We start from the raw sequence: 72,089 nt of genomic DNA, 5'->3' as shown, positions 1-72,089 counted from the left end.
GTTTGAATTAGGAGGTGCAGACGTTGTGTTGGGATTACTGGTTGAGTAGTTTAAGGATGTGAGTGCCAATTGGAAGAGACTAAATGGAATTTCACTGGGAAGGCAAGAGGGTAAAACTGAGAGGGGATACCTTTACTGGTAAAGACTGAGGTCTCACTGAAAACCATGGTCAAGTCGTGCATGCTAGGAACTGGCTACGTAGTGGGTTTGGAGCAACTGGCTTAAAGAAGAGCCAATGAGGAGGAAACTGACCCTAGAATATTAGAGGTGTAGATTTACCCCCATCTGTTTGACCAGCACCTAAATTACCACCCCATAGGACCCATTGACCATGCCATAGAACTCAACCAGGTTCCAAACCACCCAATATCCGACCTTACAAATACCCGTTCTTCTTAGAGAATGAAATCAAGAAGTTGGTTGGAGAATGTTGACTGCCGGGATTACAGCTAGTGTTAGCCCACACCAGCTCTATCCTATTGTCAAAAAAGAAGGATGGGAGTTAGTGATTTTGGTGTAGATTACTGGGCATTAAACGACATTACAATACCGATAATCCCAATACTGACCATAAAGAATTACTTGAAAATTGGTGGGGGCAATGGTTTTCACAAAACTAGATCTAAAGTCAGGATACCATCAATTAGGGTGCGAGAGGTTGATGTTCCCAGACAGCCTTTCGCACACATGAAGGGCATTACGAGTTCTTGTGATGGCTTTCGGACTCACTAAGCGCCTTCAACATTTCAGCCTTATGAACTCAATATTTAGACCTGTCCTCCGTAAATTCATCCTGGTCTTCTTTGATGACATCCTGTGTATAGCCCCTGCATCTCCACACACATCAGCATTTACAACTAACCTTTCAGTTTTGCAGAACCGAGCTGGTTGTTAACAAAAAATGTTCGTTTGGCCAATCTAAGCTGGATATTGGGTCACCTGGTTTCAAAAAGGGAGTAGAGGCAGATCCGAAAAAGATTGAGCCATGGTGTCTTGGCCGCGACCTGCAAATGTGAAGGATTGAGAGGTTTTCTTGGGTGACATGTATTACGGGATTCGTTAAAACGGTATGGTTCAATCGCACAGCCCTTACTCAGCTACTGAAAAAAGATTCCTTCACTTGGATGATTCGGCACAATCAACTTTTGATAGGTTCAAGGAAGCCATGACTATGTCCGGTTTTAGCAGTTCCAGTACACTCCCCTTTGAAATTCAGATAGAAGCATCGGAAGAGGTCCGTGGCGTTTGGTGCAGCAGGCTCGACCTATAGCTTTCTTAGCAAGGCATTCTCCCCTACATCCAAGCTAAAATCGGTTTATGCGATTGAAGATGGCCATCGTCTTTGCGGTAAGAAGTGGAGTCATATTGCTTGGCAGAAAATTCATAATCAAGACTGATCAGCGCAGCCTCCAGTTTTTAACGGACCAAGATCAAAAAACCCCAGAGTAACACAAATGGATTTCCAAGCTGATGGGTTTTACCTTTGAAATTCAGTACTATCCAGAGGCTTCCAACCAAGTGGCAGACACTCTTTCAAGAAGAGAAACGGGACTGAATTGGCACACCTTTAGCTTTATTCAGTACAGTTTTCTGAGTATGAGGACATGGCTTCGAAGGCACAACAGATCTGAAATCAGGGAAATCATTCAGGACCTTCTCCTTGATTCTTCTAGTCGACCCAACCCCACCTCCGCAGGGGTTGCCTTTCTATAAGGACAGGCGGTTATTCCAAAAGGTCCAGATTTGTCTCACATATTGGCCGAATTCCATCGGAGTCCTAGGGAGGCCACTCGGGTTTTTCCCAGAACATACAGAAGTCCTCTTCAGTTTTATGGGAGGGTATTCGGGGAGATATACAACGCTACATTAAGGCTTGCACTAACCTGTCAACTTAAAAACAATCGTCGTTAAAACCAGACGACTCCTCCAACCCCTTCCCATTCCAGATCAAGTTTTTGAGGATCTCTCTATGGACTTTATCGGGGGGCTACCATGTTCGAAGGGAGTGATACCATCTTTGTAGTTGTTGACCACCTGACCAAGTACAACCATTTTTTAGTCTCGGTCATCCCTACAATGCAAAGGATGTGGCTGCCATATTTTTAAGGAAGTGGTCAGGCTCCACAGTTTCCCTATTCCATTGTTTTTACAGAGAACAAACTTTTTATGAGTCATTTGGCAAGAGTCGTTCAAGGCTGCCGACACTGTTCTGAAATTTAGTTCGGCTACCATCACAGACAGATGGGCAAACGGAGGTGGTAATAGGTGTCTCAAGTGTATCTCTGCTGTTTCTGCAGTACTCAGCCACGACAGTGGCCTATTGGCTTACTTGGGCATAATACTGGTACAACAAACCTATCACCGCTCCATCCGAATGACTCCATCTAGGACGAGCCCTTTAAAATTCACAAACTGCCCTTCTGCCATAGAAGATGTCAATGTCCAAATGACTGAGAGGAATGCCCATGTTAAAGGAGCTTAAAGACAACTTAGTTGTGGCTCAAGCTCGCATTGAAACACAATGTTGACCTTCATCGGCGAGATGAGTGCTTCCAGCCTGGTAACTCAGTTTTCCTGAAGCTACAGCCCTACAGGTTGAATCACTTACCCGGAAATGAATGAAAAGCTCAATCCCCGTTTCTATGGTCCTACACTGTTGGAACGCACTAGACCCGTGGCTTATAAATGGATCTGCCTCCCACAGCCCTATATCATGTCTTATATTTCTCAGCTAAGAGGAGCTTACCAATCGATGGCCATCCAACCCCTACCGGAATCACTCTCTGAAGACAGGATTACTGGTCCAGCCAGACGCTTTTCTCTCTGTGCGACTCTATTGATCGGTCTAAGGAGGTTATCAAAAGGCAACATTTACCTGATTTGAAGCCACCTGGGAACCATATGAAGTGATTAAAATGCAGTTTCCTCAGTTCACCTTGAGGACAAGGTGATCTTCAAGGGGGGTATGATTAAACCGACAGTGCATAAAGTTTACACCCTTAAGGGGCGTTATAGACATTAGGAAGGTGTTAAGGGAGTAGGGTCCACAAAGCAAGGTGTCATGGGTAGGAGTTCTGTTTTGAGAAGAATTTGGTGAGTAGGGTAATTGTGGAAAGGGGATTAGTATTAATCAGGGAGAGTCGTAGCAGCAGGATCTCTTATTTGTTGATAAAACAGTGGAGGTTTCCTGCTCCTCGAAACGCCAGGTTTATGGTTACAGTCCAGTTCATTCCATTTATATCTGTTCCATTCATATATCTTATTAATACAAATAGTGCTGAGATGCATATTCTGTTTTTTGCGTTATTTGGTTGGGAGTTGACTGTGTGTTGGTTACTTGCGTGAGAATTATTGCTTGTTGGTTGTGGATGAGTTTGTCTACAGGTGATCATATCAGTCACCATTGATGGTGCTGCCCAACACCTGCAGGAGAAATAGTTAGTTGGCTGTGCAAAATGAATTTGAAATAAACTAAAATGCTGAAGCTTAAGAAAACGATACATGATAGAAAGAAATGAAATTACATAAACCAGAATATAAGATTGAAAAGAAAGCAATGAAAAATCACTTCATTTTCACTAATCTCAGTCTGAAGAGATAAGAGACGTTTCTAAGATATCAGAAAAACTGTGAACACAGTTTTCAAGTTGCAGTGTAACTTCATTTTCATCTAAAGAGAATTGTGAAGTTCTCTATAGATAATTTCTTTCATGTAATCTACTGTATACTGGTGAGCGTGGAAATGAAGCTTTGTATAATTCTTACCTGTAAATATCTCAGTACCCAACATCAGAATCGATACAGCAAAAGAGTGTAATAGGTAATTTCACTTGTAGACTCAACATACAAATCTATTCCAACCACAGCACCCAACCATTCCCATAATCTCCTTTAGTCGAAACCACAACTACAACACACAAACTCTGGGCAATTACATTACCATGAGCATACATTTACATTGCATTGATTCATTATCCGAAAACAATTTTTAAAAAATAAATACAATCTAAATTGAGTGTTTATCAATGTCTTATGAACAACAAATTTATATAATACCTGAAAATTGTTCGTTTTCAAAACTATGGGAAACTAGAATAAGGACTTTGTTTTTTTTTTTCAACCAAATGTGTTATCTGAAAACTGTTTATCTCTAGTCTCGCAAAACAGAAAAAATTAACCCAAATTTAAATAAAAAGCCCTAAATTCTGCCCACTTCCCAACAATAATAGTAGTCTTTATGCAACCAATAAATAATAACTAGGTGGTAGCTGTGTACGAATATGTTTAGATGGATAAAGAATCCCATTCAAATAAGGATTGGGTTTAACACTAGAAGATGTTATCTCCTATTATAGCTCATAAAAGTAGGAATGAAAGAAATTGGTATCACTTACAGTTTGTGACGCTAGACCTAGCGCAAGTTCTCGTGGTAGACCTGCGCACTACCATCAGCTAGAGCTTCAATGCCAAGAATATATGCTGGCCGTGCCACTGAAAATTTATAATAAAAAAATGTTGATTAAAACAACTAGACAACTCTACTTGTCCAGAAAAGATGCATTAATAGAAAAATTAGTAGGACTTATTTGCCCATGGACCAGGAACCTCAGTATGGAAAATATGAAACTAGTCCTCGTGGGCAATTATATATGAGAGAATATTAAGATACTGAGATTATAAAATGGGAGACCATATACCAAACCAGCGATTCCATCAAACATTTCTATCAGCCTGCCATACCTGTGCCGACTGATCCAAACAGTTTAGAAATTAGCTCCCCATCCTTTCTGTTGCAGCTCCTTCCAAGCTCATAACTATTAGAATAAAGGAGATTAGTTACCTTTACATTATGCAATATGCAAATTTGAAGTGGAAAAAACATACTAAAACATGAACAAGATGAACTCATAAATAAATGTAATTTGTCAAAGAATGAAGGTCTTGGCAGTAATTAACGTGCCAACACATATCTCGTAATTTATTGTCAGACAAAACAAATACAATCTATTTTTGCAATGTGTAATTAGTTAATTAGTTCTTATATATCAGATCAAATATTTTATCAAATTCTACAGCAGCTCATGAGAAAATTTTTAATAAAGGAAATTCCCCTTTATGCTATTTGTTTTATTACAAATTGTGAACATTATAATAAAATGCATTGTAATTCAGTAATTTTTTCATTTTATATGATAAAATTATATGGATAGCAGTCCAGGATTTCTATTGCTGAGATAATAGGGCAAAAAACAGTTAAATGTCAAGGCAGAGGGGAAAACACAACCTGTTGCTGCTTCACCAATGGCTGAAGTGGTGTTGGGCATCACCCTAATAAACCGGGTGACCAGCCCATTCCTAACAAATGAGAAACTTATTTTCACAAAACTAACGATTCAAATTAAGAACCTCAAAAAGCAATGGATGTCGGACGCAGGCACGAAGAACTAATTACAAAGTCTAAAAACATATGTAACCGTAAAGTCCCAATTTTGAACAGTTTCAGCCAAATCATGGAATAATATTGAAGTTATATCATAAAACTTGAAATTTCAAATGACTAATGAAGCCAAACAAAATTCAAAATAAAGTTCCATTTTCTAAAAAAGGAACTGATGTAACAATAGCAACACCAAATGCAAGAATGTTCCCACTACTCCAATGCAGTCCTACTTCAACAAAAACATTATGGATGAATAGGTTCTTTAAATTATTCTTTTAGGGCTGTTAGGCATTTACTTTCAATAAACATTTCTATTTATCTTATTCCTTTAATCGAACTTTAAAGTAAAATATACAACGTAGAATATAGTATGTTAGAGTGTTACGCCGACACCAGGTTTCGAAAGCGATTCGGCGATTGGGATTAGAATGAACGGCAGTAGAGATACTTGGGAGGGTGCCACACCCGATTGTACCACTCCTCTGGCAATACTCTCGGCCATTTGCCTGCTCCGATGACGCCCAGTTTGTAGGATTCAGGGAAATTGGAATGGCCTCCATGTTGTTTGAGATATTGTTTGACAGACAAAGAAAACCAAAAAACACCACCAATAATTGAGATGAGTCGTGCTGAGTGAAATGAAGATGGCAAGTGAAAGGAGATATGATCTTTTTAGGGACGGAGTTCTTGTTTCGTAGTGTCACATGTCGAGGTCGACACATTGACTGCTTTTTGTTTTTTAAACCCATGTGGTTTTTAAATATTGAGAGTAAAACTACCTCACTAATCATTTCTTAAGAATGATCAGTGGAACTCATCTATATAAGATCTGTTATAAATTAATCATTAAAACTATCATGTTAGGGTTATGAAAAAAATTATAGTATAATATTATTTAAACATAAAATATTGGTATTAGAATTTCATTTTATATATTTTATTTAAATAATAAATATATACTTTTACGCGTGGCCAACCTCACCAATAGCAGGGCCGCACTTGGCGTAGTTGCATCAGATCGATACACATGGTTAGAAAAGTGATCTTTTAACCGTAATTTATTATTGTTTTATAATGACTTAATACAATTATATATTAAACAATCGATAAATAATTTAATAATATTTATTAACTCTTAACATAATGACAAAATTATTCTTTATCTTAAAAAGATTTTTGCTATTATATTAATTATTTTTTAATTTATCAATTTATATATTCAAGATGGAAATAGAAGGTGATACATGATAGCCGACACTTTTAAATAAGAGATTAATTGAAGCATACACAAACTGACCAAACACTCAAAAAAAGATGAGACATGATGGATGTAATCGTACGGAGCTATAATAATATTATAATGCCCAAAGTGCAAAGTCACCTAATTGGATCCAAATGGCTGAGCCCATATTGAGTTGAAGAAATTAAACCACAATACATTATGTGAAAGGGAGAAGCTTTATAAGTAAAACATTTGGTTAAACGTAAAATATGAGACCGTGCAACAAAAATTATGTGGGTAATATTACCCACAACATTTCACCAGTTGGAGAATCAATATGAGACGTGCAACAAAATTAAACAATTGATAGACGTTCTATTGGAGATTCTTTCAATCAATGTGTTTTTTTTTTTTTTTCTAGAGAATAACCAAAATTATCAAATACAAAATTCAAATTCAAATTATTCTTTTTTATTTTAGAGAATAAACTAAAAACTTATCAAATACATAATTCAAATTCAAATTATTCTTTTTTATTTTAGAGAATAAATTAAAAACTTATCAAATACAAAATTCAAATTCAAATTAGGAATTTTTTTTTTTTTTTGGTAAATAAGCTTTTTATAGAAAAAAAATATATAAGAGAGGCCTTAAAAGCAGTCAGCCTACCTTAGGACATACCCTGAGTTAAGTGCAAAAGAATGATTCTATCTAAGCCAACCCCTAGACTTTTATTTTTTCCATTCCTTTTACCAAAGAAATTGAACTAAGAGGAGCCAAAAGAATGCAAAGAAGCCAACCTACCACAAGACATACCCTGGGTTAGGTTTAGAATTTTCCAAAATAAAGATGTAATACCTAAGCATCCACAACATGGACATTTACACATAGAGCCCACAACCAACACAATGATGTCACCAACCATAACCTCCTTAAACCACAAAGAACCCATCACAACACATCCTCCCGTACCATCAACTCCCACAGGAACTATTGAAGATGGATTTAGGAAGCTCTCAATTCTCGACAAGTCTCTGATTATGAGTGTTCCCTTAATCTTACTTAGGTCCAAAGCTTTGTCTCTCACCAAGGACTTGATGGAAAATTTGTGGATAGTGGGAGCATCTTTACTTTCCCCTCCAAAGGACCTACTGTTTCTCTCCTGCCAAATAGAGTACATGGTAGCTCCCAAACTCAACTTCCCAAGTAAATACTTAAATTTATTCTTCTTCCATCTAGTAACAAGGAGGTTGACATAATCATTCCAAGGGCGGGTAACATAACCAAGGGAAGAGAGTTCAAGGACTTGGTTCCAAATGACTTGGGTGAAATTGCAACCATAGAAAAGGTGATCCAAAGTTTCAAGCCCATAGCTAAAACTTAGAATTTTTGTAAAATGCCTTAAGGTCGAGTCGACATTTTCAACTAAACGTGAATGGCTAAATCAAAAAACATAAATTCCCTAAGGTCAAGTCGGTATGACCGACTGAAGGTGAATGCATAGTGGACACTTAGAATTTTTTATGAATAGTACGTTTTATTGATTTATTGAAACATAAGTGCCCTAAGGCATAGTTTGGCTAAGCCGACTGAAAATAGGGAGGTGAGCAGGCTCACTCATCCCTTTGAACAACATAAAGATGGACCTGAGTCGCGGCCTATCAGAAGTGATAGTGCTTGAGGTGGATAGCATTCTAACTATGGTTGATGTCTTTACCCTCTCTAGAGACTGAAGTTTGTAGGCTTTTTGCCAACTACTTTGGTGATCTTGTATGGTCCCTCCCAGGTAGGAACAAGTTAGTCAGCATTGATCTCCTTGGTGTCTTGGAAGACTTTGCGGAGGACCCAGTTGCCCTCTTTGAATGTCCTCACTCAGACATTGTGGTTGTAATGTCGAGCTACATGTTGTTGGTATATCACATTTCTGATCTAGGCTTGTTCCTGAAGTTCATCGACGATGTCAAGTTGTGGCATAGGTTCTAGCTGTTGACTTTTCACTCATCCACTAGAGTCTAGGTGAGGGGACCGACACCTCGGTTGGGATAACTGCTTTCGAGTCGTATGCAAGGGAGAGTGTGTCTCACCAGTTGACGAGCGGATGGTGATTCGGTAAGACCAAAAGACTCCTGGTAGTTCATCTACCCATGCTCCCTTAACTTTCTAAGTTGTTGTCTTCAGAGTCTACATGTAAACTCCCGCATATTTTCCAATGCCTTAAGGTATGAAATTTACCTTTTAAGTATTTTTTTTTTTTTTAAATGGAAGGGTAAAATGATCAATTTACATTATTTCGAGATGTCCATTATAATAGGTGAGGTGTGATGTCATTGAGGGAAATGAGGGTAAATGGTCATAAAGTTGATTGATATGGTTAAATGGCGTAAACGATAACCAGGGTATAATGGTCTTTTCATACAAATCCATATGAAATAATAGTATCCATAAAAGTTCTCCCAAGGGTAAATTAGTCATTTACCTAATGGGATTGCTTAATTGTAAGTGTTTTAAAGAAGTCAAATGGCATTAAATGAATGCTAATCATTATGTTGTGTGGAAATAACCAAAACGCCCTTATATGAAAAATTTATGCCAAATGACCCTTATATCTAACTTTGATTGACCAATCACATTAGAGCAACAATGGAATAAATATTTACAAGGTTTTAAGAGAGAGTAGTCTGCCTTGTACACTCCAAATAATCATTTTTTTCTTCTTCTTCTCTCATCAAATCCACCATAAAAGCCACTAATTCAAGTATTTTATTCTCATATTTCTTAGGGTTTCAAGTTGTTTTTCAAAGGATTCACCATCCACACTAAAAGAACTTCAATTTCAGGGTTTAAGGTGAGTTTCAAAACCTATTTTTTTCTGATCTTTTAGTTAAAGAGAAATTCATAAGTGGTTATATGTGTAAGGTAGAAAGGGTGAACATTTTGAGCTAAGGAAGAGTGTCCTTGTGCTTTGTACACTAAGGTAGGAAAAAAAATCTCCCTTATGACTACAATTGATAACACCTAGGGTTTATGAAACTTACATTTATTTATGTTAATATGAGTGTGATGCTTTGTTTTGGTTATGGATTGTTTAAATGGGTGTGTTGATTGGTGTATGTGTGCATATGGAGGATGATTATGCCAATTAAGAGATTTGTATTTGATGATGTTTTGGCACTTTTTGGTTCTTAAAAAGGGATGTTTTATGGCCTTTTATACTAAGATGATATGGCAAATGATATGAGTGTGCAAAAGGTGACATGGTTAAAGTGAATAGAATTCGGACTTGGCTTTTTGAGACTTATCCTGTACATGCTTCCTCTGAATCAGTCATAACTGAAGTTATAGAAGTCCGATTGAGTTGATTCTTGAAGCGTTAAAAATTTGAGAAATAGACTAAAACTTTTATGTTTAGCCAAAAATAAATTCGAATTAGAAGATAAGGAAAAAATTGCTTGAAAAGTGAAAACTATATGGCATCCACCTTCTTAATGGAAATTCCCATTTGTTTTTAATTCTAATAAACCCCTGAATAATCTTACTACTGAAATTCCCTGTATTGTATGAGAAGTTGAATGAATTAAGTTAAGAATTTAGTAGGAGAATTAGTATAATTGAGCATGGGAGATGTTAGTCCATATGTTTGCATTCATAATGGTAATGCATATAGCTTATTAGTTGTCTTATGAAAAATTTATGAAATGTTAAAGAATGAATTCCATGAGTCTCTTGAGGTATAAACCAAGATCAAGGAATGAAATTCTTTGAAAACCATGAGTCCTTTGAGATGACGACCAGATAAGTAATGGTTCAAATGAATCTGATCGGATAACAAAGACTAATGAAACCATCAAGTATAAAGACCAAAGAAATAAGCATGCCATGTACATGAATATTTCATAAGTCATATATGTTCTACGTTATAGTATGTATGGTTATGTTATGCTTATGTTTATGAAAAATCCAAAGTGTATGATATGTTTTTATGAACTTGCTATGTCAAAGAATGAAGGTCATGTTTTGTAGGTAGGTAACATCCTAAGTAATATACTTGTATAATGACCCTTAATAGTTTATAAATGGCCATATTTCTTACTGAGCATTAGTGCTCACCCAACAAAATATTTTAAAATGTTTTGCAGGTAAGGATTAAGGCATGAAGCTGGGAGAGGAGTCCGAGGGACGCTATGAGCATGAAGAGATGTTTTAATGATGACTATCGAATGGTTTTGCTAATATTTAGTATAGTAATTATGTTCCTATTTCATAATGTAGTACCTACAGTTTATTCTTTAAATAGGATTTTAAAATAACCTTCTTTTCTAGGCATGCGTTTTCTAGGTTCTTAATGGCCAAGGGAACTTAGGAAATACCTGGCTAGGGAGGTTTTACACACATGACTATCTTGTTGGATGACTCGGCCTGACGATACGATTCATACAGGTCGCCAACGATACGTATCAGAAATGTATCATAATCATTCGATACGTTGATATGTATCCTACGATACGATACGTATCCGTTCGTATCCTTAAAAATATCGATATAAACGATACGACTTTATTAATTTGCCCAAGGTCCAAAAAAAATCTCAGTCGAAACCAGGTCACCCAACCCGATTCACTAAAACCTGTCCAAATTACCTATTTTGCATGGAGAAAGTGAAGAGAATATATTACCCATTTTTCATGATAATAATAATATAAGTGGAGATATAGATATGACATTGATCTTGGAATTTTGTGATTAATTTTGATTATGTAAACCATAATTTAAAGTCAATATACCACAAAATTCTTTAATTAATCTTAGGGATTATATTAATTTTTAGAAAATTTTGATTATTTTATTAATTTTTTGAAAAAGACGTATCTTACGATACGATATGATACGCGATACACGATTCAAAAATTAGGTTTTCGATACACGATACAACACGATTTGATAACCATGGGTCTAACCCATCGGGTAAACCTTGACGTGGACCCAATGGGCCATGGCCTTAGGCCATGTAGTAGATATTTCCACAATGGTCTAATAAGACTCAAGACTTTTGACCCATACAGACAAAAGTACTGTAAAAATACTTTTGTAAAGTTCTTTTGATTTTCATTCATAAAAATTCAGGTATTTCATAATTTTCTCTGTTTTTTTCTCTGGATCATGTTGCTGTTGCGTTTGAAGAAATTCCACATAACATAAATAGTTTAATGAATCAAGTATTAATATAATTGAGATTAATAAATTAAACTGATTTTGTTATATATAAATGAAGAAATAATTATGCATTAATTAAATTTATATTTAATTTATTAATATTATATATAGTTTCCCCCACTCACAAAATTGTCGGGGCCTCACACTGTTAGGGTTACAAGTTAAACAAATTAATATATCTTAGGAAAAACTAAGTGAATGGAATTATAACTTTAACCCAAATACTGTCAAATTAATAAACTTTTTTCAATGGGGTCATGAGCCCCCACTGGTCCCTTAATAGATCTTCAATGCCTATTATCATTACTCTTGACTAAAACATTTTGACACAATGTTGACATTGTCTTTGTCTCCCACGTTAAAACTTCTTAGTTTTGGTTGATTCTCGTATACTTTATATATAGTATAATTGCAAGCATTATAATCCTATATGTTTCCAAATTAAAAGTGGATTCGTGAATTTAGAAAGATTACTTGATAATAAGTCATATCAATAAAATCACACCTCAGATTTTATTCAAAAATTAACAATACACATGTAATTGCCTCAAAAACAATACGACGAACATTGCAGATAATGTTTCCAACATCAATTATTCTTTCAATACGAGTTTGTGCTACATTGCAAGATACTGCACCTAAAGCACTTTCCTTATTTCATATGATTTGGTTGTTATGATCAGTTTATGCAAATGAATTTAGCAAGTCCTGAGCTGCTTATAATTTGATGAAACAAAACAATCGTAGTAACAGTCTTCTCGTGATTTGAAGCAAGCATCTCGACTTTTCTCTGTTATCAAGCTTGGAATTGGTGCTGCTATCTTTTTAAAGGAATAATTATGTACCATATTATTTATAGTACCACTTTGGAATGTTTTATAATCTTTAGTTCGAAAAAGAGTTGCCTTTAATTTATTCTATACATATAACTAATACTTAGTTATGTACTACATCTTTTATGAACAATTAATTAAGTTCTAAAGCTGGTTATTTTCAATTGCATTAATATTAAAACAATATAGTATAACACAAATTCAGCTACAGGTCTTATCTTCACATCTAATATAAAACCTGTAACAGAGAAACGATGCTGCCTTTAACGTACTGCTAATTGTATGTTACTATTAGCTAAAAGTCTTCACCCTTAATCTGATGTTTCTTTCAGTCACAAGCCCCACCTTCAATATTATAAATTTTATATTTCATGGTATAAATTTGACAGCCCGAACCATATCCGGCTGATGGTCCACCAATAAACCATTCATTTCAAATATGAAATATAATTTCAAGTGATTCGATTGCTTTCTAAAAACTCCATTATGAACCCTCAAGGATTTTGGCCTTACTGTACCACCGACACCTACTTGAAATCATATCTAACTAGGTTTCCTTTCCGGAGGCATGTAACATGTGGGTTGCAGAATCAGGCTGGGGGCATTCCAATGGCAACGCCAACTCAGAGCAAGGCAAAAAGAAGGTGCATAGTCATATAAGAACTTCCTTTACTTTGTCATAAATGAGAGAAACGTAACAGAAATAAATCTTCTATCAGGAAATCTATCATCTCAAAAACATAAATATATAATAAGTGAAACATGTACCCCGAAGCTATTTCCTCTGACCATTCATTATTATTATAGTTGTTTAAAAATTGGTCACATTTTCGAACTAGAATAAGAACAAAATCACTATGAATTAGCTAGCTCTAGGCAGCTCTCGGCTTCGCTTAGCAGCAGCAACAACAGCATTCATTAAAATCCCACCAGGTGAAGCAACATTATCTTTAGCCGACCTGGATGCTTCCCATATTTAGTCACCATTGATGCTGCTTCCGACACCTGCAGAAGAAAAAGTTTAGTTGGCTGTGCAGAATGAATTTGAAATAAATTAAATAATATAAAATGCTGAAGCTTAAGAAAACAATTACATGAATATTGCAGAAACTGAAAATACATAATATAAATATTAATAACTCTAATATTGGTGTCGATACTAATATTATAAATAGCATAATATATAATAAATAGTTATATTTTAATGAATCAGTATTAGTATGAGATGAGATTAATAAATTAACTTATTTGTTATTTATCAAATAAGAAAATATTATGCATTCATTAATATTTTATTTTAATTTATTATTATTACAGTAAGACATCTATATAGTACACTCTATATAAGAATCACCTTTATGTAATCATAAAAAATTTGGTCCCAACTTGAGCCAATTATAAATGAATAAGTTTCGCATTATAACAAATTCTAATTTTTTTTGTCTCAAGAATTTGCATCCACATAGTAATAATTATCTGTAAATTGCAAAAAAAAAAAAAAAAAATATGTTATTTTCATTTAAGGTTTAAGATGAACTAAAATATTATCTAAAGTTGTATGGGACATACTCCCGCTTTAGAATTGTTACATTGAGAGAAAACATTAAGACTTTGCATATTCCCACCTAACATAGATACAAAACTAGTTTTTTAAAACTATTTTCATCTCTTTTATCATGTCTATAAATTGGATTTAACATGCTCCATTAATTAACTATTCCTCTCAACCACTTGAGTCAAAATAATAATCTATCTGATACATCTTTATTAAATTATAATCTACTCATAGTTATAAAATTAGTTTGATTCAATCATTATGAATTAGAGAGTTTTTTACTGATATATAATTGCTCTCACTGACAAATTGGCAGGGTCACTCACTATTATGGGGACAAGTTAACATCTTCATAAAAACTTAAAAAAACTATGTGATGTGCAGTTATAACTAATTTAATTTACATAGGAAAAAAACTAGTAGAATCAAATCTAAAAGTTTTAACCCAAATACTGTCAAACTAATAAACTTTTTTCAGTGGGGTCTCTGATCTATTCCCACTGGTCCCTTAATAGATCTATCAATGCCTATATCGTTGCTCTTTACTAAAACATTTTGACGCAATGTTAACATTGTCTTTGTCTCCCACGTTGAAACTTTTAGTTTTGGTTGATTCTCGTATCTTTATATATAGTATTAATTGCAAGCATTATAAATCCTATAATGTTTCCAAATTAAGTGAAGATTCCTGAATTCAAAAAGATTACTTGATAATAAAGTCATATCAATAAAATCACACCTTAGATCTTATTCAAATAATTAATAATATACATGTAATTGCCTCACAAAAACCCTACACGAACATGTAGATAATGTAATGGTGTTATGCTATTTTTACTTGGCAAAAACGATTGATAAGTCTGAATAACAGTTCAGAAAAGTGCTAAACTTGCAGCAATAAAAGCAAGAACCGTCCAAGGGCTAGTGAAATGAGTATGCAACCACTCTGCCAACCAAATCTTCAACCTGTTTTTGTAATGCTTTTCTATTCTATCTTTAACAACCGCATATGCATGCGGGTGTGACACCAAATTATCACTATCTCATTAAAAAGATCAGCAACTTGTTGATCACTCCCCAGAAATTCAAGTATACCTTTTGATCGAAGCTCCTTAACATCTTCTTCATGATCATAAGCGAATCCATCAGGCATATGTATGAGAAACTCCAAAATCGTCAGGACCATTGGGGCTGGATTCATATGCTACTATGTTTAGAGCATCATAGACTTTGTTGAATCATCAATGTATATTGGTGGAGTTTCGGAGCCCTCGACATACCCGGATTGAAAAGCAACGTCTGTGATCTGTTAGTCCTGCTAGGCCTGAAATGGATTCCCACCGCCTTGAGCTCCTTCGTCGTCGGTATGAAAACCAGTCACTGCAATCGGGAGGAGGAGGTTGATCAAAACTGTTTTGTCGAAAAGATTGGTCCGAATGAGTCTAGAAGATGAGGAGGTTCAGACTCAAATTTTCCTGCTATTACATTCACATCTTGCACACCTTTTCTTCCCCCAAAAGCTAATTCACAAGAAATCATTTATTTTTTCTTGTAACTTGAGGAGGAAGACTACCGAATTTGTGTAGCAAACTTATTTATACTGTCTGCTTGCTGTTTTCATCTCCGAATTTGGACTTCAAGCTCAATTCTTGAGGAGTTGAAACGGAATTTGGTTTCAGTAAGCACAGTCTCGTTGTACGAGAGCTATCATGTTGTTTTATCTTCAAAGCCTCTCGTTCTTCTCTTGCAATGCAGTAGATGAACTGGAGGAGGAACAGCAGCATCAAGAAACATCACCTGACAGACCTCCTCATTGTTGAACTTGGCGACGGAGCTCTGGTCATTGTCATTGTTTTGCAGCTTCCGCCACGCGCCTGACCTTGATACACACCTTCCAGCAACTTCAGTCCCCATTTACATCTGGCGCGCCATTGTAAGTTTGTGCTCTGCATTAACTCAAGCCTGGGATTTCCAAAGTGGTAGACCGACTGAAACCACCAGAGGATCATAGCAACCACTGTTTTCTTTAACGTCACGAAGCATTGCGGGAACTCTCTCTATCTTCGTCCGGATCACCTCGGCTGATTCTTGAAGTTTTCTCCATTCACGAATGTTCAAGCCACTTTTTTTCATTATCAGAAACAGGAACTGCTGTATTGTCACCATTTACATGGATTACAATACTCTCTAATGAGTCTCACCGCCACCTGCTAGGCTGCTGGAACCGGCTTCGCCTTCCCTTTCTCTCATTATTACTCTCTGTAATTAAAACTACACAAGTATGGTTTTGTAATGTGAGTTATGCAAATTGATTAAATAGTCCTGAGATTATATATAATTTAATGAAACATACCAATTGTAATTGGCGGGCTACTGGTGATTTGGAGCAAGCATCTCAACTTTTCCTAGTTATCAAGCTTGGAATTGTGCCAACATTTTTAGGGAATACAAGGTGAAGTGACGCCTCAAGGTTAATTACATACCAAATTATTATTACTACTTTGGAATTTTTTTGTTAACATCTTTTATGATCTTTTTTTAAATGAGTTTCTTTTAATTTATGGTAGGTGATGGCCCCCACACACCACAATATGTTCAAGTAATCTCTGGTATTTTTCTAAGTATTTTCGATCGCATTTAAAACAAAAAGTATTACAATCATGCAACCTTTCATTGCTTGTAGAATAGCTGTAGCCATCCATCTGGTAACCATTTTCTACCGAGTAAGTTCTGTCATGAATCACTTATAAAGAACAAGAAAAGTTTGAAAATATTACTTTTTACTGTTATAGACCAACATCAATGTATTCTCTCAATACAGAGTTGTGCTACATTGCAAGCTATTGGCACCTAAAGTACTTTCTGTATTTCAAGTATGGCTGGGTTATGTTATCATTTTATCAAATGAATTTAGCAAGTCCTGAGCGCTTATAAATTTGATGAAACAAACCAGTCGTAAAAATTGTCAGTAACAGTCTACTAGTGATTTAAAGCAAGTATCTCGATTTTCTCTGTTATCAAGCTTGGAATTGCTGCTGGCACCTTTTTTAAGGAGTAACTTAGACATGTGAGATATATGTACCTTATTATTTATAAGTACGACTTTGGAATGTTTTATAATCTTTGGTTCCAAAAAGAGTTTCCTTTAATTTATTCTATAGGTGATGACCCCTATCACGAGAACAACACGTACTAGGGTGAGGTGGGTCTAGGTACTCTGCTGACAAGTAAGAACCTGAAACCTACTTGCACAATACTGGTTTCTAAATTTAGGAGCCGAAACCTATCCATCAGGACAGTTTCCTACCCTGGAACTTACCTTTGTTGGAGAATGATTCAAATTTGACAGCTGTGATATCAACTCTTTGACCGGTCATGTGCAGATACTTCATGGCTCCTTGATTTTCTATTTTCTGTTCCTTAGATCATGTCAATGATAATGCCAATAATCTCTACTTTTAAGTTAGTTTGTTATATGTACTGCCTATTTAAAGGCATATTGAGTACTTCAGTGGTAAGTCAATAAGATCAATATTCAGCTTATGATGCTTCTACTCTTCTCTTAGTCCCCTGTTTTTCTCTATTGTTCTGCACTCTACTAACATTGTGGTATCAGAGCAAGGCTTCGGTCTTTGACTGGGCGAACAAAAAAAAAAAAAAAAAAAAAAAAGGGGCAGTGAGTGTATCCAAATGGCAGGAAATGGAGTTCAGTAACCACACAGCCGCCCTTTTACCTGTTTTTGACGGTGAGAAGTATGAGTATTGGAGCATCAAAATGAAAACCTTGTTCAAATCTCAAGAGCTATGGGATGTGGTTGAGCAAGGGATCACTGTAGACGGAGCGGGTTCCGATAAGAGCAAGATTAAAACAAAAGGGACTCTAAAGCCCTGTTCTTCTCATTCAACAAGCAGTTCATGAGTCAATTTTTTCAAAAATAGCCACGCAAATACAGCCAACGATGCTTGGATGACTTTGCAAACGGTGTACAAAGGCTCCTCGAAGTAATCACGGTGAAACTTCAATCTCTTCGTCGTGATTTTGAAACCTTGCATATGAAAATGGAGAATCAGTGCACGTTATCTATCCAGAGTAGATGCAATTGTTAATCAAATGCGACCTATGCGGCAGAAGTTTCTGATCAGACTATGTTGCAAAAGTATTGCGGAGTTTCTCCAAATTTGATCATGTAGTTGCAGCTATTGAGGAATCCAAGACTTAGCTACATACTCATTTATTGAATTGATGGGATCTTTGCAATCCCATGAGGCAAGATTGACTAGGGCAGATGAGAAGAATAGAAAAAGCTTTTCAGGTGAGAGGGGAGGTGTCCATCAAAATGAAAAAGAGGTAGCTAGTAGGGTCGTGGTAGAGGAGGATTCCGCGGAAGAGGTGTCATGGAAGAGGACATGGTAATGAGCAAAATGATGAAACGCACAGCTAAGAGGTAATAGAAGTGGTGTCCAGTGTTACTACTGCAAACGGTTTGGACATGTAAAAGCTGAATGTTGGAAATTGAGGGAAAAGCATCAAGCTAGCAGAACAAGAGGAAGAGAGGTTAAGCTATTCATGGCCTATCATGCAGACACAACAACTTCCATTTGGTTTCTGGACAGCGGATGCTCTAATCACATGACAGGAATAAGTCATTGTTACGGAGCTTGATGATTCTTACAAGTTAAAGGTGAGGCTCGGAGATCAAACAAATGCAAGTAGAAGGCAAAGGTACTGTGGCAATCAATAATGGTCATGGTAATGTAAGCCCTTTATAGTGTCATTTATTCCACATTTATCTCAAAACTTGTGAGTGTTGGGCAACTTATGGCTAGTGGGTATTCCATTTTGTTTATGATGTCTCTTGTGATTAGAGATAAAAAGTCAGATCAGATAATAGTTGATGTTCGTATGACACCAATAAGTTATTCCCACTTGAAGTTTCTAGTGTTGAAAGTCATGCACTTGTTGTCAAAGAAAATAGAGAGTCTAGTTTGTGCATTTACGGTATGGGCATTTGAATGTAAAAGGTTTGAAATTGTTGATCACAAAGGAAATGTGTTTGTGGCCCAAAATTGGTCATTAGATCAGTGTAAGGGTGCATATATGGAAACATGTAAAAGACCATTTCCTACGGGGAAGTCTAGAAGGGCATCTAGTTGTCTGAGTTGTACACGCTGACTTTTGTGGTCCTATGCAAACAAAATCATTTGTGGGAGCAGATATTTTCTATTGTTTCAGATGACTATAGTCGCATGAGCTGGGTTTATTTTCTACTTCAAGTCAGAAACATTTGAGAACTTCAAGAAGTTCAAAGCACATGTGAAAAGCAAAGTGGCAAATGCATTAGGTGCTTCGTACTGACAGAGGAGTGAATTTTGTCTCATGAATTTATTCATGTTTGTGAAGAGCAAGGTTTACATAGGAGTTGACTGTTCCGAGCACACCAAGCAAACGGCATCGCTGAACGAAAGAATCGAACCGTTGTCGAGATGGCGAGAAGCATGTTAAAGGCCAAGGGACTAACAATAATTTATGGGCAGAAGGCGTCTCTACTGCTGTCTACTTGTTGAATATATCACCAACAAAGGCTGTTCCAAACCGAACACCATGAGCTTGGACTGGTAGGAAACCTGGGGTAAGTCATTTAAAGGTTTTTGGTTCTGTTGCCTATGCTTTGATTGCTCACATAATCGAAGCAAACTTGATTTAAATCAACAAAATGTATTTTTGTTGGTTATTGCTCTCAATCTAAAGCATATAGGCTGTATAATCCTGTGTGTGAAAAGTGATTATAGCAGAAATGTGTTTTCAATGAAGAGACAAGTTGGACTTGGCATGAGAATTCAGATGGTGTTCAATTTGAAATTTCAACTGAAAATAGTGCTCCACGAACTGAAGTACAACAACCATCTTTTTCAAGTCCTTTGACTTCATCAAACTTGTCTTCTTCAAGTTCATCTTCAGAGGAAACATCTCCAAGAAATTCAGATTGGTAAGGGAGATTTATGAGAATACACAAGCCTTGTTTGTAGCTGATCCAACAACATTTGAAGAAGCACAGAAAAAGAAGAATGGCGTAGTGCCATGAAAGAAGAAATTGCAGCAATTCAAAAATGAAACTTGGGCGTTGAGGGATTTGCCTGATGGTAAAAATGTAATTGGCCTAAGTGGGTGTTCAAAACTAAGTATCATGCAGATGGAAGCATACAAAAGCGTAAGGCTCGACGGGTGGCAAAGGGTTACTCACAAAAGCAGGTATCGACTTCGAAGAACATTTCTCCTGTGCTCGATTTGAAACGGTGAGAACCATCTTCGTTGGCTGCCAATTGCGATGGCCAGTATATCAATTTGATGTTAAATCAGCATTTTTAAACGGCGAGTTGCTGAGGAGGTATATGTTACCAACCCGAAGATTCATAGTTAAGGGAAAGAAGAGAAAGTGTACAAGCTGCGAAAAGCACTTTACGGGTTGAAGCAGGCTCCACGGCATGGTACAGCAAAATTGACTCCTACTTTCTTGATAATGCTTTGAAAGAAGTAAGAATGAGCCCAATCTTTATTTGAAAAGACAAGGTAAAATGATCTTCTCATTATTTGCCTTTATGTGGATGATATGATTTATATGGGTTCCTCTTCTTCTCTCATTATGAATTCAAAGTTTGCATGAAGAAAAAGTTTGAAATGCCAGACCTGGGCATGCTGCACTTTTTTCTTGGGCTAGAAGTGAACAAGTTAAAGATGGAATCTTGTGGTCACAAAGAAAATATGCTACTGATTTACTTAAAAGGTTTAACATGTTGATTGCAAGATTGCAGCTAACCTATGAATTGAATGAAAAGTTACAGATTGTGATGTTACTGAACAAGCAAATGCAGACATTTTAGAAGTTTTGGTTGGGGTTTAATCTATTTGACTCATACGCGGCCAGATATTGCTTTCTCAGTTGGAGTCATTTCCAGATTTATGCACTGCCCTTCAAAACATCATCTTGAGCTGCAAAAAGAGTGTTGCGATATATTGCTGGAACAATTGATTTTGGGTTGTGGTATGGTTTTTTTTTTCAGATTTAAATTGTTTGGTTACACTGACAGCGATTGGGCCGGATGTTTGGAGGATAGAAGAGCACTTCCGGTTATGTTTTTAATCTTGGTTCAGTGCCATATGCTGGAGTTCAAAGAAGCAAGCAACAGCAGCCTTGTCTTCATCGAAGCGGAATATCAGCAGCAACTTCAGCAGCATTTCAAGCAGTTTGGTTAAGGCGAATTCTTGCAGACATCAGTCAAGAACAAAAGGAAGCAACTGAAATTTATTGCGACAATAAAGCACAATCGCGAGAACTAAGAATCCAGCCTACCATGGAAGAACAAAGCATATTGACATTCGGGTTCATTTTATTCGAGATCTTGTATCAATGAGTCAATCATTTTAGAGTCTCTGTAATACTAAGAACAGGTTGCTGACATTCTAAACAAATCCCTTCCTCGAGACAAGCATGTCTATTTCAGGCTTCAACTTGGTGTTGCAATTTGAATCAAAGGGAGTGTTGGAGAATGATTCAAATTTGACACTGTGAATCACTCTTTGACCGAGTCATGTGCAGATACTTCATGGCTCCTTGATTTTCTATTTTCTGTTCCTTAGATCATGTCAATGTAATGCCAATAATCTCTACTTTTAAGTTAGTTGTTTATTATGTACTGCCTATTTAAAGGCATATTGAGTACTTCAGTGGTAAGTCAATAAGGATCAATATTCATTATAGATCTTCTACTCTTCTCTTAGTCCCCTTTTTTTTCTCTATTGTTCTGCACTCAACTCCAACTTGTCGGTAGGTTCCAGTTTTAGGGTACCCGATACTGTTTAAAAAATAAAAAATATAAATATTTTAAGTAACAAGAAACATAATCTTTAGTTCCTTCTGCTTCCAAACTTAATAATCTCCAAATCTTTCATAATATAAGAGAATGGCCCCCATCACAACCACAATATGTTCAAGAAATCAAGCTGGTATTTTTCTAAGTATTTTCGATCGCATTTAAAAAAAAGTATTAATATCATCATGCCACCTTTCATTGCTGCTAGAATGCTGTAGCCATCCATCTGGGTACCACTTTTCTACCGAGTAAGTTCATGTCATGAATCCCTTATAAAGAACAGAAAATTTTGAAAATATGGCTTGTTACTGTTATAGATCCAACATCAATGTATTCTTTCAATACGAGCTGTGCTACATTACAAGATATTGACACCTAAATACATTCTTTGTTTCAAGTATGGTTCGTTATGTTGATCAGTTTATGCAATGAATTTAGCAAGTCCGAGTTGTTTATAAATTTGATGAAACAAACCAATTGTAAGCAACAGTCTACTTGTGATTTGAAGCAAGTATCACGACTTTTTCTCGTTATCAAGCTTGGAATCTGCTGCTGCTACCTTTTTAGGAAAACCATGTTAAAGTAAGATAATTATGTACCAATTATTTTAAGTACGACTTTGGAATGTTTATAATCTTTCGATTGAAAAGAGTTTCCTTCAATTTATTCTATAAGGTGGTGGCCCCCATCACAAGAACAATATATAGTTATGTACTACATCTTTTTATGAACAAATTAATTAATCAAGTAATCTAAAGCTGGTAGTATTTTCAATTGCATTAATATTTAACAAAAAGTAGTATAATCAAATATGTACCTTTCATTCTCGTTTAAACAAATTTAGCTACAAAGATCTTATTTCAAATCTAATATAAATCTTGTAATAAACGATGCTGCCATTATTATTGCTCATTGTATGTTACTGTTAGCTAAAATCTTCACCCTTAACCTGATGCTTCCTCAGTCAAAAGCCTCACCTTCAACATTATAAATTTTATATTTATGCATATTACAAGTCTGATAGCCCGAACCATATTCCGACTTATGATCAACCCATAGAAACGAACAAAAAATAAATAGGCACTCAAAACGATACATATTCAGTGATTTGATTGCTCTCATTTCAATAAGAAACATCCTTTTAGTAATTCATTGCTTTCTAAAAAGAGTAAACGACTTTTTCCCACCAAGGTTTGCCTTAATGACATTTTTCACAAAAAAAGTTTCAAAATATCATTTTCTCATCCAACGTTTATATTTCGTTATATCCAAAATACACTTTATTTTCTTAGCTGGCGTTCAGTGAGTTATCAAAAGACAGTATAAGATGGTTTTTGTAGAGTAGAGGCCCATGGATCGAATGGTGGTGATTTATTAATATTCGTCATCAAAATCAGTCAAAAATCATTTAAAAACAAAAAACTTTAGCTTTACGGTGGTCGGCAATCGACGAAAAATCAATGTCGAAATGAGGATTTTAGAGAGTAGACCGAAGTTCAATGATAGTGATATAGAGAATTTAGAGCCGAAATCAGCTTTTGCTAGTAACAGAATATTAACTTTGGGTGAGAAAGTAGTATTTTAAATTTTTTGGGCCAAAAAATGGTCAAAGCTTGGGTGGGAAAAAGTCGCTCTACTCTTCTAAAAACTCCATAAGAACCCTCAGGGACTCTGGCCGTATTGTACCACAGATACTTTACTTGATCCTCATGTCTAAGTAGGTTACCTTTTCAGAGGCAGTAACATGTGTGTTGCAGAATCAAGCAGCTACCTCAACAAGGCATAAGCAAAGAACATACATATCAAAACCTCCTTTTTCTTAGTCATAAATGAAAGACGGTACAGAAATAAATCTTCTACAAGGAAATCTACCATCTCAAAAACAATAAACAGACAAGTGAAACATATACCAATGCTGTTCCCCTCCATCATTGTTATTAGGGGGTTTAAATGTGGTCAATTTTCGAACTAATAATAAAGAGATGAAAATCACCATGAATTAGCCTCTAGGACGTAGCAAAAACAGCAGCTTTCATTAAATCGATCCCACGAAGTTCACCCTCTTCAATTCATGAACATCGGCGATAGTAGTCCCACAGCCCACCATGACGCACACTCATCTTTAAGAATTATTGACCATTTTGATGCTGCTCCCAATACCTATAGAAGAAATACTTTAGTTGGCCGTGCAGAATGAATTTGAAATAAACTAGTACTAATGCTGAAGCTTAAGAAAACAATTACATGAAAGACGCAAGAACTAGAAAATACATAAACCCAGAAATATAAAACTGAAGAGAAAGAAATGAACTCACTTCATAAATCTTACTTATATTCAAGTCTGAAGAGATATGAGTAGTTCTAAGTTTCAAGTTGCAGCGTGTCATCATTTTCTCACCAGAGAGGAAATGCACAGGGAGGGCAATGGGCGGTTCGGGAGGTCTTCCCCATGCTCCACCCTATTTAGGATTTGGTCCCATTTCTCGTCTCTTTCCCTAAATTATTAAGCGGGGGGCGTAAGAGGTAATCTCCACATGGGGAGTGCATCCCCAAACCCACTTCATTCTCTAATTATTTATATATAACTTATTAAATAATCCCATTAAAAATAGCAACATTTTAATTAAGTAACCATTACTAGACCTGCAAAACGGGGGTGGGCCGGGTACGGTCCGTCAAACGGGTACAGGTTAAACGGGTACGGTCCTTATACGGGTCGAGATATACGGGTCCAAATGTTGGACCCATGCCCTACCCTATATGGGTACGGTGGACCCGTATTTTCTCTCTCCAGATTTTAGTTTTTAATTTCACCCTATACTACCAATTCTTGAATACCAAATTCACTAAAACCTTGGTTCTCAATAGCTTGTTGTTGACCTGAGACTAACATGTTACCAAAACTTTTCAATTCCCAGCCCATCAATATGTTTTACTTCTTGCAGAACAATCCAAGGTGAAATTGTATCATTTGCATAGATCCTTTCCCCCCAGAAACATGGCTCCAAGACTCCATTAATGACACACAACCCAACACACTTCAATTCAAGCAACAAATTTAAACTTTTTCTTTAAACACTTTTACCCAAACACCAAGCTTAATTAAATTTAAATCCTCAACAAGTTTCACCCAGCTCAAGAGTATCCATTGAAGAACTTTACTAACACTTGAGAGTACAGAACCCACAAAGAAAAGCCAAAAGTTTCCTTCTTTGAAACGCTCAAACAGTCCAGGAAAAACTCAGTCCCTGAGATATCAAATGCACCAAAAAAGAAAAACAATTAGAAAAAAGCAGCAGCACAAGAACGCAGACAGATACGAACAAAAAAGCTTCAAACTTTGATAGCACATACACTTGAATTCAATAATGAAACAAACAACGAAACAAGGGAAGTGAAAGATCTTGTTCGTGCAAAGACTAACCAAAAACAGCACAACTTATTATAAAGAGAAGGATAAGGCTTTTCAGTTTTCACTTTTCAGTAACCAAAAGAAGAAACTGTAGCCCAAGTGATTATGTGTTCAAGAGTGAGTGAAAGTCTGAAAGAGAGAGAGAGAAAAGAAAGACATATACTTTACCAGTATAAAGTAAAATTAAATGGTACAAAACAATGGAAAGGTGAAGCAGAGAAAAACTGATGGGGTTTAAAATGATTGAAGTGTCACAAAACACAAAATCTCCATGGAAGAGAAAAAAGCAAGCTTGTGGTTGTGGTTGTGGTTGCTATAGTTAGAGTTAAAAAGAGAGAAGAAATAAACCAAAAACACAAACACAAAGCATTGAAGATCAGAGATGAGATGAGAGTGAGAGATCAAAGATGAGATGAGATTGAGAGAGTAAGAGGCGTGAGTGCGTGACTGCTGCAGTGCTGCGTGAAAAAATTAGGGATTCAAAAAAATTCATTACTACAAATACGAGTGCCCGCGGGTTCACCTGTATAAACCCTGTGTTTTTGGACCGGGTACGGGTACAGGTCTAAAAAAACGGGTTTAATAAATTAGACCCATACCCTATATTTTTTACCTGGGTACGGTTCAACCCGCGGGTCCAGACCCGTTTTGCCAGGTCTAGCCATTACCATATATTATTAATGTTCTCATTAAAATAATGATAATATATTATAGCAATATTAAAAAATAAAAAGATTAAATAGGTCCTAGCTAAAATAATAAAGGAAAAAAAAACTAAATTATAAAATAATTTATAATGCGTCGTAACATCATTTATTTCTTGACGTCTTCTAGATTTCCCATCCTCAATAATAGTTAAAACTTCATTCTTTTAAAATGTGACCAAAAAAAAAATACAATAATTAATTTTTTTAATAATTATATTTCTATAGTAGAAAATAATTTATATGTAATTTTATAATGGAGAATAGAGGGGGATCGAAGTAGGCAGTATAAAATCATCCCCTATCCATTTCAATATGGGCAATTAATTTGCTCTCCAAACTTACTTCATTCCTGTAGATGCAAAGAATCTACCATTATAAAAAATAGGGTTTGATCTCATGAGTTTGAGGCCACTAGCAATCCGCTGCACTTGTGCACACAAGAAAACATGCTTACGAAAAGCACTGAGGTGGTGTTTGCCTTAGGCATTCTAACGCTCAAGTCAACCAGGCTAGGTGAGGCTAATTTAGAGAGGGTTAAGGAAAGAGAAGGTTACCAGAAATTTGGTCAGAGACTAAGATTACGGCAGCGACGTAAAGCTCTCGAGGGTGAGAACTACGGGCTAGAAGGCATAATGTTCCTCCCCGTGAGAGGGTTGGCCTCTTGTTTAAATAGCAGTTGTAGGATCTTCGAGTCCTAGTAAGACTGTGAGTCCTTGGGAGTTGAGGTTTAGTGAAAAATGGAGCCTTTGATTCCCTTACCTTCATGGGAAAGGGAGTCCCAGCGGTCTAAGATACAGATCTTAGACGAATTAGGATAGTAATAGATCTCTTCGGTAGAATCTGGACAATGCCGGAGTAAGTGGGCAACTCTGGGCTCCAAGTAGACCCTAGGTCCAATAAGTGATCTTGGATCAATAAGCCTGAGCCCAAACAAGCTGATGATGAGGCCTAAACAAATCGAGGTCTTTGCTGATTGGGCTCGAGTAGTGAGCAACAGGGTAGGTGTACTGAGCAGACCCAATATGCAAACTCTGTTGCCAGCCCAATCATAATTGGGCCATGGCTTCGAGCTTTGTTGAAGGTGTCTTCATCTTTGGGCCTATTGGGTTGAGCACATTTTTTAGCCCTAACAGTTTGGCCCCTACTCTCTAAGTTAAGGAGTGCTTAGCTTAACGAGTAAATGTTGCGTGAAGGTGTGCTTAGTCATCCTTCATGACTGACTAGTTGAATATGTGAATGTGTTGCCTCTCTACTCGTGGAACTGAATAGTATAGATTTTACTATAGGTGATGCACTCGGTCTACCAGACTGAGTAGGTGGGTGAAGGTGAAACACAAACATGCCCTCACTCAGCGTATCTAACCGAGTGAGAAAGTAGAATTGACCTTGGAGACCTCGCCCAGTGCATCAGACTGAGTGAAGGGGAGAGGGAATATTCGTGAAGATGCCCTAACTCGATGCATCGAACCGAGTGAGAGGATGTGAGCCACATCCTATGAAGATGTCCTCACCCACTACATCGAATCGAGTGAGAAGATGTATCTGCGAAGGTGTCATCACTTGGTGCATCGAATCCAGTGAGAGGATGTAAAGTATACCTTTTGAAGGTGTCCTCACTCGGTGCATTAAATCGAGTGAGAAATGTTATGAGAGCTTGTATCACTCGGTGCATCGAGCCAAATGATGTGTTGCGAACTGGTTCTTTGGAGCTTCTCATTCAGTCGGGCGGACTGAGCGAATGGATATGAAGTGTCAAAGGCATTTGATCAGGTAAGTAATGAGATGAATCATCAGCACTTATTGGAGGTGTACTCGCCCGGTCAGGTTGACCGAATGATGATACTAAGGCAAGTGCAATCGTCATGCTTCTGGGTATATGCGTGCCTGAACTGGTGACACGTGTGAGGTTAGGATTTCAACCTGTTTTGGGCGGGAATTTGGAAAGTTGAGTCGCCTAGGGCAAAACAAGGTTTTGCCACGTGGCCTTGTTTAAAGGGACAATCATTAAATGCCACTCAGAAGCGTCTTTGGGTATTCCATCTTTTTCATTTCAAACATTGAATGGTTTCTTCGCAGGTCTTTTGTAGGGGAGAACTTTCAACACTTTAGAGATTTTTCGGCGTTTCTTCATGGTAACCGCTTCTTCTGAGTGTTCTTTTTTTATTTTTGAGTCTACCGTCGCTTTTGGTTGGTCGTTAGAGTTGTATACTTGTTGTTTTGAGGAGGTTTTGAATAGAGAAACAAAAAAAGAAATTTGGGTCTCCTGGGTTTGCTTGTGAAGGGGATTCTCTGATTTTGGAGTGTTTTGTTGCGGTTTGTATGTCTGGTTTGGAGGAGTTGCATTTGTGTTTAATTTCTGGAGAGATTTGGAGTGATTTGCTCGAGTTTTGATTTGTTTTTGGTGGGCGCGAAGTAAGCTAGATTGATTTTTAGAAGTGCTTGGGTTTTTGGCAAAGATACAAGACAAAGTAAAGTTATGGGGTATTTTGGTTTGGCTCGCCTTGATTGGTTAGACCAGGTCGCATGCAGTGGTTGAGTGGAGGTTACAGACAAGGAAAATTGGGGGCTAGGTCATTCGGTCATCCAGACCAAGGAAGGTGAAATATTGTCACTCGAAGTTTTTGGGTGAAGTCACTCGGTCGTCCTGACCGAGTTGAATTTGTGGGAGTTTACAGTTAGGCTAGTAGGTTGAAGTGTTAGGCAATCGGTTGCCTTGGGCGAGTGAGTGTTTTTGACGCTGTAGGTTAGACTAATAGGTTGGAGGTACAAATTTGTCGTCCTGATCGAGTTGGGTGGTGGAATTGTGTTCGCCAAAGGGTGGAGCACTTAACCTTGTTAGAGATACAGTTGATTGCCTTGGCCAAGTCGAGTGAGCTAAGCGATTATATGTCACAGTCAGAATCAGGCAACTCGAGCAAGGTAGAGGTGGAGGTTGGGAATGAGTACGGAAGGACCCCAACAATAGTAATGCTAGAGGGTGGAGACGTTCCAATTGGCATACCAAAGGGGGTGAATGTGGCTGCTCTTGGGCTAAGTGGTGCTACTCTGAGTGACAATGACTCAGACGGGCACGGGACGAGTAAGGAAGACTTTGATGAAACTAACGGCTCTGAGAGTTTGCCTTCTACCAGTGGTGGCTCCGAGGACGAGCCGAGTCAGCCCAGTAGTGGGACACTGAATAAGGAGTATCTGCCTTTGTTGAAGGAGAAAAATCTGCCCTTGTTGAAGGAGAACAATGTGTGAAGGATCAGAACTATGTACCACATTCCATAGTCAGTTGAGGTTAGGGTGCCTAACTAGTATGAGAGGTTTGACTCGGAGGCAAAAGGTTGGATGAGTGTCTATAAGAAATGGTTCCATGATGGGCTGAGGTTCCAATACCCCGTCTTGTCTGGGAGGTGCTGAATCATTTTATGATTTCACCGACTCAGATCATGCAAAATGGGTGGAGGCTGCTGATGGCATTAGAGGTTATCTGCATGTAGAATCAAGTGATGTTCAGACTACATGAGTTGTTGTATTCCTATTTCCTGAAGGAGAGTGACAAAGATAAGGGTAGATACACTATCACTCTCAAGCATGATTAGACCCATCTTGTGGCTGACCTTCGGTCGAGTGACCAGAACTGAAAGGAACGCTTTTTCTTCTTGAGGGATGAAGCAATCTTTGGAGAGAGAGGACAGGGCAAGATCCCTTATACTTCGCGGGCAACTAGTAAGGAACGTAATCTTTACTTGTGCTTTCATTACTAAAGTCTTGTTTTGTTTTTCCTTTGCAGATCCTGATTTCAATCAGGTCAAACAGAGTAGGGACGGCTTGGACGTGTAGACTGGAAAGGTTCTTGCCATTCCAAGGGAGCAGAGAGATTGACGAGTAGTGTTGGGGAGGCAAATTTAAGGGCAAGTCACTTGTAGGCTAGAGTTGGGGCAATTCAGCAGGATATCCCCTTCCCTTCGTTGAAGCAGACTTGGAGTGTGGTGTTCATTCGCTACTGCAATCATATTTTGTTTGTAAGTCAAGCTTGAACCCACTAACTGTTAAGGAATTTACGATTGCAGAAAGGCTTATGAAGAAGTTAACCATCCCAAGCGTGAGTGAGTCTATCGCGACGCGTCACAAAAAGAGAAAGAGGGACTCTTTAACTAGGGAGGACAAAAGGGTGGAGGATGTGGTTGTGAATCCACCCAAACAGCCAACTACGACTGGGGCTAGGTCATCCAAGGCAGTGGTCTTACATAAGGAGACTGAGATGCTTACTTTTAGTATCTCAACCTCTGCGTCGACTTATTCGAATGTCGATTCCATGAGCAAGTTGGCTGATTCGTTCTTGTTTCCAGTGGACGAGAGTCAATTGAATCAGATGGGCCTGGTTGCGACTGTTAATTGGGGGGTTTCACGTGCTTTCTAGGTATGAATCGGGCTTTTGTCTTACCGTACTTATAGTGACTGAACACTGATCGAATGATTTTATGCAGGCTTTCACAAGTAGCCTGCATCTTAGGAAATCCATCATGCCGTAGGAGACGAAAATATAGGACATTTGTAAGTCCAACGCCAATCTGCAACATAGAGAGGCGGCAGTCTAGAAGGCCTAGCGAGTAAGCCAGTAGCGAGTGAGGGAGTTCAAGGTTGAATTGAAGCGATTGAAGAAGAAGTTGGCTGAGAAGAACACGAAAGTTGAGTCGCTGAGGGAGCAATGTCTCACCATTGCTGACGACACCATCATCAGGGCTAGAGGAGAACTAATGCTGGATTATAAGGCCAGGAACACTACCTACTAGAACTCAGATGAGGACATCTAGCTTTTGCAAGAGATGGAGGAGGAAGAGGTTATTGGTTGAGTGGATTATATGGAGGAACGGGTCGATGATCAAGTACTCGACCTCGCTAGTCAGCCGGGATGGTCAATTACAGATAATGTCAGTGACTAGCCTGCGGGGATGACTGTTAGGGCCGATGACAAGGTGACCGAGTCAAAGATGAGTGATATGACTCATACTGATTATGTGGGGCATCATGCCTCTTAGACTTATGTTTATTTTTCCTTATGTATTTATGAGGTCTGAGTTGCCTTTTCATGGTGTATGTGCATTTTTGTATCTAATACTTAGCCGTTTGGGGCTTTTATGATTCAGCTTGTGTTTCCATTTTACTACTTTCTTCGCTGATGGATGGATTGATTGATTATAGATGTGTGGGGGTTGAACCCTCTTTCCTAGGTAATTACCTCGTAGAGGTAACTGGTCTAGGCGAAACGTTGTAGTCGAGTCAACATGGTTCGGTTTGAGTGTGCGATCGATACAGCTAGTTTGAGCTGACTGATTGTGTTCGTGATGTGGACAAAACCAAGTGGTTGGGTCACTAGTGTCACTTAAAGGTGATTTTATATAACCATGTCAGTAACTCGATATGGGCCGACTAGAGTTGTAAGCCATTGAATTATTTTTGGTCAGGCTGGGTTGACCGAAAGTGTAAATTTGCTTGAATTATTAAGTTAGTCTGAGCTAACTGGATGTGTAAGTCGATAAGTCGATCTGAGCCGACTGAAGGTGTAAGTTTGTGTGAATTGTTAAGTCGGTCTGGGCCGACTGAAGGTGTAAGTCGATGAGTTAGTCTCAGCCAACTGAAGGTGTAAATTTGCTAATCATAATTTATTGGTTCAGGCCATGAGGCCAAGTGAAGGTGTGGGTTGAATTTTTCCTTGAATCTAGGCCATAAGGCCGGTTGATAGTGAATTAGTCGATAGTGTAGTCGAGTCATTGTAAACTGAAGGTGAATGTCACTATATTGTTGAATAGTTCTTTTTTTGAATTTAGGTCACGGGGCCAACTGAAGGTGAAGGAGGTACACAAACTCATTTATCATTTTTAAAACAAAAATAAGAATAAAGAATTGACGTTGAGACAAATCTGACTAAAAATAGTAGCGTTTGAGGTGGATTGCATTCCAACTATTGCTGATGTCCTTGCCCTTGGGGGTTTGAAATCTGTAGGCGCCCTTTCCTACTTCTTTGGCAATGTTGTGGGGTCCCTCCCAAGTGGGGTCGAGCTTGCCAGAGTTGATCTCCTTAGTGTTTTGAAAGACTTTGCGGAGGACCAGTCGCCTTCTTTGAAAGTTCTTACTCTGACATTACAATTGTAGTGTCGAGCGGCCTACAGCTGGTAAATGGCATTATGGATGTTTGCTCGCTCACGTAGTTCATTGACTGTGTCCAAGTTGTGACAAAGGTTTTGATTGTTGGCTTCTTCATCTGACCATTGGAGTTTGGTTGAGGGGACCGATACTTCTGTTGGGATGACTACCTCGGATCCATATGTGAGAAGGAAAGGGGTTTACCAGTGGACGAGCGGGCTATTGTTCGATAGGTTCACTGGTAGTTCGTCTTCCCATTCACCCTTAGCTTTCTATAGGCGCTTCTTTAAAGTTTGCATGATTGTTTTATTTGATGATTCAGTTTGGCCATTCGACTGGGGGTTACGAGGGGTAGAAAAGCTGAGATTGATCCCCCACATGTCACAGAAGTCTTTGAAGCCTGAGATGATGAATTGAGATCCATTGTTGGTGACTATTTCCCTCGGTATTCCAAATCTACAGATGGCATGTTTCCAAATGAAGGTTTTTACCTCTCGATCTCTAACTTGGTCAAGTGCTTTAGCTTCGATCCATTTAGTAAATTAGTTAGTGACTGCCAACATGAAGACTCGTTGTCCGGGTGTGGTTGAGAGTTTTCCAACTATGTCCATCCCCTACTTCATGAATGGCCAAGATGTTGAGTCACTCAGGTAGGAGCTGTGAGACATGGGTGAACCTTTGACAGCTATCGCATTTCTTCATATTAGATGCTGAGTTAGTGCGCATAGTTGGCCAATAATAATCAGCGGTGATCACCCGGTGGGCAAGGTTGCATCCGCCTACATAGTTCCCACATTCACCTTGGAGTTCAACCAGAACATACTTGGCTTCCTCTGGGCTTATACATTTGAGGTAGGGGCCAAAGAATGACTTCTTAAGGAGTTGGCCCTCATAGATAGTGCATCTTGCAACTTTTGCTCTCAAGCGGCGTGTTTCATTCTTGTCATATGGAAGCTTATCATGTTCTAAGTATCTGATTATTGGGGTCATCCAAAAGTCGACTGGTTCGACATTCATTACTTCTTTAGGCTCTTTCGGGTTGGGCAACTTGCTCGTTTGATGTCCCTTCCACTCGGCTAGCCATTAGAGGAACAGTAATAGGATGGATGATTGGGAGGAGCCTTGAAGGGCTGAGCCAAGGTTGGCAAGGGCATTAGCATAGGTGTTATCTGCTCTTGGGACTTAGGTGATAGACAATTCTTCGAAGACAAACTAGATTTCTTTGACCAAGTTCAATTAAGTTGTCATCTTCAAGTCTCAAGCCTGGTAAGTGTCTTACAGTTGGTTGACTACGAGTTGGGAATTCGCATTTACCTCCAGCTTTCTTACTCCAATCTTCTTGGTCAAAGAGAGTCCGATGATTTCACCACTGGTGTACTTTTGCTCAAAACTAAACCCGATCAGGATGGTTGGGCATTTACTGATGTTTGATTCATCCAGTCCCATGGCTTTCACTACTTCAAGGAAGAGAATGTTTGCTAAGGATCTCCCATCTACGAACACTCTCTTGACCAGGATTTTGGCAATCTGGAGGGAGATGACCACAGCATCGTGATGAGGGGCGGTTAATGTGGCTGGCTCATCATCTTCAAACTGAATGATGCGGTTGGTATGTGCCCGAGGAGATGGATGGATGGACCTGATTTCTAAGTGATGGTTGGCTCGAGCGTAGTGCTTGGCTAAAGAATAACTCACCCTACTGACTTCCGACCCTCTAGAGATAATGGAGCAGAACCCTTTCGATGTCGATTCCTATGGAGGGGGAGATGTTTCTTTCGATCTTCTTTGACTAACTGTATTCTTTCCTTTATCCATCAACAAGTCCCGGAGATTGTGATTGATCGGGTGTTTAGGCATGCATGGATAGTGAGTGGGATTGTTAGAGGGTCACTCAGTCTGTGAGGGTTGATGGACTCGAACCGGGTGGATTGAAGGTGAGGGAACCCGCTTGACCTGCGAGGGTAAGTCGAGCCGAGTAGGGTTTGGGTAGAAATGGTTGATTGGAGATGAGGCAGGATGGTAAGGATGGGTGACTCTTGTTGTGATGGGCTTTCTATTATTTGGATGTCTTGATCTTATGCTTGGAGTGGATCGGCCGAGAGCGGCTCTGTTGGCAGTCCTTGCTCAATTGGATTCTGGGCTGAACCATCCACTACCATTGAATGGAGTTGACGCGATCTAGTATCCGAGGTGTCAGTCTATGATCTGGAGTCTGGAGAGGTTGCATGGATGGAACTGGTGTGCGGAAGCGATTGGGTTGGACCTGGCCAGGCTGAAGCTCAAGGTTATAAAATTGGCTCAGCTTTTCTTTTAGAGACTGGTTTTCGTCTCGAATGGCAGCATTCTCGGCTTCCAATGTTGCCACTTTGTTTGAATGTTGTTGCATAACAGCAATTAGAGCTTCAAGCCTCACCTTGAGACCAGGATTGGTGTTGTCTGAATTTTCAGCCATAGAGAGTTTCCTTACGAAGTAGGGTTTGAAGGATTAATGATTGTCGGAGGCCCCAAGGTAGGCGTCAAACTGTAGATGTAAAAAATCTATCGTTATGGAAATAGGGTCTAATCCCATAGGTTGAGGCACCAGCAATCCATTTCACCTAGGCACACAAGAAAACAAGCGTGAAGCTTACAGAAAGCACCGAGGTGGTGTTTGTTATAGGCACTCTAACGCTCAAGTTAGCAAGGCTGGGTCAGGCTAATTTAGAGAGGGTTAGGGAAAGAGAAGGTTACCAGAAATTTGGTCAAAGACTAAGACTATGGCGGCGATGTAAAGCTCTCGAGGGTGAGAACTATGGGGCTAGAAGGCGTAATGTTCCTCCTCGTGAGAGGACTGACCTCTTATTTAAATAGCAGTTGTAGGATCTTCAAGTCCTAGTAGGACTGTGAGTCCTTAGGAGTTGAGGTTTAGTGAAAATGAGAGCCTTTGATTCCTTTACCTTCGTGGGAAAGGGACTCCCAACGAGTCTAAGATACGGATCTTAGACGAATTCAGATGGTAATGGATCTCTTCGGTAAAATCCGGACTGTGCGAAATTGAAAATTTAGATTATGAAATTGCGAAACATAATTTTTTTGAATTGGATCCATACTTCCAATTGAATAAGTAAGGGATCCATGGATAAAGATAGAAAAGTCTATTTCGAATCGTAACTAAATCTTCAATTTTGGTTTTGTATAGTGTAGATTGAAGCAAAATAACTATTAAACGAAAACTTTGGTTTACTAGAGGCATCGACCTATTCATATTCTATTTTTTTAGCTCGGAAGAAACAAAATACTTTTCCTGAGGATTCTCTCAAATAGAAATAGAGAACGAAGAAACTAGAAAGATTGGTATTGTTAGAATCCCCTTCTTTTAGAGGGATCATCTAAAAAGCGAATTGTTTTGAATGGATTCAAACTAAAAAAGCTGACATAGATGTTATGGGTCGAATTTTTTTATTTCGTTCCTGTCTTATATCTGGGAATTTATCCATCTTCCATAAAGGAGCCGAATGAAACCAAAGTTTCATGTTCGGTTTGGAATTAGAGGCGTTAATAAAGATGACTGGACATTGACTCTAACCCCTAGCCTTCCAAGCTAACGATGCAGGTTCGATTCCCGGAGTCGTGGTTGTCAAATCGGGTATTGTATCATGTATCGAAAACCTAATTTTTTGAATCGTGTATCGCGTATCGTAGGATACGCCTTTTTTCAAAAAAATTAATAAAATAATCAAAATTTTAAAAAAATTAATATCATTCCCAAGATTAATTAAAGAATTTTGTGGTATTATTGGTTTTAAATTGGAGTAATGCTACATTTACATCACTCTTTTACACCATTTTCATTACATCATGAAAATTAGTCACAAAATTAAGAATTTATATTATTTTCTCTTAACCATTCATATCATTTCTAAGATCAATGATATCTCCACTTATATTATTATTATCATGTAAAATGGGTAACACGTATTCCTCTTCACTTTTTCTATGCAAAATGGGTAAATTTAGACAGGTTTTAGTGAATCGGGTTGGGTGACCCGGTTTCGACCCGAAATTTTTTTTGGGCCTTTGGCCCAATTTAATAAAGTCGTATCAATCTATATCAATATTTTTAAACATACGAACGGATACGTATTGTATCGTATCGTAAGATACATATCAACGTATCGAAAGGTTTAGGATACACTCTCTGATACGTATCGTTGGCGACCTGTATCGAATCGTATCGTATGATACGTATCGGGTATCGTAGGATACTAACAACCATGCCCGGAGTAAGTAGGCAACTTTGGGCTCCAAGTAGACCCTAGGTCCAATACGTGATCTTGGATCAATGGGCCTAGGCCCAGACAAGCTGATGATGAGGCCTAAACGAATCAATGCCTTTGTTGATTGGGCTCAAACAGTGAGCAATAGGGTAGGTGTACTGAGTGGCCCCAATATGCAAACTCTGTTGCGAGCCCAATTGATGTTGGGTCATGGCTCCGAGCTTTGTTGAAGGTATCTTTGTCTTTGGACCTATTGAGGCCGAGGACTTTTTTTTACCCTAACAATTCCCTAAATTAATTCCCCTATCCTCGCCCTGTAGAGACGGTTATCCATGGGTGCCCCACCTTGTGGGGTATTTTGCCACCCTAGAAATGCAACAGTTCACTATAGATGATTACAAAAGTTAATGCATCTATCTCATCATCTATTAAATATAATTAAGAATACACCTTAAAATCAATTATTCCATAAGTTAGAATATAAAGTTGTACCTTGGGTTAAGATACAAAATTGGGACATATAACATCATTGATTAATTATCATAAGAAATTCAATTTCATGATACTAAATTTTGGTATATTATCCTAAATCCAACATCCATAATATCACGGATTAGCCTTTAGGGTTTTTAAATTCTATTGCATTTAAAGCAAAAAGTAGTATAATCATGCAAAATTTCATTGCTAGTAGAATGGTTGTAGCCATCCATCTAGGTAACTAATTTCTACCCTATCATAAACTCTGTTTTAAAACCCAGACCGAACCATCCGGTCAGACCGGTTTGACCAGGAGTCGGCCTTTACTCCGGTCCGAGTTAACATAAAAACCGGGAATGTCATTGAACCCGCTTTGGACTGGTGGAACAGTACAAAACCACCAGTCCGACCGGTTCGGGGCTTAAAACGGTTTGCTATTTTTGGGTATCTAATCCTAAAAAATTCATATTCCTAATTCCTAAACCAATTCGCAGCACCGTTTCATTCTCCATTTCATTTGAATAAAAAAAATCAAATTGCATCTTCCATTTTCATCTTCTATTCTTCTTCACTTACTCTAAAATCTACAGTGTAAAGAACAAGAAGTAAGGGGAGGGGAAGGAAGAAGAAAGAGAAGATGAGACAAGAGAAAGAGTAAGGAAGAAAATTAGAAGAAAGAAAAGAGGAGATGAAGAGAAAGAGAAGGAAGAAGAAAGAGAAGAGGAGAGAAAAATTACAGTAGACAGACGCGAATATGTTAGAAGAAAGAAGAAAGTGACGGGGAGTGATGGGGAGAGAGAGAGAGAAAGAGAGAGAGAAGGAAAAAGAAAAAAGTGATGGGGAATGATGGCTTGACGGGGAAAGAGAAAAGAGGAGAAAGATGGAAGTGATGGGGAGCGAGAAAAAAATAATTAATAATAAAATCTGCATAGTGTATTTGCTTTATTTAAACTTACAGGGGCTTATACGTAATTTTTAGGGATGTATTTGCTAGTTTTTAAACTTATAATAATTAATGGAATTGTTTAAAGATGTGACTGCTATATACCGGTCAGACCGACCAGTTCAACCGGTTGGACCGGTCAACCTGTGAATCGACCCCTTGATCGAGTCAACGAGCGGTTCAGTTTTTAAAATAATGGTCATAAATCATTTATAAAAAACAAGAACAGTTTGAAGATACTTCTCATACTCGTTTACATTGTTATAAAACCCGACCTATTGAGAGATTCGGCAAAGTGTCAGGGTCACGGGTCAACCGGTGGTGTCAGTAATAATTTTTTTTTAAATAATTCTAAATTGTCCCTTAAATTTTAGTATATTACAAAAATACCCTTAAAATTTGTAAATTAATCCTTAAAAGTTTAATATATTAAAAAATCCAAAAAATTACATTAATTCCTAAAATTTTGAAATATTTCAAAAACACCCCTAAAAATTAAATTAGTCCTTATAAATTTGAAATATATCAAAAAATAAAAAACCTAGAACCTGAATCAGACTGAAGAGGCTGCCGGGTCTCAGTCGGACGGGCCAGTACGGTACAGGTTTTAAAGACACAGCTCGTTTAAACAAAGTTAGCTATAAATAAAGTCACTCTTTATCTTCAAATCTGACATAGAAGTTGTACGATTCTGCCTTAAAGGTATTGACACCTAAAGTAAAATATGTCACATTTATTAATCTTATGTTCTTCTGTCACAAGTCTCATCTTCAATACGAAAACCTACAAGTCTGAACAAACGCCATTATCGAACCCTCAAGTATTACGGACCTACCCCTGACCATAGCCACTTTTCTTAACAACATACCTAACTAGGTTCCCTTTTCTGAGTCATGTAACATGTGGGTTGTCAGAATCAAACTAGGGGCATTCATAAAAATATATAATAAGCGAAACATATACCCCGAAGCTATTTCCTCTGACCATTCATTATTATATTATAGGTGTTTAAAATTGGTCAAGTTTTCGAACTAAGAATAAGAGAACAAAATCACAATGAACTAGCTAGCTCTAGGACAGCTCTCGGCTTCGCTTAGCAGCAGCAACAACGCATTCATTAAATCCCACGAAGTCCACCCTTCTCCAATTCATGAACACCAGTATAGTAGTCCCATATATGAAGCAATATCATCTTTAAGCTGACCTGGATGCTTCCAGATTAGTCACCATTGATGCTGCTCCCAACACCTGCGGAAGAAAAAGTTTAGTTGGCCGTGCAAAATGAATTTGAAATAAATAATAATGCTGAAGCTTAAGAAAACAATTACATGAAATATGCAAGAAACTGAAAAATACATAAACCCAGAAATATAAGATTGAGAGAAAGCAATGAAAAATCACTTCATTTTCGCTAATACTCCAGTCTGAAGAGATAAGAGATGGTTCTAAGATATGGGAAAACTATTGAACACAATTGTTACAAGTTGCAGTGTAACTTCATTTTTTTCATCTAAAGAGGAATTGTGACAGTTCTCTATAGATAATTTCTTTCATGTAGATCTACTCCTATACTGGTGAGCATGGAAATGAAGCTTTGTATAATTCTTTACTTGTAAAAATTTCAGTACCCAACATCAGATAATGATAAAGCAAGTGTAATGGTGCAAAATTTCACTTGTAGACTCTACTCCAAAGTACAAATCTATTTCCACACCATAGCTCCCAACTCATTCCCATAATCTCCTTTAGTCAAAACCAATACTTACAACCACAAACCTAGATTACTTGTACTATGAGCATAACATTTACATTGCATTTATTCATTATCCGAAAACATTTTTAAAAATAAACTACATCTAAATTTGAGTTCTTTATCGATGTCTTATATCGAAACAAAATTTGATATATACCTGAAAATTGTTCTTTTCAAAACTATGGGAAACTAGAATAAGGACTTTGTTTCTTTGTCAACAAAATGTGTTATCTTAAAACTGTTTGTATCTCTAGTTCTCGCAAAACAGAATTATAGCCAAATTTAAATTAAACAAGCCCTAAATTCTTGCCACTTCCAAAACATATAGTAGTCTTTATTGCAACCAATATAATAATAACTAGGTGGTAGCGGTGTACGATGTATGTTTAGATGGATAAAGAAAGCCCATTCAAATACGAGGATTGGGTTTAACACTTGAAGAATGTTATCTCCTATTACATGGCTCATAAAACTAGTGAATGGAAGAAATAGGTATCATTAACTTACAGTTTGTGATGCTAGACCTAGTCAAGTTCTCGTGGTACACCTGCAGCCACTCCACCATCAGCTAGAGCTTCAATTGCCAAGAAAATATATGCTGGACCGCTGCCACTGAAAATTTATAATAAAAAAAATGTTTGATTAAAACAACTAGCCAACTCTATTTGTCCAGAAACAGATGCATTAATAGAGAAACATATAGTTAGGACTTATTCTTGCCCATGGACCCAGCAACCTCAGTATGGTAAATAATGAAACTAGTCCTCGTGGGCAATTATTGTATGAGAGAATATTCCAAGATACTGAGATTATAAAATGGGAGACCTATACCTCAAACCAGTGATTCCATCAAACGATTTCTCATCAGCCCGCCATACCTTCCGACTGATCCAACAGTTTAGAAATTAGTTCCCCATCCTCTTCTGTTGCAGCTCCTCCCAAGCTCATACTATACAATAAAGTGATTAGTTACCTTTAAATTTTCATGCAATATGCAAATTTAATGGAAAAAACATACTACAAAATGAACTAGATGAACCATAAATAAATGTAATTTGTCAAGGAATGAAGTCTTGGCAGTAATTAACGTGCCAACACATATCTCTAGTAATTTATCTGTTAGACAACAAATGCAATCTATTTTGCCAATGTGTAATTAGTTACTTAGCCCAGATGTTGGAGCTGAACTGCTAGTTCTTATTATCAGATCAATATTTTATCAACAATTCTACACGCAGCTCATGAGAAATTTTTAATAAAGGAAAATTCCCCTGTATGCTATTTGTTTTGATTACAAATTTGAACATTTAATAAAATGCACTCGCAATTCAGTAATTTTTCATTTAATATAATAGAATTATATGAGATAGCAGTCCAGGATTCTATTGCTGAGATAATAGGGCAACAAACAGTTAAATGTCAAGGTAGAGAGGAAAAACACACCTGTTGCTCCCTCACCAATGGCTGAAGGTGTGTTGGGCATCACCCTAATAAACCGCTGTGACCAGCCCATTCCTAACAAATGAGAAACTTATTTCAAAAAGCTAACATATTTATATTAAGAACCTCAACAGGCAATGGATGTCTGAAGCAGGCAGGAAGAACTAATTACAAAATCTGCAAACATATCTTGTAACCATAAAGTGCCAATATTGAACAGTTTCAAGCCAAATCACAGAATAAATATAAAGTTATACCATAAAACTTAAATTTCAAATGACTAATGAAGCAAACAAATTCAAAATAAATGTTCCTTTTCTGAAAAAGGGACTGATCGTAACTCCAACTATACTCCAAATGCAAGAATGTTTCCCGCTGCACCAACACAATCCTACTTCAACAAAAGTATATGATGATGAATAGGTTCTTTAAATTATAAACAATTTTTAGTGTTTGGATTTATATAATATATTCTTTTAGGGCTGTTAGACATTTGTTTTCAAATAACATTTCTTATATATATTTCCTTTCAATTGAACTTTAGAATATAAATTTAGAATCAAAGTAATAATTGCCCTACTGATTGCAATAGTTTAAGTCATGTATAACAGGTAAATGATTGATAAGCACAAACCTGAAGGTCCTTCAATTTTACTCCTGCAGCAACTGAAACCAAAAGCTTCTTCTCAGAAAGCATCGGCTTCAGTTGCAACACTACATCTTTTACTGCAACAACAACACCACAGAAAGTAAAGATCACAAATAAATATTAATGATTCTCGGAAATAAAAAGAAATAATCATCAGAAATCACATTACCTACTTGCGGTTTCACCGAGAAAATCACCACGTCACTGGCTCAACCACCTATTTATAATTCCTTAATTGAAATTACCAAATGAATAAACAAACACAAAAGGAAGAGACAAAGAAACAGCTAAACGTACGGCACTATTGTTAGAGCGTATGCCGACACCAAAGGATTCGAAAGCGATTCGGCGATTGGGATTAGAATGAACGGCAGTAGAGATACGTTGGGGAGGGAGCACACCCGATTGTACCACTCCTCTGGCAATACTCTCGGCCATTTTGCCTGCTCCGATGAAGCCCAGTTTGTAGGATTCAGGGGAGATTGGAATGGCCTCCATGTGTTTGAGATATTGTCTGACAGACTAAAGAAAACCAAAAAAAAACACCACCAATAATGCAGACAAGCTCGGCAGAAATGAAAATGAAGATGGCAAATGAAAGGATGATCTTATAGCTATAGGGATGGAGTTCTTCTTGTTTCGTAGTGTCACATGTCAAGGTCGACGCTCTGACTGTTTTCGCTTTTTTTAAAACCCACGCGGCTTCTAAATATTGGATATTGGAATTGGAATTTCAATTTATATTATTTTTTACGCGTGGCCAACTCCACCAATAGCAGGGCCGCGCTTGGCGTAGTTTTCGCATTTTAACTCTGATTAGAATAATTTAATAATATCTATTTACTCATTAACATATTGAAAAAAAAATTATTATTCTTTAAATCTTAAAAAGATTTATGCTATTATATTAACTATTTTTATATTTATTAATTTATATATTCAAGAGGGAGACAGAAAGTAAGACATGATGGCCTTTGGTTCTAGGATCTCTAAAGGTTAATTAAGATGTATACAAGTTGATTAAAACAAATTAAAAAAAAAAAAAAAAAAAAAAAGGTGAGACATGATGGATGCTATCATAAGGAACATAATAATAATGTTGTAATAGGTCCAAAGTGGCAAAGTCACCTAATTGGACCCAAATGGCTTGAGCCAATAGTTGATGTTATCAAGTATAGAATTGCTGCCAACTTTTTTAGGGAATAACAAGGTGATGTCACCTGCCTCAATATCGTTAATCACATACCAAATTATTTATTACTACTTTGGAATTTTTGACTAGCTATGTTAACCATCTCTTATAATCTTTTGTTTAAAATGAGTTTCTTTTAATTTATGGTATATAGGGGAATGGCCCCCATCAAAATCACAATATGTTCAAGTAATCTAAAGCTGGTATTTTTCTGAGTATTTTCAATCGCAACTTGAAATTCTAATTTGCAAAACATCATCTTGATTTCCTTCATCTTTTCAGCTTCACAAACAACATGGTACTTGATATTGATGTGTTTTGTTCTTCCATGGTGGATTGGATTTTCAGCAACGGAGATGGCTGATTTGTTATCACATAGAATTGAAGTGGCTTCCTTCTACTCTATTCCTAAATCTTTCATCAACTTCCTTATCCACAAAGCTCGGTTTGTGGCAACTGCTGCTGCAACATATTCAGCCTCTATTGTACTCTGAGCCATAATTTCTTGCTTTCTTGAACAGCAACAAAACACCCCAAACCCAAGAGCGAAACAAAAACTAGGGGTGTTTTTTATGATGTATGCACTTCCAGCCTAATCACTATCAACAAAACCTGTCAACTTCTCCTCTTCAACTCTTCTAAACCAAATACCTTGGTCCTTTTGTCCCTTTCAAGTATCTTAAAACTCTTTTTCTTGCTATGAAATGTTCTTCACTTGGTTCATGTATAAATCTAGATAAAGGGTTAGTGGAAAACATTATTTCTGGTCTTATTGCCATCAGGTACATTAAGCTCCTAACTAGAGTTCTATAATTTTTTCCATCATCCTTTACAAGCTTCAAATTCCATGGTAGGGGAGTTGTTGTAGGTTTACTATCCCCCATTTTAAATTTCTTCAAAATCCCTTGAGCATATTTCTTTTGGCATATGAAAATGCCATCCTCCTTATGACTTGCTTCAAAACCTAGGAATTAATTCATTTTCCCCGAGTCACTCATTTCAAATTCCTTCATCACACTTCTCTTTAAGTCTTCAATTTTCTTCTTAACATCTCCCGTAATCAGCAAATCATCAACATAAAGAGAAACGATCACAGTTCCTCCATCTTCCTTCACATACAATGTTGCATCATTTTGGCTCTTCCTAAAACCTTGAGCCACAAACCAGGAATCTATTATGTGGTACCAAGCCCTTGGTGCTTGTTTCAACCCATAAAGGGCTTTATGCAACTTGTAAACTTTCTCTTCACTTCCTTGTACCTCAAACCCTTCCAGTTGAGCAACATATATCTCCTCCTCAAGCTAGCCATTTAAAAACGCCGCTTAACATCCAAGTGTAGTATCTCCCACTTCCTTTAGGCAACCAACGCAATAATCAATCTAACCGTGTCTGCCACAGGTGCAAACATGTCAAAGTAATTTACTCCCGCCATTTGAGCATACCCTTTAACCACTAATCTAACCTTCAACTTTTGAATGGTTCCATCAGGATTCAACTCAGTTCTATAAACCCGTTTTACATCAATTATTTTCTTGCCTTCCGATGCATCTACAAGCTTCCATGTCTTATTCTTCTCTATCAAAGCAATCTCAGTTGCCATTGCATCTCTCCAGCCCTTAAGCCTACTTGATTTTTCATATGATGTTTATTCTAACACAACACTACTACACCTTTGATAAATTTCTTCAAGAGGCTTTGTACATCTCACGGCTACATCATCATCTTTATCATTTTCTACACTCTCGTCTATCAAGGAAGTTTCAACTTTATTTTCATCTCCAATCTTCCAATTCCAGGATGCTCTTTCATCAAATACAACATCCCTATTAACAGAAATGTTCTTCAAAATCGGGTCAAAGCAATAATGCTATATGCACTAACCAAACCATACTAACCCCTGTACTAACTGACGTGGCGGATGCCACCTCTCTTAATTGTCACATCAGTTTCCTCCAAAAACTAAAAAAAAAAATTCAAAATTTTAATTGCCTCCCCAAATGAATAAAAAATCTCTCAAAGTAGAAACATAAACCCACCAGCCGTGTATCCTCTACCACCACCAGCGTCACCCGCTGTCTTTCATCAGCACTCGTCATTTTCGTATGCCAAATTTATAAAAAAAATTGCTCCCAAATTAGAAACCCATAAGATTGAACCATCTTTTGCTTCACGGTATTATTTCTATAGCTTTAGAACATCATCTAAGAACAATATAGGAACTCGAGAGTCATGATAAAATGCTATAAATAAAATGTTGCACTTGTTAGCATGTGTTGCTTATGTTGTCGTTTGACAATTGCTAGACTATTTCATTGCAAAACTGTTTATTTGTCTATTTGTTTCTTTTTATTGTAGGTTGTGCTTTTTTAAATATGAGACAAAAGAACAAGCCCTTAGGCCTTGTGGTTGAGATTTTATCTCAAAAAATCGACCTCTTGGTTACCTATTGCTATCATTATTTTCTGCAATGTTCATGTTCAAATATACATTTTTCGCTTTCCTTATTGCATGATTTTATTAATGAATTAATATTAATTGTTTTTGAACTTATTTACATAATTGATGTACCTTTACAATGTATATAGATTATTGGTAATGTATACACAATTGAAATGACCTTCTTTCATCATGCAGGTTGGTTCAGCGAACCATCGCATCCAAAAACGAAAAGCTTTTTTTAACTTGGTCTTGGTGTTGCATCAAAGTACCAAAGATGGAAGAGTGTAGTAAAAAAAAATCCAGACAACTCTTCTTCTCATTTCAATGTTGTGGAGGTAATATTTTGTTTGTAATCGCTTTTTATTCATTAATATGATTTTTAATTTTTTATGGTATTGTTTCTATCTTTTTTGTTGTATTATTTTATTTTAATTATGGCTATTATAATATCAATAAATTAGGATAATCATTTTGAAGAAATAAAAGATACAAAAAATGCAGAGGAGGAATGGGAGCCTAAGCTTGGAATGGTTTTTGATTCACTTGATAATCTTGTCCAGCACTACAAAAGCTATGGGAATAAAATGGCTTTTGAAGTTATTATACAATCTTCAAAGAAAGGATGTGATGGAAAGGTGAAAAACGTGACACTAGCTTGTTCTTGTATTGGGAAGTCATGCAGTAACTCTGTAAATGCTTTTAAAATGCATCCAGTGACAAAAACCGATTGTAAGGCTTGAATTGGTGCAGCTTTATGTTCTAATGGCAAATGGAAAATATGTTCAGTTGTGTTTGATCATAACCATGAACTCAGTAGTCTTTCCAAAAGTAGATATTTTAGAAGCAATCGAATTATACAACTGTACGTAAAAAGAAAGCTTGAAGTGAATGATAGAGCTAGGATTAGGCCAAATAAAAATTTCAATTCCTTGTTAGTTGAAGCAGGCAGTGCTAAGAATTTTCCTTTCTTATAGAAAGATTGTAGGAACTACATTGAAAAAGTTAGGAGGTTACAACTTGGTGTTGGAGATGCTTCTACAATCCAAAAATATTTTTTGAAAATGCAAAATGAGAATTCTAATTTCTTCTACATAATGGATTTAGATGAAGAAGGTCGGTTAAAGAATGTTTTATGGGAGGATGCAAGAAGTAGGGCTACATTTAAAGAGTTCGATGATGTTGTGACATTCGACACTACATATTTGACCAACAAGTATGATATGTCGTTTGGTGCTTTTGTTGGTGTTGATCATCATGGTCATTTGATACTGTTAGGTTGTGGGTTAATCTCCAACGAGGACACAAAGACATTTGTATGGCTTTTTCAATCTTGGCTTGCATGTATGTTGAATTGTGCTCCTAAGGCAATAATCACTGATCAAGATAAGGTAATGTAAAATGCAATCAAGATTGTGTTCCCTGGTACACGACATAGATGGTGTTTGTGGCATATAATGAAGAAATTGCCTAAAAAATTTAGAGGTTATAGTCAATATGAACAGATTAAGTTTTCTTTGCAAAAGGTCATGTATGATTCATTGACATGTGAGAAGTTTGAAGAACATTGGAATAGGTACATTGATAGATACAACATTCACGACAATGATTGATTGCTTGGATTGTACAATGAAAGATGATGTTGGGTGCTGGCTTTTGTAAGAGATGCTTTTTGGGTAGGTATGTCTACTACTCAACGCAGTAAAAGTATGCATGCATTCTTTAATGGATATGTTAATTCAAAAACCACTTTAAAATGTTTTGTGGAACAATATGAGAATTCATTGCATGATAAAGTGAAAAAAGAAAGGGAGGCTGATTTTAAATCTTTCAAATCATGGATCCCTTGCATAACCACTTATGTTATTGAGAAACAATTTCAAGATGCATATACCACTACAAAATTCAAAGAGTTTCAACAAGAGCTAGCTGCCAAGGTCTATTGTGATTTATCTTCTTTCAAAAAGATTGGTTCCTATATGGAATTTATAATAGAAGAAGATGTTTTGGTTGGAGAGATTCACCGTCGTGTTCCCTTTGTGGTTTGCTTTGATGAAGCAACTTGTGGTGTTTGTTGCAATCATCAATTTTTTTAGTTTAGAGGAATTTTATGTTGACATGCAATTGTGGTGTTGATTCGTAAGCAAATTTCTCATGTACAAGAAAAGTACATGTTAAGATGGTGGAGGAAAAATATAAACAGATATCATACCAAGGTTAAAATAAGTTATAATAGTTAGAGCACCAATCTTAACGAACAATGATTTGATGAGTTGTCTAATTTATTTAGTGCTGTAGCAGATTTGGCATCAAGTAATGAGGATGATTGTAATATGGTGAAAGAAATGATCAATGATATCAAGAACAAATTGATGTCAACTAAAAGTGTCGGGATTGATAAAATACTAAACAAGTCAGGTAATAGTAGAATGATTTGTGAAGGTGGTGACGATACTTTCAAAGAAGGGAGTAGTAATATTCTTACTCTACGGGTTGTTTGCAACAAACGTTGTCTCCTATTCAAAAGAAAGCAATCGAAGGTTGAAAAAATTATTCGTAAAGTAAAAGGGAAGAAATTGCGACAGTAAGAAGTTGCTATGAGTTCAAATCCTAGTCTCAGACTTGGATTTAATTAAGCAACTCAAGTAAGTAATTCATTTATGTTTCTTTCTCTAAGTTGATGTTTACATGTGAATTGTAGAATTGTATGCAGCCAAGATTGTTATTTTAGAATAACATGTACTATATATATGGAATGTAGTTACTATTAAATAAGATTTTAGATAATATTGTTTCTTGGTTCTCTATTTTACTTTCTTTTTAGCTTTTGCTTTTGTTTTCAAAATTTCTAAGTCTACTAATGTGGTTGAGTTCTTGTTGTATGTTGCACAGGGATCAAAAGAACTTGAGTTTCAGGAAGTTGGATGCTCATGGTCATCAGCTAAAAGGCAGCAGCTCTAGGTGCTTACGGTTCTTTAGTTTTCTTATAAAAATCATGTATCAAAATGATTGTGTATGTATTTAACTTCTTGTGTGTGGTTTCATTACTACTTGCCATATTTTTGCTCCCTTGTGGCAGGTTAAGATTAGTGCCTGCATATGCTAGTGATGTGAATGAGTTGCTCATGGGTGGTGCATTGATAAATGATGCAAATCTTGGTTTTGGAGCACTAGAATTAACTTTCTAATATTGTATTAAGATTTTTTTTTTTTTTTTTTTTTTGTGGCAGGTCTCCAACATTCAGCATTAATTTCAGGGGAGACTATTGGGTTGGTGCAGGATTTTTTGGTGCTACACTTTGTTTTTGTTCTTTGTAGTATTGGAAATTTATAGATTTTTGGAGTTTTAGCTTCTTGCACTCTCTAGGACAATTTTACAGTTAGTGTAATTTTTTGTGTGTTGGATCTGCTCTTGAGGTGTTTTGGTGCTAGATCTATAGTTTTTGGCTATTTGAGTATGTTGATTGTTGTTGTGTGGTGGATGGTGTTGGTGCATGGCTAAACAAAGGATTCTAGAAAGCTTTGTTTGGAGATGCAACAGCAAAAAACTGCATTTTTACAGTTCCCAGAAGTATGTTTGGAGCTATGTAGTGTTTTGTTAAGAAGCTTAGCTGTTTGTGCAGTGTGTTCTGGAGTTGCAACTTCAACGCTACATTTTTTTGGCCATCAGTGCAGTGTTTTTGAGGCTTGACGTGATGATTAGGCCTATTATTTTTAAAGTGTCCCTGAGAGTTTGGCTGGTTGTACAGTTTTATTGTACAAAACCCTGTGCATACTCTTTGTATAGATGATCTTACAGTTTTTTTGCGATATGTAAATATTAATCCATATTTGGAAGAAGCAACAAAATTATCAGGGTAGTACAGGCATCCTGCTTCAATATTGGCTTCAATGTTTGTATTACTTTACCAAATTGTGAAGTTTTTTTCAGGATCTAGAAATCAACCTATATGATAACAATTAACTTTGTTTTTTTATCTCAACTTAGCCAGGACAATATATGTATATACACATAATTATATTCATAATAAGTTACTTTTTTTTTTTTTTTTCTTTTGGGTAAACCCAATAATTTTATAAAAGAATTACAACCTAGGAAAGGGGACTCCCCTTTAGAACCAAGAACCTTGGGCATTCCCAAGGGGAAAAACTACAAAAGCGAGGACAACCAAGGAAAGGCAATCCTTATACACAAGAGACCAAAGCAACCAAGGGCACCCAAATGTCAACCCCTAAAAGGCCTTTACAAAAAGGATTAGCAAACCAAACCAAACAAAAAAACAGGCCAAGCTTCAAAACTAGCAATCCACATTGTACAAGCTAGAAGGAAATCTCGAAAACAAAAAACACACAAACAACATGAACTACAAGCTGTAACAGACACCCGAAGACTGCACACAATACTAAAGGGAAAGAACAATTACGGTAGCTTCAAAAACTGCACACATGCACAAGCTACACTAGCTGCAAAATCTCCCAGACGGAGCAAATAGAAACTACAAAAACTGATGCATCTTCGACCAAGCTAAAGCATTCCCTCGGCAACAACACAATTGCAGCATAATCCTACAAAATACTGCATTACCCGCCACAAATCTTGTAACCAATAACCAAAAGCTGCACAAACTGTAGAAAACTCCCATCAACAAACACACACTCGACAGCCTATACAAACTACAACAACCTTCTAGAAATTGTACACACTGCAAAAAGCATCAAGCTAAAAAACCTGGACAAACTACCCGGAATGCAGCAATCTCCTGGAACCTACAAAAAAATACAAAAACTGCAAAAATGCAGATTCTACAGTAGCAAAACAACTACCTGCATAAAATAGTTACCAAAAGACAAGCAAATAATTCCATACACCCAAAGTTAAAAACAAAATAGAAAAGGCAAACATTTGGCACAAAATACCTACTCTCAAAGTTCAGCAGTATTAAAACTAAAATGTCAACATACAAGAACCAAACCAATCAAACAAAGTTAAATGCAATTATGAATTGGACTGAGCTTCTATCTGGGATTTATAAACCATTCTAAAGCTCTCCTATAATCCTAAATATTTAGGACTATGAAAATCCACAAACAAGTTAAAAAAACTCCATGGTTAATCACATATAGCACCAACCATGAGCATTCACCAACAATACCAAATCCATAGATGCTTCCTCAACTGCAGAGCTAAGGGCCTTGAAATGGGCAGCTTCTGGAATCCTAATCAACGAGCAAATAACAAGCATCATCATTTAGAAAACCGGCGTGAATCATGCAAATAAACACTCATTTCTTTGATGAATCAATCTGTTTAAAAAATAAATAGATTTAAAAAAAAAAAAAAAAAAAAAAAAAAAAAAAAAAAAAAAAAAACCCTAACAGCTAATTGAAACTAAAAATCAAACTGAAAAGATAATAGTCTTACCTGTGCCTTTGATTCTTAGCTAGCGAAATGTGGCGGCTTTTGGCGAGGTGCGAAAACGATAGCTAGGGTTTGGTTTGTACTTTTTCAGTGTCTGGCGAGGCAAGGCATGGCGTGGCGTGGTGGCATCTGGCAAGGCGTGGAAACAACGATTCCAGTTGGTTTGGCGAGATGTGGAGACTTCTGGCGAGGCGTCTTATGGCGAGGCATGGAAACGACGGATAGTCTCTGGTTTGTAGGCATCTAGTGAGGCGTCTTGGCACCTAGCGAGGCATGGCGCGGCACGACGGCGTTTGGCGAGACATGGAAAAGATGATTTGGGTTTGGTTTGTCGACGTCTGGTGAGGCGTTGTGGCGTGTAATGAAATTGGGATGAGATCAGCTAAGAAATTTTTGAGAATTTGATTGTGAGATGAGAGGTAGAGAATAAGGGGAAAAATTGTATAGTGTTTGCATTTTAGAGAATGAATTTGATTTAAGGAGTCGATTTAGGGGAAGTGGAATTTGAAGATAAACAAATATATAGTTTTTAAGAAAACTAATATGGCAATTAGGTGATGTGGCAGATGAGGTGGCATCTGCCACGTCAGTTAGTACTGGGGTTAGTATTATTTGGTCATGCAGATAGCATTACTCCGAGTCAAAGACTCGATAGCCTTTAGCTTGGCTGTTATACCCGATAAAACAACTTTTTTTGCCTTCTCACATCTGGTATATTCACAAAACACACACTATTGAACATTCTTGTATGTTTTAGTGTTGGCTTCAACCCATTTCAAACTTCATACAAAGTCATTTACATCGCAGCCTTGGTTGCTAATCTATTCAACAAATACACTGCAATACTTGAGGCTTCAGCCCATAATTCTTTAAGCATTTTCTTCTCTGCCAGCAAACTTTTTGTTGTCTCCATTACAGTTTCCATTCTTCTTTTTAGCCACTCCATTTTGTTATGGACAGTAGCGTACCGTAAATTGATGTTGGACACCATAATCTGCACAAAACAAATCGAACTCAATAGAGGAATACTCTTTGCCATTGTTAGTTCTCAAACTCCTCAAAGGCACTCCACTTTGAGTTTCTACCATTTTCTTAAAATTCTTGAACACTCTAAACACATCAGACTTCAATTTCAAGAAATCTATCCATACCATTCTTGTTGCATCATCAATAAACAAAAGGAAGTGTCTACTTTCATTTAGGGAAGGTGTCTTCATTAGTCCACACAAATTTGAATGAACCAATTGCAATTTCCCCTTGGCTCTCCATGTTGACAACCTAGGAAAAGGCAATCTATGTTGCTTTCCTAATTGACAACTCTCACAAACTCCATCAACAACATCTATGGTAGGTAAGTCAACCACCGTTTTCTTCTCTTCAGCCAATTAATGGAATTGAGGTTGTAGTGTCCCAACCTCTTATGCCACAGCCATGATTCATTTTCAATACTACTACTCAAGGCATAAATCTCACTAGAATTCCAATTCACCACAAAATTTATATTCTTCATAGGCACACAGATGAACTCCACACCATTGGAGTCTTTAATTTTATATACATCATTAATAAATTCCAGCACATATCCTTTTTGCATTGACCAACACCATTGGAGTCTTTAATTTTATATACATCATTAATAAATTCCAGCACATATCCTTTTTGCATTGACCAACACTTAATAAATTCTTATCTAAATTAGGTACTAAAAGGACATCAGATATCAATTTTGTACCTTTGGTTGTTGGAACAATAATAGTGTCTTTGCCTTTGGTTGGAACTCTGTCTCCATTTCCTAATCTCACCATCCCTTTCATATCATTCAAGTTAGTGAATAACTCTAATTTGCTAGTCAAGTGCTAGGTACATCCACTATCAATAAATCAAAAATCATTTTGATCCTTAGTATTCGCTAACAAGGCAGTGAACAAATACTCCTCATTCTCGCCATCCTCAGCAATGTTTGCTTGTTGTTGTTGCTAGACAGGTTGTTAGTGTGTTTGATGATTCTTCTTGCGGTAGCAATCCTTCTCAAAATGGCCCAGATGATTGTAATACCAATATGTTTTTGGTGATGTTTTCTTCTTGTACCCACACTCAACTTCCGAATGATGATGTTTCTTGCAACGATTATAATAGTAATGACCTCTTCCTTTCTTCTTGGTATCAAATTTGCCTTTCCTAGAAGTAAATCCAAGCTTACTTCCATCTCTCTGAATGTTAGGCAAAATTACCGCCTTTGACTGTAAAGCAGCCTCCAAACCACTTTCACCTCTCATCTTCCTTCTCTGTTCTTGTGCTTCAAGAGCACTCATCAATTCTGCCACTGTCACGGGCTTAACGTCCCTTGAATCCTCAAGCAATGAAATTTTGGATTCAAACTTCTCTAGCACACTCACCATAACTTTCTCCACTATCCTCACTTCGGAAAGATCTTCTCCTAAGATACTTATCTCATTTACAACCTTCATCAATTTGTCTAAATACTGTGAAACACTCTCTGTCTCCTCCATCCTCAAATTTTCAAGCTACCTTTTCAAAGTAATTATCTTCATGTTCCTTGTCTTCTCAAAACCTCTATATTACACTTTCAATATATCCCAAACTTCCTTGGCAATAGTGCAAGCCACAATCTTCACAAAGATTAGATCAGCAACAGTTGAATGTAGATATGAAAGAGCCCTTGCCCTTTTCTTACTCTCTACTTTATACAACGACAACTGAGCAACTATTGGATCCTTAGGCTCTTCAGGAAATTCTCCTCCTATTTTGGAGACTTCCCATAAATCCACAGCTTGCAAAAATCCCTTCATCTTCACCACCCATATGTGGTAAAGAACTCTTGTAAAGACAGGAACTGGAGGCAACAATGTACTTGATGATGCCATTACACAACCCAAGCTTTTCTATGATTTCTTTCGCTACTTCACATATCCCTGATTAACACTCCACTCTGATATCAATTGTTGGAATTGAAAGCAAAAATAAACAAAGTATGCACAAAAGACAGATGAACCTGTTCATTAAAAAAGAGTTTTATTCAATATGAAATACATCAAAGTCACACTATTTAATTCAATGTTACGTACTTATATAGTTTATTTTGGAGTTTAGATACTAATACATAACTGAACAACAGTTTAGAATTACTAGGAAGTTATAACTTCTTCAACGGTTGTCCAAAAAAAAACTGAATTAAAAGTCACACAACGCACACTGTGAGACACTTTTTTTGTCACTGGCAACAAACTTTTGGTTTGCTACAACGGTCATTCTCTGATCTATTTTAGAGAACATCATCGCGCTCGCTGTGGTAGCCTTTTTCCATCACAGCAGTGTGCGCTTCTCCAACCAAAATGGTTCATCTTTTAACAAAAAATATTGCTTGTTACTGTTATAGATCCAACATGTATTGAAAGAATACATTGATGTTGGATCTATAACAGTAAAAAGAAAATAATTGGTGAATTGACTCTGGATGTACCACTCATATTTCTAATACTATGTAGGGATTCCTTATGATCCAAACCATAAACGACAATGAAAGATTTGTATACATGAGAAATCGGGTCAAAGCACAAGTAGAAGCCATTGGAACCTATCATTTAATTTTAAGTATTGGAGATCATTTAGATTTGTTTAACTCTTTATGTATTAGAGTTATCCCGTAATTTAATATCTTTATCTAAACTTGATTTAGAAGGATATTCTTTTAAATTTTGGAATGGATATTTCAGGTTATTTAAATATAATTGTTTAATTGGTTCTGGTGCGCTTTGTGATAGATTATATAAACTACAGCTTTATAGTTTGTTTGCTGAGATATTGTTGACCCTACATTATAGTATAGGAACAAAGCGTGCTTTTATGGATGAGAAATCTGCTTATTTAAGGCATAAACGTTTAGGCCATATATCAAAAGAAAGAATGCAAAAGATTAGTAAAGAATGGAGTTTTATCTAATTTGGATTTTACTGATTTTGGCATTTGCGTGGATTACATTAAAGGAAAACGAACCACATCCACAGTTCATAAAGTAGGCACTAGAAGCACGGGACTCCTTAAACTAATACACACTTATATATGTGGTCTTTTAACGTACCTTTTTTTAGTGGAGAAAAATATTTCATCACTTTTATAGATGACTTTTCATGTTATGGATATGTCTATTTATTGCGTAAAAAATCTCAATCTGTTAATATCCTAGAGATATTCATTACTGAAGTTGAGAGGCAATTAGATAGAAAGGTGAAAGTAGTACGATCTGATAGAGGTGGTGAATATTATGATGAATACAATGATCTGGATAATGTCCAAGTCCATTTGACAAATTCCTAGAAAGTTGAGGCATATGTGCTTAATACGCAATGTCAGGAACACCACAACAGAGTGGTATTGCAGAAAGGCGTAATCGTACATTAATAGATATGGTTAGAAGTATGTTGAGTAACTCCTCATTACCTTCATCATTGTGATATATGCATCAAAGATTGTTGTATATTTATTAAATAGAGTTCCTAGTAAGGTAGTTCCAAAGACTCCTTTTGATCTGTGGACAGAAAGGAAGCCCATTTTGAGGAATCTACATGTTTGGGGTCACCCGACAAAAGTCAAGATTTATAATCCACATGAAAAGAAACTCAAGAACAATCAGTGGATTTTTTATTGGTTATCTAGAAAAATCTAAAGGGTATTGTTTTTACTGTCCTAGCCATAGTATGAGAATAGTTGAAACTGAAAATGTGAGATTCATTGAGAATGGTGAAACCAGTGTGAGTGTTAGACCACGTAAAGTTGATATTCAAGAAGTTAGGGTACAAGTCCCTGTGCCTATGACTTCTACTGAGGTTGTGGTTCATGTAGTTGTCAAACGTTCAAATAACAATCAAGAACAACAAATAATTGAGCAAACACTTCCTAATAATGTAATAGTCAATGAACATGTAATGGATGAGCCACATGAAGTAGTAAATGAATGACAAGAAGTGACATTAAGAAAATCTCAAAGACAAAAGAGATATGTCATTATTAATGATTATGTGGTTTGTCTTCAAGAGTCAGAATTTGACTTGGGAATGGAAGCAGGTCCAATTTCAGTTTCTCAAGCCCTTCAAAGTGATAATTTTGCAAAGTGGTTAGATGTCATGAAAGAAGAGTTAAAATCAATGGAATACAATGAAGTCTAGGATCTAGTAGTATTGCCTGAAGGCTATAGAACAGTCGGGTGTAAATGGATCTTTAAGACCAATGCAACTCTAATGGCAATATTGAATGGTACAAGGCCAAACTTGTTGCCAAAGGTTTTACTCAGAAAGATGGTGTTGATTACAATGAGACTTTTTCCCCGGTTTCCTCCAAGAACTCGTTTAGAATTATTATGGCAATGGTAGCTCATTATGATCTGGAGCTTCATCAAATAGATGTGAAAACTGTCATTTTGAATGGGAATTTAGAAGAAGAATTGTACATGAAACAACCTAATGGTTTTCCAATTAAAAGAAAGGAACACATGGTGTATAAATTAAAGAAATCAATATACGGACTTAAACAAGCTTCCAGGCAATGGTATCTCAAGTTCAATAATACCAATACCAATACCACTTTCGGATTTAAGGAAAACACTGTTGATTGGTGTATATATCTAAAGGTCAGTGGGAGTGCATTTGTAATTCTAGTCCTATATGTTGATGACATTTTGCTTGCTACTAATAATTTTGGCATGATGTATGAAACCAAGAAGTTTCTCTCTAAGAACTTTGAGATGAAGGATATGGGTGAGGCATCCTATGTGATTGGAATTGAAATTATTCGTGCTAGTTACAAGGATTGTTGGGATTGTCTCAGATTGCTTATATCAACAAAGTTTTAGAGAGATACAATATGGATAAGTGCTCTGCGAGTCCAGTTCCAATTCAGAAAGGTGATAAATTGAGCATTAAGCAATGTCCACATATTGAATTGGAACGCAAGCAAATGGAGCATATTCCTTATGCATCTATTGTCGGAAGTTTAATGTACACTCGAACATGTACCAGACCAAACATTAGTTTTGCGGTTGGCTTCCTAGGCAAATATCAGAGCAATCCTGGAATGAATCATTTGCGAGCTGCAAAAAAAGTGTTGAGATATTTACAAGGGATGAAGGAACATATGCTTACCTATAAGAGATCCGATTATCTTGAGGTGATTGGATATTTAGATTCAAATTTTGTTGGTTGTGTAGACATCAAGAAATCCACATTTGGCTACATATTTTTGTTAACTAGAAGAGCAGTTTTGTGGAAGAGTGCAAAGCAGTCTGTCATTGTTGCTTCCACTATAGAGACTGAGTTTGTGGCATGCTTTGAGGCCACAGTTCAGGGATTTTGACTGCAGAATTTTATTTCAGGGCTTGGGATTGTAGATAGTATTACCAGGCCATTGAAAATTTATTGTGATAATGCCGCAGCAGTTTTCTTCTCTAAAAACAATAAATAGTCAAAGGGTGCTAAACATATGGAGTTGAAATAATTTGCCATTAAAGAAGAAGTTCAGAAATAGAGAGTGACTATTGAGCATATCAACACCAATTTTATGATAGCAGATTCGCTAACTAAAGGGCTATCACCTAAGACCTTTAGTGAGCACGTTGAGAGGATGGGTATTATTGCCTATCATGACTGATTTATGATGTGTTGTATATGTTTCTTGATTTACATTATGCTCCTCATGTTTTAGACACTCTGGGCTCTTGATGTGTTGTTTCTAATTCATATAAATTATTCTATTGTATGTTTCTTTATATTATGTTGTTTGGTATACATGAATAATAAAGATGACTGGATTTTTCCTTAATAAGGACATTATTGTTGGACCATTAAGAATCATTATAGATTGTTCTAAGTACAAAATTTGTAATGTGATACATGGAAAGGGACTATGTTGATTCAATGACATACAACTGCCATGATCCTTATGGGTTCTTACTCAATAATGTTTATATGCTGACCATTTTAAGATATGGCCTTTAGCAAATTATTATTGTGTACACATTATGTATTATTTCTTAAATATAAAGTTATATAGTATTACATGGACCAAGTGGTAGAATGTTAGAAATACTTTAATTCACATAAGGTGGTCCATGGTTGTTTTGAAATAATTAAATTGGCTAAGGGGCATGATGGTCATTTAACCTTGATGGAGAGGTTACTGTCTTCTCTCTCTGTTCCTTACGTGAGTTTTCTTTTTCCATCAAAAGAAATAAGTAATTGACAGAAAGGGAAAATGAGAGAGATACACTATCTTCTTTCACATTTCATCAAGAAACTACTCATGGAACTAGGTATGTATTACTTCTTTCATAAACAGTGAAAATTCATCAAGTTTCATATTCTAAGATTTATGCTTATGCGACTTAGGGTATAGAATGATAAAAATATGATTATATTATTGATTTTTTGCCATTGATGAAATTGTAATTAAGTTTTACAACATATATATGCAGAAACTCGGAAATCATTAGGACCGTCTACACTAGATACATAGGCTACCATGTTTAGAAGCATATACTTTGTAGAATCATCGATGTAATGTGATGGAAGTTTCAGAGTTCTGATGAGATACCCCGATTTAAAATCAACGTCTGTCAATAGACTAGTCTTGCTAGGCCTGAAACAGAATTTCATAGCCTTAAGCTCCTTGGCTAACCGATATGAAAACCAATCAGAGCAATCGCGTGGAGGCGGTTCAGTCAAAACGGATTTATCAAAGAGATTGGAATGCACAAGATCAAGAATATGAGCAGGTTCGCCATCAAATATTCCTGTTGTCCTCTTCACATCTTGTGCAGATTTTCTTCCTCCAAAAGCTAAATCAGAAAGAAATTTTTTACTGTTATCTTTCCAACTTTCCGTGGAAGGAGGAACACAACAAATTTGTGTAGCACACTGATTGAAAATTATTGTCTTTTTGTTTTCATCTCTGAACTTGAAGCTCAATTCATTGAGGACAGGGAAAGGAATTTGATTTTCTATTAAGAACAAGTCTCATTGAACGAGAGCTATCATGTTGTTTTTCATCTTCAAAGCATCTCTTTTTCTTTCTACAATGCAACAGATGAATTGGAGAATGAAGCAGGCATTAAGAACCATCATCTGAGCAAAATCCTCATTGTTGAACTTGGCTACTGAACTCTGATAAGTGTAGAGTTGTGAAATCCGCAAGTGTACGGACTCATGCAAGTAATAAAACTCAAGTAACGAGTGTCGAATCCTAAGAGAATTACTACTACCAAGTACCACACTAACCTATCTTATTGCTATCTGATTTATCATATTTTCAGAATGATTCAATGAAAAATAAAACAAACCAGAAACAAAACAAAAATAGAAGTTTATTAATACTTTGGTAGGAAATTAATATGACTAAACCTAAGGCATAGATTTAACACCAATTTAATCCTATGCATTGACAAATATTGTTAACCCAATTAAGTTTATTCTAAAGGCCAAACTTCCTAATATTTCGCTAACTTTCTCTCGAATAACTAACAAATTAACTCCTAATTACTAACCCGAATTATCTCTTATCAGATTTAAGTAATTGGAGATCATTAAGTTCTATGGAATTTATCAGAGCCTCACAAATAGAGTTCGATCAATCTATGGTTTTATTACCTTAGACTAATTAGTTTCATCTCTCGATCTCAACCAAATGAATAAAATCATTCAACTCTTTGGCCCTTAAGAATTGAAAGCATTACACACAATAATAAAACTTAAAATTAATGCTCAATTAAAATTAACAACAATAACATCAATACATATTCATAATTTAGGCTATATCTTTAGCTCTAGAAAAGGAATTTAGATCATAATTACAGTAATAAAAACAACAATTATAGTAACAAACATGAGTTCAAGAAAAAAAAAATAGAAAAACTTTTCTAATTGGTGAACAAGAATTGAAAGAATTCTTATCTCCAAAATAGTAACCACTCTTTCTCCTTCTCTAATCCCCCTGAAAAGTAATTAAAGCCCCTTATTTATAATGCTAGGGTTTGAAGGTTAATCAGGAAAGAATTAAATGTCTTAAACCATTCAGATTCAGACTAAGAAAATACAATAAACCAAACAGGCCCGTGATCCATCGTTGCGGCGACAGAAATGATCATTGCGGTGATAGTTCTTTCTGTCCCACAAGTCTGTAATCTTCAGAATTTAAAAAATTCATAAACATAAACTTTGTAGCTCTCTGAATAAGCTTGCCAACACCATAAGAATCATCGAATTCAGATTTCTACAACTCAAGTTATAATAAAAACATCGAAGCATGCTCATCTTGACAAATTTCTAGGTTTTACGTCTCATCTTCAACGCATCACAACTTTCTTTTTTCAACTCTGATTCTTCCACCATTTGTTCCTACTCGTCACAAATTCCGTCAAAATCATTATTCTTCATTCAAATATCGTTTTTAATCTGAAAATACTCAAAACACACCTATGATCTCATAAAAGGTATTTTTGAAATAATTAACTCAAATTTCACATTAAAAACATATTTTTCCACAAATAATCCAACTGAATCACTAACAAAATATGTGTTTTCAAGTTGTTATCATGTAGCACTCTCTTGCATCCTTGGCCAAGCGCCTGACCTTCCAATACAACTCTTCAAGCAACTGTAAGCTCCCATACTCATACTGGCAAGCATTAAATGTTTGTGCTGCTGCATTAACTCAAGCTCAGGATTACCATGGTCATAAGGACCAATTGAAATCACTATAGGTTCATAGCAGCCACAGTTTTCGTTAACCCCGCGAAGCATCTCGGTAACTTTCTCTATCATTGACCACCTTCCTCTTTGTTTAATCACCTCCTGCTGATTCTTGCAGCTTCCACCTTTCACGACAGATTCAATCCACCTTTTTCACCCTCAGAAACAAGAACAACACTCTCAGTAGCGGGAGCTGGTGTATTAGCATTATTTTTTTGGATAACAATACCTCTAATTGAGTCTCACCACCGGCTAGACTGCTGGAACTGCCTCTAGCGTCTCTTTCTCCCATTATTACTCTCTGCAATTGAAACGACACAAGTATGGCTTGGTTATGTGAGTTAATGCAAATTAGTTAAGCAAATCCTGATCCTATAAATTTGATTTGATGAAACCAATTGTAAAAGTAATGGGCTACATGTGTGGAGCAAGTATCTCAACTTTCTTAATTATGAAACTTAGAATTGTTGTTGTTGCTACCTATTTAAAGGTGCCATCACTTGTCTGTCTTAGAAAGTGAGAGTAAGAAGAAGATAACAGAGTCTGCGAAATTGCGTTCTATGTTCTATGATTACTTTCGAATATATTTGACAAGGTGAAGGTCCCCATCACAAGAACAATATTTACATCTTTTTATAAACAAGTTAAGCAAGTAATCTAAAGCTGGTATTTTTCTTAGGTGTATTACTCAAAAGGTTTTAAGTTCGAATCTCTTCTCGATTGCTAATAGGGATAGGCATTGAAGCTCTTATCCGACCGATAATTTCAAAGTGTCAAGAGATTAGTTAAGGTGCATATAAGTTAACCCGAACACTCTTAGTCATTTAAAAAAAATAAAAAAATAAAACTAAAATAAAAAAAGCTGGTATTTTTCTATGTATTTTCAATTGCATTTAAAGCAAAAAGTAGTATAATCATGCAACATTTCACTGCTGGTAGAATGGTTGTAGCCATCCATCTGGGTAACTAATTTTTACCTAGTTACTACATGTCATAAATCATTTATAAAGAACAAGAAAAGTTTGAAGATACTTTTCATTCTCGTTTAAACAAATTTAGCTACAAAGTCACTCTTTATCTTCAAATCTAACATAGAAGTTGTAAGATGCTGCCTTACAAGATATTGACACCTAAAGTAAAAATATGTCACATTTACTAATCTTATGTTCTTCTGTCACAAGTTTCATCTTCAATACCAAAACCTTACCCTCAAGCATTCTGACCTTACTCCTGAAAACAAAATATCTAACTAGGTTCTCTTTTCTGAGTCATGTAACATGTGGGTTGGAGAATCAAGCTGGGGGCAGTCCAAAGGCAATGCCAACTCAAAGCGAGGGAAAAAGCAAAGTTTTTGTATTCGCTCCATAATTGCACATCTTTAACTCACGTTGGGCCCAATGTGGCTTTTTCAAAGTTTTGTATAAGCCTTTTATTTTCAAAGGCTCTTATTATAATGTTAAAATATTTTTGTATAATATGACTTTAAGTTAGTAAATATTTACTACAAAGATTAGTTAATATAAGTAGATCTTATATCTTTCTTTTTATTTTTTCATTTCATACATTTATATCTTTAAGATTGAAAGAAAGATTTTAAAAAATCAAATCATAATATAAGACATTAATAACTCTTCTGTAGGTATTGATACTATATATTATAAAATATCATAATATATATAACATAAATAGTTTAATGAATCAAGTATTAATATAAGATGAGATTAATAAATTAAACTGATTTGTTATATATATCAAATGAAGAAAAATATTATGCATTAATTAATATTTATGTTTTAATTTATTATTATTACAATAAGACATCTCTATAATGATACTTTATATAAGAATAATCTATATGTAGTCATAAAATATTTTGATCCCAACTTGAGTGAGTAATAAAAAAGAATAAATTTCATACTGTAATAAGTTATAATTTTTCTAGGTCTCATCTTAAAAACCTGTTTTTACATGGTAATAATTATTTATAAATTACAAAAAATATATGCTATGTTACATTAAAATTTTAAGATAAAATAAAATATTTATTTAAAATTGTTTGATACAATAATTTATACTTTAGAGTTATTTTATTAGGAGAAAAACATTAAAGAGTATGCAAAATTTTATAATTTTAAGATGACTTTGCATATTCTCAACATTACATAGATACACATACTAGTTTTTTTAAACTGTGTCTATCTCCATTAATTAATTATTCCTTCAACCACTTGCAGTCAGGACAATTAAGTCAAAATAATAATTTTTGTAACTAAACTTCTATTAAGTTATAATTTCCTCGTAGTCATAAAATTAATTTGGTTTCACTATTATGACTATAGAGAGTTCTTACTGTATATATAATTGCTCTCACTCACAGGGTCTCTCACTGTTATGGGGACAAGTTAAACAACTTCATATAAACTTAAGAAAAACTATGTTCGTGCAGTTATAACTAATTTAATTTACGTTGAAAAAAAACTCAGTGAGATCAAATCTAAAAGTTTTAACCCAAATACCGTCAAAGTAATAAACTTTTTGGGTGGGGTCACGAGCCCCCACTGGTCCCTTTAATAGATCCATCGATGCCTACTATCGTTGCTCTTTACTGAAACATTTGGACGCAATGTCGACATTGTCTTTGCCTCCCACGTTGAAACTTCTTAGTTTTGGTTGATTCTCGTATACTTTATATATAGTAATAATTGCAAGCGTTATAAATCCTATAATGTTTCCAAATTAAAAGCGAAAGATCCTGAATTCAAAGATTACTTGATAATAAAGTCATATCAATAAAATCACACCTTAGATTTTATTCAAAAAATTAACAATACACATGTAATTGCCTCACAAAAACAAATACAGACGAACATTGCAGATAAATGTAATGGTGTATTAGCAATTACTTTGCTTCATCGATTCATAAGTCTGAATAACACTCAACACAAGTGCTAAAATTGCACCAATAAAAGCAAGAACCGTCCAAGGGCTAGTGAAATGAGTATGCAACCACTCTGCCAACCAAATCTTCAACCTGCTTTTGTAATGCTTTTCTATTCTGTCTTTAACAACCGCATACGCATGCGGGTGTGACACCGAATTATCAGCTATCTCATTAAAAAGATCAGCAACTTGTTGATCACTTCCCAGAAAATTCAGAAGTATACCTTTTCTTCGAAGCTCCATTACGTCTTCAGCATGATCAATCAGTGAATCCATGAAGCATATGTATGAAGAAACTCCGAAATCATCAGGACCACTGGGGCTGGACTCGTATGCTACCATGTTTAGCAGCATAGACTTTGTTGAATCATCAATGTATATTTGTGGAAGTTTCAGGACTGCGAGACACCCGGATTGAAAAGCAACGTCTGTGAATCTGTTAGTTTTGCTAGGCCTGAAATGGATTCCCACTGCCTTGAGCTCCTTCGCTGACCGGTATGAAAACCAGTCACTGCAACCGCGTGGAGGCGGTTGAGTCAAAACTGCTTTGTCGAAGAGATTCGTGCGAATGAGATCTAGAAGATGAGCTGGTTCAGACTCAAATTTTCCTGCTATTACATTCACATTTTGCACATGTTTTCTTCCCCCAAAAGCTAAATTACTAAGAAAATTATTTATGTTTTTCTTGTAACTTTGAGGAGGAAGACTACGAATTTGTGTAACAAACTTATTCAACATTGTCTGCTTGCTGTTTTCGTCTCCGAATTTGGACTCGAAGCTCAATTCATTGAGGAGTTGAAAAGGAATTTGATTTTCCAGTAAGAACAAGTCTCGTTGAACGAGAGCTATCATGTTGGTTTTCATCTTCAAAGCCTCTCGTTCTTCTTTTACAATGCAGTAGATGAACTGGAGGAGGAAGCAGGCATCAAGAAACATCATCTGACAGAACTCCTCGTTGTTGAACTTGGCGACGGAGCTCTGGTCAGTGTAGCATCGTTTTGCAGCTTCCGCCACGCGCCTGACCTTCTGATACAACTCTTCCAGCAACTTCAAGTCCCCATTTACATACTGGCGCGCCATTGTGAGTTTGTGCTGCTGCATTAACTCAAGCCTGGGATTTCCAAAGTGGTAAGGACCGATTGAAACCACCAGAGGATCATAGCAACCACTGTTTTCTTTAACCTCACGAAGCATTGCTGGAACTCTCTCTATCTTCGTCCGGATCACCTCGTGCTGATTCTTGAAGCTTTCTCCAGTCACGATATATTCAAGCCACTTTTTTTCATTCTCAGAAACAGGAACTGCTGTATTGTCACCATTTATAAGGACTACAATATTCTCTAATGGAGTCTCAGCACCACCTGCTAGGCTGCTGGAACTGGCTTCGCCTTCCCTTTCTCCCATTATTACTCTCTGTAATTAAAACTACACAAGTATGGTTTTGTAACGTGAGTTAATGCAAATTGATTAAATAGGTCCTGAGATTATAAATTTAATGAAACATACCAAGCATCTCAACTTTTCCTGGTCATCAAGCTTGGAATTGCTGCCAACTTTTTTAGGGAATAACAAGGTGAAGTCACCTGCCTCAAATTCTTTATTACTACTTTGGAATTTTTGAGTAGCTATGTAAACCATCTTTTATAATCATTAGTTTAAAATGAGTTTCTTTTAATTTATGGTATAAGGGAATGGCCCCCATCACAACCACAATATGTTCAAGTAATCTCTGGTATTTTTCTAAGTATTTTCGCTCGCATTTAAAACAAAAAGTATTACAATCATGCAACCTTTCATTCCATCTGGATAACCATTTTCTGCCGACTAAGTTCATGTCATGAATCACTTATAAAGAACAATAAAAGTTTGAAAACATTGCTTGTTACTGTTATAGATCCAACATCAATTTATTCTCAGTACAGAGTTGTGCTACATTGCAAGATACTGACACCTAAAGTACTTTCTTTATTTCAAGTATGGTTTGGTTATGTTATAAGTTTATGCAAATGAATTCAGCAAGGCCAGAGCTGCTTATAAATTTGATGAAACAAAACAATCGTAAGTAACAGTCTACTTGTGATTTGATGCAAGTATCAAGCTTGGAATTGGTGCTGCTATCTTTTTGAAGGAATAATTATGGGCCATATTATTTATAAGTACCACTTTGGAATGTTATATAATCTTTAGTTCGAAAAAGAGTTGCCTTTAATTTATTCTATACAATAATACTAAGTTATGTACTACATCTTTTTATGAACTTAATTAAGCAAGTAATCTAAAGCTGGTAGTACTTTCAGTTGCAATAATATTAAAAACAAAAAGTAGTATAAACAAATTTAGTTACAAAGGTCTTATCTTCACATCTAATATACAACTTGTAACACAGAAAACGATGCTGCCTTTAACATATTGCTAATTGTATGTTACTGTTAGCTGAAAGTCTTCACCCTTAATCTGATGTTTATTCAGTCACAAGCCTCACCTTCAATATCATAAATTTTATATTGAATAATACTTTGAGTACTAATGGATAGGTACTAATTTGTGTACTAACTAAAGCATAGTACGAGTACTATGCGCATAGTACGAATACTATGCTTTAATTAGTACACAAATTAGTACCCATCCATTAGTACCCATAGCATCACTCTTTTATATTTCATGGTATAAATTACAAGTCTCACAGCCCGAACCATATTCCGGCAATAGACCATTCATTTCAAATGTGAAATATAATTTCAAGTGATTTGATTTCTTTCTAAAAACTCCATTATGGAACCCTCAAGGATTCTGGCCTTACTGTACCCACAGACACTCTACTTGAACATCATATCTAACCAATGTTTTGAAAACCGGATCAGACCGACTGGTCCAACCGGGTTTCGGACATATCCGGTTTCACAAAGGATAAAAACCAAAATTTAACAATAAACCGTTATTAGACCAGCGTAACAGTGTCAGACCGTCGGTCCAACCATCCTAGATGAAAAATCGGCTCACTGAAAAAGCCCTAAATCAAATCTAGTTTCCTTCTCCTTTCCTTCATTCACCTGCAAATCTGCGTTTTTCATTGTTCACCACCCCTTCTTCTTTTCTTCATTTCTTCTTCTTCTTTTTCTTCTTCACCACCTCTTCCCTCATCGTCGCGTCCCACCTCCACCGTCACCTCCTCACCGTCATACCCACCCTCACCGTTTTGGCCACCCCTTACGTATTCAACCCACCTTCTTCTGGCCACCCCTTACGTATTCAACCCACCTTCTTCTGGTCCCATTGTTTACATCCATCACCATCCGGAGATCTATGGGTTTTCGGGTTTAGACATTTAGTTGTGTTTCACTTGGCTGGGTTTTGGAGATATGTGGGGAAGAGAAGTGAATGGGCGGTTGGGTTTTGGAGACCTATTACAGATATGTGGCTGGATTGTTTTTTGGTGAGAAAAAAGAAATAAGGGGAGGGGAGGGGAGGGGGTGGTGAAGAAGAAAAAAAATAATGGTGCGGCTGGGTTGTTTTTTGGTGAGAAAAAAGAAATAAGGGGAGGTGAGCGGGTGGTGATGATGATGGCGAGGGACAGGTGGTGAAGATGGTGAAGAAATAAAAAGAAAAAAAAAGAAGATAATGGTGTGGCTAGGTTGTTTTTTGGTGAGAAGAAAGAAACAAGGGGAGGGGATGGGGTGGTGATGCTGATGAGGGACAGGTGAAGATTCAAGAAGATAAGAAACTCAAAAATAAATGACGGTGAGGGATAAGGATGACATCACCGGTTCGACCCACCGGTTCGATCAGTCCGACCACTCAAACCGTGACCCGATCGCTTGACCAAGTCACGTCCTGGTCCGGTTTTCGGACCACTGTATCTAACTGGTTCCCTTTTCGGAGGCATGTAACATGTGAGTTGCAGAATCAAGCTGAGGGCATTCCAATGGCAATGCCAACTCAAAGCAAGGCAAAAAGCAAAGTGCATAGTCATATAAGAACTTCCTTTACTTTGTCATAAAGGAGAGAACGGAACACAAATAAATCTTCTATCAGGAAATCTATCATCTCAAAAACTAATTAATATATAAACAAGTGAAACATATACCCGGAAGCTATTTCCTCTGACCATTCCTTCTTATTATAGGTGTTTAAAAATTGGTCACATTTTCGAACTAAGAATAAGAGAACAAAATCACAATGAATTAGCTAGCTCTAGGACAGCTCTCGGCTTCGCTTAGCAGCAGCAACAACAGCATTCATTAAAATCCCACGAAGTCCACCCTTCTCCAACTCATGAACACCGGCTATAGTAGTCCCACCAGGTGAAGCAACATCATCTTTAAGCTGACCTGGATGCTTCCCAGATTTAGTCACCATTGATGCTGCTCCCAACACCTGCAGAAGAAAAAGTTTAGCTGGCTGTGCAAAATGAATTTGAAATAAAATAATAATGCTGAAGCTTAAGAAAACAATTACATGAAATATCCAAGAAACTGAAAATTACATAAACCAAAGAAATATAAGATTGAAGAGAAAGCAATTAAAAATCACTTCATTTTCACTAATACTCAAGTCTGAAGAGATAAGAGATGGTTCTAAGATATCCGAAAAACTATTGAACGCAGTCATTTCAAGTTACAGTGCAACTTCATCGTTTTGTTTAACTAAAGAGGAATTGTGACAGTTCTCTATAGATAATTTATTTCATGTAGATCTACTCCTATACTGGTGAGCATGGAAATGAAGCTTTGTATAATTCTCTACTTGTAAAAATTTCAGTACCCAACATCAGATAATGATACAGCAAAAGTGTAAATAGTGCGTAATTTCACTTGTAGACTCATACTACAAAGTACAGATCTATTTCCACACCATAGCTCCCAACTCATTCCCATAATTTCCTTTAGTCAAAACCAATACTTACAACCACAAACCTAAGGGGCAATTACATTGTACTATGAGCATAACATTTACATTGCATTTGATTCATTATCCGAAAACAATTTTTTAAAAAATAAATTACAATCTAAATTTGAGTTGTTCATCGATGTCTTATATCGAACAACAAATTTGATATAATACCTGAAAATTGTTCAGCTTTCAAAACTATGGGAAACTAGAATCAGGACTTTGTTTCTTTGTCAACCAAATGTGTTATAATAAAACTGTTTGTATCTCTAGTTCTCGCAAAACAGAAAAAATTATAGCCAAATTTAAATTAAACAAGCCCTAAATTCTTGCCACTTTCTCAACAATAATCGTAGTCTTTATTGCAACCAATATAAATACTAACTAGGTGGTAGCTGTGTACAATGTATGCTTAGATAGGATAAAGAAAGCCCATTCCAATAAGAGGATTGGGTTTAACACTTGAAGAATGTTATCTCCTATTACATGGCTCATAAAACTAGTGAATGGAAGAAATCGGTATCACTAACTTACAGTTTGTGACGCTAGACCTAGCGCAAGTTCTCGTGGTACACCTGCAGCTACTCCACCATCAGCTAGAGCTTCAATTGCCAAGAAAATATATGCTGGACCGCTGCCACTGAAAATTTATAATAAAAAAAATGTTTGATTAAAACAACTAGCCAACTCTATTTGTCCAGAAACAGATGCATTAATAGAGAAACATATTGTAGGACTTATTCTTGCCCATGGACCCAGGAACCTCAGTATGGTAAATAATGAAACTAGTCCTCGTGGGCAATTATTATATGAGAGAATATTCCAAGATACTGAGATTATAAAATGGGAGACCATATACCTCAAACCAGTGATTCCATCAAACGATTTCTCATCAGCCCGCCATACCTTGCCGACTGATCCAAACAGTTTAGAAATTAGTTCCCCATCCTCTTCTGTTGCAGCTCCTCCCAAGCTCATAACTTTTACAATACAAGTAGATTAGTTACCTTTAAATTTTCATGCAATATGCAAATTTGAAATGGAAAAAACATACTACAAACATGAACTAGATGAACTCATAAATAAATGTAATTTGTCAAACAATGAAGGTCTTGGCAGTAATTAACGTGCCAACACATATCTCAGTAATTTATCTGTTAGACAACAAGAAATACAATCTTATTTTTGCAATGTGTAATTAGTTACTTAGCTCCAGATGTTGGAGCTGAACTGCTAGTTCTTATATATCAGATCAAATATTTTATCAACAATTCTACAGCAGCTCATGAGAAATTTTTAATAAAGGAAAATTCCCTTGTATGCTATTTGTTTTGATTACAAATTTGAACATTATAATAAAATGCACTCGTAATTCGGTAATTTTTTCATTTAATATAATAGAATTATATGAGATAGCAGTCCAGGATTTCTATTGCTGAGATAATAGGGCAAAAAACAGTTAAAATGTCAAGGTAGAGAGGAAAAACACACCTGTTGCTCCCTCACCAATGGCTGAAGGTGTGTTGGGCATCACCCTAATAAACCGGCTGTGACCAGCCCATTCCTAACAAATGAGAAACTTTATTTCAAAAAGCTAACAGATTAATATATTAAGAACCTCAACAGGCAATGGATGTCTGAAGCAGGCAGGAAGAACTAATTACAAAATCTGCAAACATATCTTGTAACCATAAAGTGCCAATATTTGAACAGTTTCAAGCCAAATCACAGAATAAATATAAAGTTATACCATAAAACTTAAAATTTCAAATGACTAATGAAGCAAAACAAAATTCAAAATAAATGTTCCATTTTCTGAAAAAGGGACTGATCGTAACAATCACAACTATACTCCAAATGCAAGAATGTTTCCCGCTGCACCAACACAATCCTACTTCAACAAAAGTATATGATGGATGAATAAGGTTCTTTAAATTATAAACAATTTTTAGTGTTTTGGATTTATAATAATATATTCTTTTAGGGCTGTTAGACATTTGTTTTCAAATAAACATTTCTTATATATATAATTCCTTTCAATTGAACTTTAGAATATAAATTTAGAATCTAAATAATAATTGTACCCTACTGATTGCAATAGTTTTTAAGTCATGTAAAACAGGTAAATGATTGATAAGCACAAACCTGAAGGTCCTTCAATTTTACTCCTGCAGCAACTGAAACCAAAAGCTTCTTCTCAGAAAGCATCGGCTTCAGTTGCAACACTACATCTTTTACTGCAACAACAACACCACAAGAAAGTAAAGATCACAAATAAATATTAATGATTCTCGGAAATAAAAAAGAAATAATCATCAGAAATCACATTACCTACTTGCGGTTTCACCGAGAAAATCACCACGTCACTGGCTTCAACCACCTATTTATAATTCCTTAATTGTAAAATTATCAAATGAACAAACAAACACAAAAGGAAGAGACAGAGAGAGCTAAACGCACAGCACTATTGTTAGAGTGTACGCCGACACCAAAGGATTCGAAAGCGATTCGGCGATTGGGATTAGAATGAACGGCAGTAGAGATACGTTGGGGAGGGAGCACACCCGATTTTACCACTCCTCTGGCAATACTCTCCGCCATTTTGCCCGCTCCAATGAAGCCCAGTTTGTAGGATTCAGGGGAGATTGGACTGGCCGCCATGTGTTTGAGATATTGTCTGACAGACTAAAGAAAACCACCAATAATTGAGACGACCTCGGCTGAAGTGAAAATGAAGATGGCAAGTGGAAGGAGAATATGATCTTTTTGGGGACGGAGTTCTTGTTTCGTAGTGTCACATGTCAAGGTCGACACTCGGACTGCTTTTCGTTTTTTTAAACCCACGTGGCTTTCAAATATTGGATATTGGTATTAAAATTTCAATTTATATTATTTTATTTAAATAAGAAACTATATACTCTCACGCGTGGCCAACTCCACCAATAGCAGGGCCGCGCTTGGCGTAGTTGCACCAGGTCGACACGCATGGTTAAAAGAGTGATGGCATTTCAACTCTGATTTATTAAAGGACTTGTACCCACCCAAGGTTTGGCGAAATAGCAGGTTTCCACCCCTAATTTCATAAATTATAGAATCTCACCCTTAAAATAACACCGTTAGCAACTGTTAGATTCTAACACATGTGCAAATGATACTATTACTAAATTGCCCTCTCATCTTCTTCTTCTTCATCTCACCAGCTCCAAATCCTCTTAAAGCCATGGCCACCATCGTTGCCGCCACCACCATCCTAAAACTCATCCTAATTCTTCTCAGTATCCTCCTCTCCTCCACATTGCAATTACAGAAATATCCAATGATTCAAGTTTTAGTATGACTTAAAACTAAGATAAGTAAAAATTAAGAGGGAAGTAATTGCATTATCTTGTATATATAAAAGATGTGGTGCGAATGAAGCCATTCTTCAACTTTCAGCTTTTTCACCAATCACCATGACATCTTTCATTTCTAACTTCTCTCCCTTTGGTACCATTTGTTGTTCTTCATCTCCATCAAACTCCACCAACAAGTCAGCAATGAAGCAGCCGAGAGAAGACTGGA

The 72,089-nt window shown here is 36.5% G+C and overlaps 3 protein-coding genes and 1 pseudogene across 3 annotated transcripts; 1 reads left to right on the top strand and 3 right to left on the bottom strand.

Moving 5' to 3' along the window:
• Nucleotides 1-13,568: 13,568 nt before the first annotated feature.
• LOC116106796 lies at nt 13,569-42,594 on the bottom strand (annotated as a pseudogene).
• Nucleotides 42,595-56,823: 14,229 nt separating this feature from the next.
• On the top strand, nt 56,824-57,312 carry LOC116106795 (secreted RxLR effector protein 161-like). The gene has a single exon (XM_031393113.1). It carries the CDS (start codon nt 56,824-56,826, stop codon nt 57,310-57,312), a length of 489 nt encoding a protein of 162 aa, XP_031248973.1.
• Nucleotides 57,313-63,593: 6,281 nt separating this feature from the next.
• Nucleotides 63,594-65,211, bottom strand: LOC116106793 (UPF0481 protein At3g47200-like). Its single transcript, XM_031393112.1, has 2 exons — nt 65,148-65,211; nt 63,594-65,066 (listed from the first exon to the last, which is right to left on the bottom strand). Exon 2 carries the CDS (start codon nt 65,043-65,045, stop codon nt 63,594-63,596), a length of 1,452 nt encoding a protein of 483 aa, XP_031248972.1. The 5' UTR covers nt 65,046-65,066; nt 65,148-65,211.
• Nucleotides 65,212-67,664: 2,453 nt separating this feature from the next.
• LOC116106801 (pyrroline-5-carboxylate reductase-like) lies at nt 67,665-71,312 on the bottom strand. The gene is made up of 7 exons (XM_031393117.1): nt 70,989-71,312; nt 70,860-70,908; nt 70,674-70,765; nt 70,020-70,092; nt 69,388-69,508; nt 69,063-69,168; nt 67,665-68,015 (listed from the first exon to the last, which is right to left on the bottom strand). Exons 1-7 carry the CDS (start codon nt 71,187-71,189, stop codon nt 67,833-67,835), a joined length of 825 nt encoding a protein of 274 aa, XP_031248977.1. The 5' UTR covers nt 71,190-71,312; the 3' UTR covers nt 67,665-67,832.
• Nucleotides 71,313-72,089: the final 777 nt, after the last annotated feature.

The sequence above is a fragment of the Pistacia vera genome, unplaced genomic scaffold (assembly GCF_008641045.1).
Source record: "Pistacia vera cultivar Batoury unplaced genomic scaffold, PisVer_v2 Contig522, whole genome shotgun sequence".
NCBI lineage: Eukaryota > Viridiplantae > Streptophyta > Magnoliopsida > Sapindales > Anacardiaceae > Pistacia > Pistacia vera.
The sequence above is the reverse complement of the archived record's forward strand: the minus strand, read 5'-3'. Positions and strand labels throughout refer to the sequence as shown.

Excerpts from the sequence above, each read along its gene's own strand:
- LOC116106795 (XM_031393113.1), top strand. The coding sequence starts at position 56,824 with ATGGATAAGTGCTCTGCGAGTCCAGTTCCAATTCAGAAAGGTGATAAA.
- LOC116106793 (XM_031393112.1), bottom strand. The coding sequence starts at position 65,045 with ATGGGAGAAAGGGAAGGCGAAGCCAGTTCCAGCAGCCTAGCAGGTGGT.
- LOC116106801 (XM_031393117.1), bottom strand. The coding sequence starts at position 71,189 with ATGGCGGCCAGTCCAATCTCCCCTGAATCCTACAAACTGGGCTTCATT. Across the intron at positions 70,909-70,988 it reads TACACTCTAACAATAGTGCT|GTGGTTGAAGCCAGTGACGT; the intron begins GTGCGTTTAGCT and ends AATTATAAATAG. Across the intron at positions 69,169-69,387 it reads GATGGAATCACTGGTTTGAG|TGGCAGCGGTCCAGCATATA; the intron begins GTATATGGTCTC and ends ATAAATTTTCAG.